The following is a 72089-nucleotide window of genomic DNA, read 5'->3' on the forward strand; positions in this document are numbered from 1 at the left end:
ATTTTAAATTTAAATATGGTAGGTATTGTTTCATAAAATTAAAAAATAAATGTTTTTTTTTAATTTGAAAACTGATTCGATATTTACTCAAATTTAAGTGCTAAGCCGAATCAAATTATTTGATTTGTAAGGAGGAAAAATGCTAAATTTTAAAATTAGTTTATTAACTTTTTTCTTACACTCTTTAAATTGGTGGTGGTGGTGTGGCAATCACATGGTGATAGTAGTAGTGCAATGGAGTGTGATAGTGGCGACAACGACAGTAATATATGGTGGTAAGATAACAAAGTCATTGTAGTAGTGTTGTTGCAGTAATTATGGTAATAACAAACTAGAAGGATCAATGATATAATTTACCCTTATAATGGCGATGGCATTGGTGGGTAATAATGGTACACCTTAGTGTGACATAATCATAACATATTAAAATATGTTTAAAAAAAAAATTACAATTTTAAATTGTATAAATTGCAGTAATGAAAAGAATGTAAATGGCTCATAAGTTGGCCTTTTTCTTTATTATGAAAAAATGTGTGAAAAAATAGAGATAATGTGACTCAAATAAATCTATAAATCAATATACTAGTTTTTTTAGTTATCACAAAAAAGACCTTAATTAAATTTTTTTTTTGGCCATACGATACGATATTAGGGGTAATAAATTAGGTTATAATGAAAGGGTTGTAGTCTCAACATTGATTCGAATCCTGAATTTCTAACTTTCTTATTGTTTCAAGAGACAGTTATATGAATTATTGAGCCAAGTGTCTTACTAAACACTACTTAAATTTCAAATTTATGATACAACTTTGCTACAGACCCCCAGTGAGGTGGCAGCCTCCCATTCGTCCAAATCACAAAAAAAAAAAAAAAAAAACAAAATTTTTTTTTACCAATGGGAAGCCTCCATTCATGACCCCCAGTGACCCCCACTGGGGTCTGAGGCATTTTTCTTTATGATAAAACACATTAATGTTCATAAAAGATTGATTTTAAATTTTAATGAAATATTGCAGCCTAGTTTGATTTTTAGAAACTTGTTTCAAAATTATTTTTAAATTATTTTTAAATTAATTTGATAAAAAAAAATACCTATAATTTTTAAATAATTCTATTTTTGGAAAGTCAGAAATAAATAAAAAAAATTTTGATTTTATTTTTATCAAATTAGTTTCAATTTTTTCAAAAAAAATTCTGAATTTTTTTTTTCTCTCAAAAACAAACCAAACAAAAGCCCGGATTCTTGCCAAAAAAAAATAAAAAATAAAAAACGAGATTATGAAAATCCGTTGTTTTTCTCGTAGGTGAAATCTTGTCCGTCAATTGGTTCCCTCGCATTAAGCAATAGATAATCTGAACCGTACATCAAGCAATTCCCTTTACCACACGGAGTCAACAAACAACGTCGTAGACTCGTTTAGCGCCAATAAATATTATTTTTCTTTTTACGAAACGTAATCCCACTGAGAAATTATCCACCACACTCGATTTCACGCACACTCGGTCAAACATTCTCTCTCACATCATGACACATAAGAAACATAGACATTCCTTTAGAATATTTAATAATTCTTACATCATTGCTTCTCTAATTTGAATAAAATTCCAGTTTAATTTTTATAATTTTAATTTAAATAATGTGAACTCTATAATTTTTATTTTATTACAATATAATCTCCCTATTATTTATTTATGAAATTAAGAAAAAATATATTAATACGAAATTAAGGAAATTAAGATTTAAAAAAAAAACTCTATAATACATAATGAAAGGACAAAATATTATAACAAAATTAAAAAGATTAAATTAAAATTAAAATTGCAAAATTTAAATGACACTTAAAAGATTAGAATAAATTATACTTTGCGCTTTTTATGTTTAGTCACTCACTTTAGCACCTTTATTTTTTAATTTCTTTTGTAATGTATTTGAATAGTTAATTTATGTCTAAAATTAAATAAAAAATGACACATTAACACGTGACATAAATTTTTTTTTATATGTAAGAGCATCTCTAATGGTGTTTGCTAAAATAGCACTGCCATTGTTATAATTTAGTAATGAATATTGTTATTTTGTCAAATTATAGCAATAGTGTTCTAATGATTACATGTTATTTTAGCAAATCTCAACCAACTTTTTTTCAAAGTTTGTAGGTGTTGTTTGGATATAAGTTTTTTAGTATTTTCTTTTTGTTTGTTTATTTTTTTGTCTTTTATAACTTTTTTTAATGATTTTAAAAAAAATTATATATTTACATTATTCCTGACAAGATAAATATAAAAAATGACATTTGCTATTTTTTAAAAAAATTATATAATGTTTATATATTTACATCAAATTTTAGTATAAAGTTTTTATATAATGTGACAACTAGAGTGACATTAGTTGTTTAATTTTAAATAAAAAAATTAATTTTAAGAGTATATTGAGAAAAATTTAAAAAGTAAAAAATTAAAGTAAGAAATTTTTTTTTGAAACGTCAAAAAAAAAAAAAAAAAAAGCCAAATATATAACGAGGGCAAAATATGTATATGCCTTCGCTGACACGAGTTTCATTGAAGAAACAAAGGTCTTCGGATTGGACGGTCAATCAATTACCTTCAACCCCTCTATGAATTTCAGCCGTTAGATTCTCACTTTCAATACGCACTGTACGATAGTACTACCACCAGAATCTTACCGTCCAATATTTACAAAATTGAATTTCAAAAGCTCGAGAGGGAGGAACGACAGAAGCCTCCTTCTTCTTCTTCTGCTTCTTCTTGTTCTCGTACCCTTCCTTCCATTTCGATTTCTCTCTCTACATCTCAGCAAACATTCTCTCTCTATCTCTTCTCTCTCTCTCTCTGCCTATACGTACGTATTCACATGTGTATATGAGTGTACAGATCGATTTTTCTTTGATTCAGCTCAATCCGCGACTGTTCTCGACCAACATTAGTCTGATTTCAACATAAATCTTAGCTCTGGAATGACAGAGTTTGAGATTTTGAATTATGTTTTGAGCGGTACTCGATTCGAAAGGCTTTGAATTTGAGGAGATTCGTGGAATTTTTGCGATTATTGGACAGAAATCAGTGAATTTAATTAAGAATTGTTTTTTTGGAGATTTATTTTGAATTTGAAGTTGATGGAGAAAGGTGAGCGAGGGGATTTCCCTCCAAAAAAGGCTCAATCGGAGACGCCGGTGAAGAAGCTCGCGAGGCAGCTGGATTTCACGGGGTTTGGAGCTGCATCGGCGGCCGTGGTGTTGCCTGAGCACCCTCAGCAGCCGGCGGCTCAGCCCCTGCTGCGGCGGACGGTTAAGCAGATGCAGCCGCCACCACCACAGCCACAGGCGCAGCAGCAACAGCTACTGTTGATGCCTGCGCAATCTCAGTCCCCTCTTCCTTCGATACGCCCTGTGTAAGTCTGCAATTATCGATTCTGCTATGCTTTTTATTCTCAAAGTTGCGAGTTTGTTTTAAAAAAAAAAATGGTCTTGGAAGCTGAATATTGATTTTGAATTTTCAAATTTGTGAAATCTTCCAAGGGTTTTGATGTTCTGGTTCTCTCTCTTTCAAATTTGGTTATTTAGCTATAACTTTGCGAGATCAATTATTACTGTCCATTGCCCTTGTTTTGAAATGTCTGTTTTTGTATATATTTCAGTCATGTGATGCTTAATAAAATCTCAAATTTAAAGTTTATGCACTCGTTCTTTTTTTTTTTCATGTGTTGGGGATGCACAATTAACTTTTTATTTCAGTTGATTTATATGCCTTTTGTGTTTAAAATTGGAAGTTTGTTATTGCGAAATTGAGGTTGGTTTCCTTATTAATTTCTTGGGGGTTGGGGGAGGGTGTTAAATCACTATGGAATGTGAATTCTGCTGTCCAGAAAATGATTTTTTTGACAGCAAACTTAGAGATTTTCTGATGGATGTAAGCATTGAGGATATTTTTTCTTCCAAATTCCATGTGTAATTTAAATTCTTTTTGCCATGTATTTTGCTAAGGATTAAATATTGAATTTGACACTAGGTGAGCTTTCCTACTCAGGATTAAATATTTATTTTTACGCTGGTTGAGCTTTCCTCCTCGTCCTCCTTCTTTTTCTTCTTCATATATATATGTGTGTGTGTGTGTGTGCGTATGTATTCTGTTGCACGGGATACGATGGAGGATCACGCAGCCATGTGGGGGAATTCAGAAGGACTTCAGATCTGGAACTGGAATACATAGCAAAAAGAACATAAATTACAACAAGACATGAAGTTCCATTTTTTTTCCCGTATAGCTTTTATTGTATAATAATCACTTATTAAATGAATTTGGCTGTATTCAACCTTGCTTCGCAAACCTCAACTTCCAAAAGAAGGGACACCACCTGACCACCAGTTAGGAGTGTTTTTGATCTCTCCTTCTCTAACACTGATACACATAAGCATTGAGGTTTTCAATTTATCTTCATCTCACAAATAAAACGTGACAGAAGAATTAAATTGTTTCTTTTTTCTCTCTTTCCTTCTTTAGTGTTGTATAATAATATTGGTGCATGTGATATTGTATGGTTCAGAATGCTAATTTTATCTTGTTTTCCTAATGCATGGAATTAATGAATTTAAATTTGTCTGCAAACTTTGATGCAAAAGCTTAATTTATAAATTTTACTAATGAAAATAGTCTTTCTTTCATCAGAAAATCAGAATCTCCTAGAACGCGGGCAAGAACAAATGTTGAAGTAAAAGACGGTACTCCAAAGAAGCAAAAACAGTGCAACTGCAAACACTCGAAATGCTTAAAGTTGTAAGTACATACCTCTTTACGTGCACATTTTCCATGGAGAGAGATTTCATCATTAATCTAGTGTGTTGTGTTGTCTTTCTTTAGAATTTGTGTGAAAAATATTTATGTGGATTTCTAGTCTTGAATAGCTGTCTTACTATTAAATTTAGGCTATGTTGGCCACTGGCCATTCTGTTGTTTACTTAATCTAGAGCTGCTGATATTGTTCTGTCATAATACAATTATCATCTTTTCCTTGTAATTATTGAGGACTTACAAGTTTCTAGGCATAGATGCAAAGCTGCTTATTTGTATGTCAGCTTTCAATAAACAAAGCAATATTTTAGCTAAAAGGTAGATACTCTGAAGAAAGTTTTAACACTTTGAAAGTATAATACTCATGAGATTGAAGTATGACACCACCACTCTTCTCTCTTGCCCTCTTATGTGCGTTTATGCATGTTTTGTTCTATGTTAGGACATGATTTTCTAGTGAACAATTTATTGACAAAACAAAGAAAGAGAAAGGTCTGCTACTTGGTGTTGGAATGTGTCCCACATCTATTGGAGTTGCCCCATTTGTACTGGTTATAAGGCTCCAGATTCTCTCTCCTTAAAAACCTGAGTTTTAAGGAGACGTGTGGGTTGGGTTTTTCAATTTGGTATTAGAGCTTGGTTGAGCCTGTGATTGTTGTGCCATTTGTCCATCTACTGTATCTTGTGGTCTAGGAGGGTGTGTTGGAATGTGTCCCACATCTTCTGGAGTTGCCCCAGTTGTACTGGTTATAAGGCTTCACATTCCCTGGGTTTTAAGGAGAAGTGTGCGCTGGGCTTTCCAATTCTTGACTAGGCTAGGCAGGGCTGAGAAACCAACCTAAGGGTGGATGGTCGAAGCCTAACCAAATATATGTTGGCCACCCCAACATTTTTGCCAATCACATGATAGAATTGATTTCATGTGACTAAATTGCATACATGTGCGCACAATTGAGGCAGACCTCTTATTTATATATATCAATAAAAAAAAAATTTGGAAACTCCGCCGGGGTTGTTAACAACTCCGCCGGTCCCAAGCCCGGGTTAAGGAGAAGGGTTGTGTGTTAGGTAGCGATAGCCAACACGTAAAAAAGCCGCTCGGATCCCTTATGAAAATGAACCCCATTTGATGGGACTTAAGGCTTGGTTTGGTTTGGGAATAAAAAAAATTTGGAAATGGTGGTCTAATCAAATTTTTATGCTAAGATCTCAGTTATATAGCCCAAAAGTGATCTCAATTAGAATTATAGGTCCATCCTTGGTGGCCACCCCAACATTTTTCAAATCACGTAACATAATTGATTCCATGTGACTTTAGTGGCATACCTGACAATGACATACATGTAATTTTTGTTATATTTTAAATGTGAACACAATTGAGGTTGATCACTTGACCTCTTATTTATAGATGTCAATCAAGATTTAAAAAAAGAAAAGAAAAATAGGCTATTTTAGTTGGCTTTTTTACAAAAAAGATGTGTAAAAAAGTAGAGAGAGTAATGTGATTGGGTGTTTTGTCTTTTTGGCTATTTTAGCGGAAAAAATTCACCCCAAACAGGACCTAAATATGTTTTTCGAACCACTTTAACACCACACCAAAAGGAAACTCAGATTTTTAATTGTGCATTTACTTTAGCTCCCTTTACAAATTTTTTTGGGACCACCCCATGTTATAATGTGATGCTTAGCATGCTTTTTAACTAAGGGTATTGTTAACATGCGCCCTTAATGCATATGCTAAGAAGGCTTGAAAAGATTGTACATTATTTATTACACGTACTTTCATGCAGAATGTACAATTCCTTTTAAGCTTCTAATTTGTGCCCCAAGGGCACACACTACAAAATTGTTAACTACATCTATTCAACGAGAAGAGTTTTACCCTCCCTCTCTCTCTCTCTCTCTCTCTCTCTCTCCACATGGATCTTGTCTGTTGATTTGAAATTTACCTTACGATGTTTATTTGTTTTGATAAGTAAAATTACTTCATGATGTTTTTGATGGAATGTTATAATCTCTACCTTGAGTTATCACCAAATAAATAAATAAATGAAAGAAAAAAAGTCATTACCTTGTTAATGAAGCCAACTTGCTCTTTACCTTGACCTTTCACAAAAAAGAGTGGATTGGGACATGTATGGGATGTTCTTAGTTTTCATTTTGTTTACTTGCTGCACCATATTATAAATATATGTATCTACATATGTGCATGTACAAATGAATCTTTTTACCAAAAAACTTTTATGCACTTGTATTTATGCCATGCATGTATATTTGTTGGATATGACATAATTCTTCTAGACTTTAATCTCTTTATGCTTGATCAAATTATCGCCTTTTTCTTTTGTGTCTTGTTTATGTAGCAAGAAACTGTTGTCAAAAGTCAATACTTCCATTTGCACAAACAATTTTTTTCCATGTGTGGCAAGCTATTAATATGGCAATTAATAACTACATGCTGCGTACACTCATTGAATGCTTAGGTGCCTAGCTCCCAGTCCTAGCAATCAAGACTGCTAGTACCGAGTTCGGCTCCTCTCCAATCCTATTAGAATTGGAGGATCTTCCAGTGCTTTCTAACTGTATGACACATGACAACTACTGCATCCAACGGACCAAAATGCTTTAATTAATCAATTCTTTGTTTCTTTACTTCTCATCCAATTTCTGTTCTTGCCCACAATTTATTTATTTATTTTGTGACTGCCTCTTCTCTCTCTCTCTCTAGACTTTACCCCAGCCCCAATCATTCCTATCTTTCCCTCTCTTCCCTCTCTCTCTCTCTCTGCGAACGTCCCTGAGAAAACCACACTCTTCCATGTCCATCACAGTAATGTAAGCATAAAATGCTGACAGCTTCAAGAATCAAACTATTGCCATCAAAAAAGGAAATGATACAAATTAAGATAGTTTTTAGTTAATTACATTTACAATTGGACATCATTGTGTTTGATAGTTGCAAATCAATGAATACACTGGAATATATATATATATATATATAACTTGTGTGTATATTAAGATTTTGAAATTGTAATTAATTTCTCTCACATTAATCAGTCTCAATCTGTGTGGTTGCGAAATCAATTTTGGAAAACTAACTTGCTCAAAGTCATTTGTACAGAGAGAGAGAGAGAGAGAGAGAGAGAGAGAGAGAGAGAGAGAGAGAGAGAGAGAGAGAGAGAGAGAGAGAGATTGGGCTGGGGGTGTTTGAGGACTCGCAAGAGGCAGAGAATGTTGAGAATTTGGAGCTGGCAATGGTAGGCAAGGCGAGGGATAGGAGTAAGAAGGTGGATCAGTGGAGTCGTAGGAGAGGAGGCGGTATAGGTATGGTGCATTGGTGTTGGAGCAAGAGAGAGTTTCACAGAGAATAAGGGATTTTCCTTCTCCTGTAATGAAGATGATAAAAGTTGGGTATGATTACGTGTGCATAACCACATGGCCCTAAGATGGGATGGGTTTAATGTAAAGATCTTGGCCGTTGGTGTAGATTGGAGGATCCTCCAATTCTAATAGGATTGGAGAGGAGCCAAACTTGCTAGTACGTATGTTCTTTAGTATTTCAAAAATATAAGGTTCACCTTCTAGGCTTATGTAAAGTTCAAAGCTTTATAATTTGTAGTCACTGACGATATTTCGATAATTTGGTATTCTCAGTATGCTCAGCTGTCTTTCTTTAATCTTTATGAAGTCTATGCACATGATGTTAAATCTGGCAATATTTTGGTTAGGTATTGTGAGTGCTTTGCATCTGGGATACACTGCAATGGGTGCAACTGTGTAAATTGTCACAATAATGTTGAAAATGAGGCTGCCAGGCGAGAAGCTGTTGAAGCTACCTTGGAGCGTAATCCAAATGCCTTCAGGCCAAAAATTGCTAGCAGTCCGCATGGAAATCGGGAAATTAAGGTATGCATTCTGATAAAACTTGCACATTTATGCATATCTTGTGTTTAACATTGATTTTGGACAAATTAAATGTTAGTTATTTGAGCTGTTTTGTCATTGTTGCCAGTGTTAGTGATCTGTAAGGAGCTTCTTTTCTTCTTCTTCTTGTTCTCTTCTTTTTTTATTTTAGTTTTTTAACATATATTGCTGGTCCAACAGTAAGGCTTGCTGTTAGCGTCCCTGGTGGCGCAGGTTCGAGTCACAAAAACACTCTCTCTAGAAATGGGGATAAGATGGGGTACATCATGAAGTGGGTTGCCTTTATATATATATGTATGTATATTTATATCTTGCTACTCTAGCGTCTAGGATTTAGTTTTTTATTGTTTCATGGCAGAGTTAGCATATACAACAGTGCCAGTTTGTTATTCATCTTTCTAAGACGAGGTACATCATGAAGTGGGTTGCCTTTATATATATATGTATGTATATTTATATCTTGCTATTCTAGCGTCTAGGATTTAGTTTTTTATTGTTTCATGGCAGAGTTAGCTTATACAACAATGCCAGTTTGTTATTCATCTCTCTAAGACGGGGTACATCATGAACTGGGTTGCCTTTATATATATATATATGTATGTATATTTATATCTTGATATTCTAGTGTCTAGGATTTAGTTTTTTATTGTTTCATGGCAGAGTTAGCATATACAACAGTGCCAGTTTGTTATTCATCTTTCTAATAAAAAGCCGAGTGAGATTTCACATCTTAGGATTTTCGGGAACAGTGATTATAACTGATTTGTTTTGTGTGTTAAAGAGCAAAATTAAATCATCATCTATGCATAGCTTTGTAAACTAAACAAATTCAACTTTCTTTTGCAATAATTTCATTTGCTTTGCTTTGAGAAGTGTTTAGCGATGCATCTGTTATAGCAAATGTGTCCCTGATAAGGACTGAGGTTTCGCACTTAGGCATTGCCATGTATAAATGTTTGTACTAGATGTTCACAAATTCGCCCCAGTTTTTGTGCAATATTGCAGTCCCATATCTGCTTCATTAAAGCTTTGTTGTTCTTGTATATACCCCCTATTTTGTTCACGTAGTAGTATAATGTAGTGCATGTCGATTTATTTGAATATCTATGACAGTTTTTATGCTCTTTCTGTAAAATATGCAATTATTGTTGCCTTCTTTGTCTAGTTAGATTATAAATGTTTTAAGATATTCCTTTCCTATCCTTGTGCCTCATAGATCGTTGAAATCAAAAACACTATAACCCAATTGATTTTGCAATTTGAAAAAAAAAAGTTCGGAAACATGGTAGACTCTTGCCCATAGCACCAAATGTAGCAACTCCAAATTTTATTTCCTTTTTTTTAATGATTTTCTTTCTTCTAAGAAGGATAAACTATGAAGCACGAACACGTAGTGTCCCATTTTTATAAATTTTTTTTTTTTTTACCAGAGTAGCATACCCACCAAGGTTGATGAATTTAATGAGAATAAATATTTGACATAGAATAAATATATAATATTCAAATTTATAACCTATCATAAATATATAAAATTATATGTTTTGTATGTATCCCCTGCGTGTCATGTTTTGCATTTTTTTGAAAATTTACATGTCCATGTCGCGTCACATATATGTGCCCATTGCTTCTCAGAGCATAAAGGTTGAAATATAATAATAAGGCTTTTTCTTGGAGGAGGTTTGCAGAAAGAATCATAACAAGAACTAGCTCAACTTTTACAAGATTTACCAGTTTATGTGATTAAGTTCAACATTATGAACTAGTTTGTAAAAAGTAACTATGCAACTCATGTGTTAAAATAATATAAGATTCCCTTGTTTTTTACTCTGTAATGGAAATTCACTTGTATGCATCTATACCTAACTTAACACAATCTGACTCTGTATTCATCTATGCTTACCTTACCACATTATTATGCAATGTACCATTCTTCTGTCCCATTCCATGTGCCAAAATGATTCAAGTTCTCGTGGCATTCATTGAACTTCAAAAGTTTCTCTAGTGTGCTGCATTATCATAGAAAAAGGCAATTTGAAGAAAATTAAGAAATTCATTCTTGCAAACTAAGTTCAAAGTTGGCCCTTGTATTTTCCTGGAAATCTTCACCACAGATTTAAGTTGCATTCTTGATAATCCATACACTCATGAATTCATAAACTGGACAAATTGCAAACATTCAAATACTAGTAAGTTACAAAAGATTGTAAAATAATCCTCATGCTTTTTGGTTGGTGATGCTTTGAGTGATTTGGGTTGGTATGTATGAGCTGTTTAAGGCAGATACTTGAGCACTTCCTAGAGGACATGGACATTGAGAGGAGAAGCAAGATAATTGTTAACTTGGTCTATTAATGAGCTTGGGTGTTTTAAGGGGAGAGAAGCAATCTAGACAAGGATGCTTTTGTTTGGGCCTTGCCGTCTCTCATCCTAAGTAAATCCATTTTGCAATGGACACTCCCCCTCAATCCTGCATTAAGAAATTTCATTGTTTTCTGAATTTAGCAATGTATCTCTATGCTTTTGTATGTGTATAGGCTTAAAGCATTAAAATAAAATTGAAAGTTTTAAATGATGAAAAAGTTATTATTGCATTTCATTAATAATGCTTTGGGTAATTAGAACTGGTAAAGATGTTCCTCTGCTCTATTGTGATTTAAATTTTCATGAATTGTATAATGAGGTCAGAAAAACACATCATTGTAGTCTTATCGGTACCCTCATCTAGGGAGAGGGTCTCTTACCATGCTTATCTTGTTCACCAAGCTTTTCCTTTATGGTATTTCGTAATGGTTGAAACTTAGGACATGAAAAGGTCTTTATGACTGAAAAGTCTAAAGTAAATGGGAGCATCCAAATTTTATTTGGATTAGAGACTATGACATGCACAATTTCACATTCTCATCCACTCTCTCCTTTATATTTTCACAATGTCAGGGTTATCTTTTAACATTTTGATCCTTTTTGGGTAAATAACATTTTGATCTGTACCTCCAAATAATTAGTTAACTTGTTTGCCTCTTGAGTTTAGCATGGTTCTAATGTACAATTGTTTTTAGGGAAAGAAACGTGGAATGTTTGTATTGACACCTTAGTGGTGTTCTCTGTTGAGATAGTAGTATTAAGGCCTTGTTTGTCATCTACTATATAATCCATCTTTTTATCTTTTTATCTTTTTTCCATCACATCACCTCTCTACTTTTCTGCACATCTTTTCGTAAAAAGACAAAAAGTGCACTTTTTTAGTACACCCCAAACCAACCCTAAATTGTGCTCAGAAATTGATCGCCAAATTTCAAAGGCTTGTCTCATAGATTCTCCATGTAGTTCCAGCCCATACAAATTCTTGAATTTTTTGACTGATGCAAAACGTGGAGTAATCCTAGTCTCCAACTTACAAAATAATGAATATGACAGTACACAATGATACATTTTCTAATTAAGTATGACCTTAGAGAAAGAAGATAAAATATCCTGTATTTTGTTTATGTTTTAGTATTATTTTTAAAGATGGTGCGTTTACTATCTTTTGCTGTTTTTGAGTGTGTACATGGTTTTGAGAGTATTAATACTATTATGGGAAGGAAAAAAAATACTGGATGGGAGAATCTAAAGTTTAAATAAGCTATTAGAACAAGTTTTCTTTTTATTTTTTTTTAATGTTTTTTAAAGAAATGTAATTTTTTGTTTTTTGATACATGATATGTAGATAGTGTTTGTGTACTTCTTGGACTATGTTGATATGCATATGAACTGGCTTAAAATATATGTAGGAGGAGGAAGTTTTGGTGTTGGCAAAGCACAACAAGGGATGCCATTGCAAGAAATCGGGGTGCCTCAAAAAGTACTGTGAGTGCTTCCAGGCCAATATTCTCTGCTCTGAAAATTGTAAATGCATGGACTGCAAAAATTTTGAAGGTAGTGAAGAGAGGAAAGCTCTCTTCCATGGAGACCATGCAAACAACATGGCATGTATTCAGCAGGCAGCTAATGCTGCCATCACTGGTGCTATTGGTTCCTCGGGCTATGGATCCCCTCCACTATCCAAGAAAAGAAAAGGTCAAGAGCTTTTTTTTGGGTCAACAGCCAAAGATCCGTCCATTCACAGGCTTGGACAATATCCACAGGTAAACTTGATATTTGCATCCACCATTAAGGATTAGCTGGACTGGTTAGTTGATGAAATGTCAATAACTGATAATTATTATTGAATCTGGTTTCATTATCCTCTGAGTTAGTTGTTTATATGATTTAATAAAACAAACAAGTACACTGATCTGTAATTAATAATTGGTTCAATTTTCTGGGAAAAAATGTATCTATTCGGCAAAGAAATTTTTTTGTATTTTACTTTGTGTATATATATATATTTATATTATATTTGCTTTGTTTTGCTGTTACATGACATTTATTTCTGTGGCTCAGTGTTAAATGCACTTTATGATTTTTAGCCTTCAGAATGCATGATAGTTTACTGTATCTTTATTATGTTTTACAGGCAAACCACATAAAAGCTTCTGGTCACTCCCCTTTCTTGTCTTCCATTCCGGCTACGCGTGCCAGTAACAGTGCAACATTGGGCCCTTCAAAATTTACATATAGGTAAATGTTCTTGCCTTCATGTAAATTTCAGTCAAGTACTTGTTTACAGAACTAACTGGTGTACAATGATTGAAGGTCACTCTTAGCAGACATCATCCAACCACAGGACTTGAAGGAGCTTTGTTCAGTTTTGGTGGTGTTTTCAGCAGAAGCTGCTAAGACTCTAGCAGGTATGTGTGTACATTTATATAGGGAATTCAAATTATAATCTTGAGTTAGTTGTGGTACCTGATTGAGCAATATTTTCTTTTTGTACACAAGCTTGTGCATTTGGGAACCAAGTGAGCTGCATTTACATTCGTATGCCATTTTTCTGTGAATACAACTTCTAATTTTTCAAGGATTTTCTCCTTGCTCTGGTAGGATTGTTTGTGGTCATTTTCTATGGAGCCAAAGCCAAGAATAAAATTGATGTAACCTGTATTTAAATTCTAGATCATTTTTTGTACAACACTGCTAGTTCTCTTTAGCAAATGTGTACAAATGAATTTTCCTCTTTTAAGCACAATGTACGGATGCCTTTTTGGGCAGTGGTACCAAACTTATAATTCAGCCTATGGCAACAGTCTTTAGATAGTTTTGATCCAAACATATTGGCATCTCTTAGTTGTTTTTATAACCTTACATAGTCTGCAGCTCTGTTTTCTGACTAAGTTTTTACATTGTGGTGCATGTGAAGGCAGAATTAGAACACTAATGTGTTTGAGTTGTTGGTTGAGTGTGCATTGCTTGTGGTTTTGCTGCTGAAAGTTTTTCTTCTCTTCACTTTCCCTACAAAATCCTTCTCATCAACCCTAAATCTTCAGGGGTTCATCATAGTGCCCATATTAATACTTGTGTGTATTTATAATGTACCCTTTGCCACTAACTCTTCTATTTTAACTAGTTAATAATTATTCATCCAATCTGTATTCTTCCAAGTTTTAATGAGTAATGGAGCATTTATTAGTGTGATGCAGTCCATAAGAAAAGTAAATCTAAAGAAGCAGCTAAAATTAGAAGTTGGCATGTGTTCAAGGCGGGATCGGATTTGTCTTCCTAAACAAGTCCCATAAATAAAGACTTAATTACATAACTAGAGACATAGCACTCCATGGGCATCCCTTACAACCTGGGAGCTTCTATTTCCACACACCACATTATCTCAACCTAGGAAGCACGGATACTAAACGATATGGATACGGCGATACAACAAAAATTAAAAAAAATAGAATATGGGTACAGGTTGGATACGTTTGTAAAAGAATATTTTTTAAAATTATTAGTAGTGAGTTGCACATAAGCTCAAGAATGTTGAGAAGCCACACTGTAATTTTATAATGCAAAATATTAATCATTAAGAATTAAGTATTAATTTAAGCCAGTAACTATTTTACTTTTTAATTTTCAATAGGTCTTTCAAATATTTCATTTCAATATCAAGTCTAATATATTTATATTACAATATCATAACAATCCACAATTTGTCCATGTGCTTTTTCCTTTTGCACTAGCCAAAAATATTGTATACAAGTTTACTTCCTTATTTATTTATTGATATTTAATTTTACTGTTATTGTATTCTCTTGTCAATCCTTACTTTCTATGTAGTTATAGGGGACATGCATTATACAATAAAGATATACGTCAATTTGACAAATTCTATTACTTTAACTAACTATGTTCTTCTTATCAAAGAACTAAACAAAGTATTAGAAAAGTATTCTTGTATTTATTCTCGCAATTATATTATATTATAATGTTTTGTAAGAAATTTTACAATTTTAATTTCGTAAAAGTAGTAATGCATGACTTGGAGTATCTAATACTTCAAAATTAATGAAAAATTAATTAAGAAGTGACCAATACGTATCCGCGAGTATCCAAGGAGTATTGGTATCCGATACAGATACTTCTTCCTTTTAGAAGTATTCGTGCTTCATAGATCTCTCACACACTTATTTTTCGAATGCTTGGTTCGAAAGTTGATTTCTAAACCAAATATTTTTGCTCAGAATTCAACTTCCAAATCAAATATACAACCAAATCAAATAATTTGTCCGGGAGTTTATTTCCGAACAAAAAAGATGTGTGTATTGAGAGAAAACCATGTGTGGAAATAAAAGCTCCCTTGCAACCCATGTCCACAAAATCTGAATTTACCAAAATACTCATAACCATCAAAACACTATAAAGCATATGGGAAATGGACCATTTTAGAATCTTACTTAAATAACCATAAAATAAGATGATACTAAGACTAGAAACATGACTGTGTAGTTCCTATAGGTCTCCCTTGAAAATATGCCAACTTCCAATTTTAGGTCCACAAGATGAGGAAGAAAAAAAAGTAAATTTGAGGAAGTAGCAAAAATTAGAAGCTGGAATGTTTCAAGGGGTTCCTATAGGAACCACAAATAAACAAGTTGGACTTTGTCCGACTCAAAAAAAAGATAGAGAAAAAATAAATTTCAGCAGCAAAAATAGGAAGTTGGCATCTCTCAAGGGGTGATCCATATTATTGTGGTATGTTTCATAGGTTAGGAGTATTTTGGTAATTAGATTTTTTGGACATGAATAGTAGGGGTAGCCCATGGGTCATCATATGGGGTCAAGTTATTTAATTATTTTATGGGTAAATTACATAGCCTTCCCTTCAGGTATAGAGAAAATATAGCAAGCTCCACAGTTTTGGTATAATTAAATTGAACTCCCTTAGGGTTCTAATTCATAGAAAAAAAACCATTTTCATCAATAATTTGTTAGTTACGTGGATGGAAAAATATTGTTGTCATCTCTTTTACATTGAAATGTATATTTTTTCTTCTTTATCATTGTGTCTTCAAACCATCTGCATTAGTTTCGGTTGACCTTACTAAAAGGGAGCTTGGTGTAATTATTGCAAAACTATGGAGCTTCGTGTATTTTCTCAAAACCTCAAGCGAGGTCAGTGTAATTTACCCATATTTTATTTATGTGTTATTTAGGTTTAGATAGATTGTGGAAGTCAAAAGAAATAATTTCTAAATAAGAAGTTAAATCCTATTGGTAGTAGTTATCTAATGTTTATGCAAAGCCACGTAATACTTCTAATTCAAAGGAGTAATATTTCAGAGACTTTCAAGGATTGTAAATTTCTTTCAGATTGTGTAATGCCATCAAAGCCTATGAGTGATGCCAATGGGTTTTAGGTGATGCCTATACTATATTTTTTATTCTTCCCCACAAATTTTTGTGAGTTTAATTATTTAAAAACGTAGATCCAGATCTGAACTACTTTCCTTTTACCTTTAACTTTCCATTATTCACACCCAAGGTTTTAAGGTTGATGCGGCTGTGGGGTGTAACCGCTATAGCATAATGGTAGCGGCAACCGAAACTGTGAATTTTTTAATTCTTTGCACAATTTTAGGAAAATATGCCGATACACATGCATTTATTTTAGAATCACATTTAGTGAGATTCAAAATGATTTTTGTTATTTTTGTTTAGTTTTAAAATTTTTCTATTAGTTTTATGTCGCTATGGAGAATTTTTTTATTGTTGGATTTATTTAATTTTATTTGCTTTACTAATTATACTTATGGATAACTTCCAATTTGTTAAGAAAAAAAATGAAGTATGTTTAATATTAAAAATAATAGTCTCATAAACATAAGTTCAAAATACAAAATGCCAATATAGTAATATAAAAGTACATAGCATGAAATCTAAATTTTCTTCAATAAATTTAATATAAGAGATATAGAAATAACTTATAAGTTAATATTCAAATATAATTAAGTGAAAAAGTAATGAAATCTCGTAGAACTTGAAAATCGGACATTCAAATATATAGGGCGAATTACACTAACAGTCTCTATAGTTTGGGGCTTGTGTCACTTTGGTTCCTGACTTTTTAATTGTGACACATTTGATCTTGAAGTTTGAATCTTGTTCCAAATAAGGACAATGGAAGATACCATTGCTCAATTTCAAGGGCAAAGTTGTCAATTTGATAAAATATAAACTAATTTGACAAAAATAAATGTCAAAAAAATATTTTTGAGTTTTTAAAAATTATTTCTACCCACCAAAGATAAAATTATGTAAAATTGATAATTTTTTTACAGATTTGTTTATTTTTTTAACAAATTAATTTTTATTATGTGTTTGGATGATGATCCTGTAATGGGTGGTTGCTAGGCTTTTAATGTGTAATCGATATATTTAATATATCAAATGTTTTTAGTTTTGGATTTTTTGATTTAATTGATTTGTTTAATAATGATATCAATATTGTTGCCATATTTGACTTTTGAAAAAAATAGAAACTAATTTAATGAAAATAAAACAACCACCCATAATGAAAATAGAAACTAATTTTTTTGATCATCATCCAAACACATAATAAAAATTAATTTGATAAAAATAAATAAATAAATAAATGTGTAAAAGATTTATCAATTTTACATAATTTTATCATTGGTGGGTAGAAATAATTTTTAAAAATTTAAAAATATTTTTTGACATTTATTTCTGTCAAATTAGTTCATATTTGCCCTTGAAATTAAGCAAAGGTATATTCAATTGTCCTTATTTGGAACAAGATTCAAAATTCAAGATCAAATGTGTCACAATTGAAAAGTCAGAGATCAGAGTGACATATGCCCCAAACTATATAATTAGTGTAATTCACCCAAATATATATAGATAAGATTTTTACTTAAGTTTTATATAATTAGAAAATAAAAAGACAAAATAGCATCATATACTAAATTTGTAAAAACAATTAAAAAAAATAGAAGCGTAATAGCCGTAATGGCTAGAACGGTGTTGTAGCGGCAATGTAACGGCTGTCACGGCCTTTACGTAACGGTAGTGGCTATTACGGTTGTGAATTTTTGTTATACCGCTATAGCGGCCATAACAGGTGGCGGTAACCATCACAACCGTGGTGATAGCTGCTTTTTAAAACCTTGATCACACCTAAACTCTCATCATCCATTCGATAATAAAATAATACCCCTATAAAAAATCCTATCTCTCATGCTCAAGTTATAAGACAATTTTTATCATCATATGTGGACTGTGAATCGTCTAAAAAGGCCCTACATTTTTGCTGTAACAGAAACGACAATAATGTCAAAAATAGTATTTATTATTACATTCATAGTTCTGGAACATGAATTTATCATCCATCACATCACGAGTCTTGTATAAAACCAGAGCTTCAAAAACTATAGTTTTATAATCTGAACAGAAACTGAAACAATAGAATGAAATGGAATCTGCATGAAAAATATTTAAAATTAAAAGTTACATGAAAATATTTTAAGTAAGGGACATTTAACAAACAGACAAAAATACTTCTATTTTAACAAAAATATATATGGCCTGTCTCTATGTTGCTTTGTTTTCTCCTTTTTCTTGGTTTATGAATCATAACCTTACCAAAACAAAAGCAGACAAAAATACTTGGTAAATACTTGGGAAGGGGAGGGGTTTATATATCTGATTAATACCTTGACAAGCACATTCTAATATTATTATGTGGCGAACTTTGTCACTACAGTATCCTGAGTCATCAAAAAACCATTTTTTTCAGCCATAGATCCCTAGCGAGAAACTGGTCCTGAGTAGTATAAAATCAACTGTAGTTGGACAAACAAAGCTGTTGAAATTTCTGCCTAATTTTTTTTCCCCCATCTTTGATTAATGCTACCTTTCAGTGAATTCAACAAAATGCATCCTTCAACCCAATTGCTTCTTTTAATATTGTATTATAATTCTTCCAGACCAAAAAAATGCAATGGAGAGGCAGCCAGAAGATCGGATGGAAAGTTCTCTTGCTTCATTTTCATCAGACCGGTTACGAAGCCAGAAAGAATCTGAAGTTGAAAAAGCAGTAGCTGATGATTGCTCAAGTGCAAACCAAGCTGAGAAGACTAGCCCCAATGAGTCCAGTTCAGATGGAGTGGATGTATCAAAAGGAAGGCCAATGTCTCCTGGAACCCTAGCATTGATGTGTGATGAACAGGATACAATGTTCATGGCTGCTGCTTCCCCTAAGGGGTTAATGGGCCATGGCTATAACACATCCTCACAGTTGCCTCATGGGCAAGGAAAGACTGAAGTTTACGCAGAGCAAGAAAGGATAGTTTTGACAAAGTTTCGAGATTGTCTCAACAGGCTTATCACTGTAGGAGAAATAAAAGGTAAGTATCTACCTCCACTCTTTTAAATTCTAAATTTTGGAACATTATTTTTGAACTAATGAAGATGAAAAAGTTATATACCATCTGTACGGGCAAGAAATATTAAGCACGTCCGTACTCCTTGCGTCCAAGCTAGTGTTGTGAAAGGCGTGCCTAGGTGCAAGCCACAACGAGGCGCAAGCAGTGCGCCTGAAGGGACCCAAGGCGAGGCGCGTTTAATAAGTTGCGTGCCTTGGCCGCGACTTGGCCAGGCGTTGAAAGGCGCAAGGCGCAAGCCTAAGAGGGCTTTTTTTGTGTGTTTATGATTCTGATCTAACGGCTCTGATTTGTGTTCAAAAGGCTCCAACCACATAGGATTACAACTCATACAATGCAACTCAACCCAAATTAGTCGACTCAAATCCCTAATCTATCGAAGAAATCTGTGTTGTCTCTTCCTCTTGGCTTGTCTCTCTCGACTTCGACTTTGATTGAGGTAAGTTCTTTTTCTTCATCTTCTTCTCCTCCTCTTCTTCTTCGTTGGTCGCTGGGTATTCGATTCAACCTCTTTTTTTTTTTTTCCCACCCTTCTTCTTCGTCTTCCTTCGTTGGTTGCTTGGTATTTTTTTTCTCCTTCCCCTTCTTCGAGTTGCTATATATATATATATATATATTTTTTTTTCTTTCTTCTTTGTCCTCTTCACTGGTTGCTCAAATTTTTTTTTTTTTTTTGCTTCTTTGACTTCGACTCTCTTTTCCTCTTCTTCTTCTTCTTCTTTGCTCGCTATTTTTTTTCTTTTTCCTGCTTCTTCAACTCAGTTTCTTGCTCTCTGTTTGTTTTTTCCCTGCTTCTTCATCTTTGCTCTCTGTTCTTCCTTTTCTTCTTCTTCTTCTCTATTACATGGAATAATGCAAATATGAGAATAGCAACAGTCTTCTTTTTCTTCTTCTTCTCCTCCTCTGTTATTTTTGGCTTCTCTTCCATGCTTGTCTCCGTTTTTTTTTTTTGGTTGCAATTATATGACTTTGTTTATTATTATTATTATTATTTTTAAAAATTGTCTTAGTACTAGTATGAATCATTAGTCTATGTTAATTTATCTATTTTTACTAAGATTGTGCGCCTTGCTTCAATAAAGCCCGCGTCTCGCCTTGCGCCAATAAAGCCCGCGTCTCGTCTTGCGCCTTGCACCTAGGCCTAAGAGACCTTCAGCTCCTTGGTGTGCCTTGAGCCTTTAAAAACACTAGTCCAAACTTCGTATTGCTCCGAATGGCATCTTGCTTCCTGAAACACAATGAAGGTGAGTTACCCAACGGGTGTTTTACTGAAAAACCCCTCTGACGGTCAAGTTAGCACCCTTAAGAGATAGATAGTAGAGAGAGTGAACAGTGTAAGTTTGCTTACCCTTTCTTGAGTGAAGTTGTGCGCCTTATCTAGGCCGTTGCCTTTCTTTCCATGGTTGTGCGTGCACTACTTCTGTTGTCCTTTGCTGGACGCGTGGTTGTACTACCCTCTCTTTTCCTTACATGTGTGTGCGTCAATACTGCCAAACAGCATTGGCTAAACCACCAAACGGTATTGACGTGTACTTAATTGCTCTCCTTACTCCATTGGGCCATGTGGAGTGCTCTGACTGAGCCATCACTACTAACACAATTTCACTTTCCCTATCCTCAATTGTAATAACTCTGATCGTTCTTATGCCGAGCTAAGCTAGGTCGGTCTCTCCAACTTGTTTCATAGCTCAACCGAGCCCTTCAAGGCTCTCCTCGCTCAAGCCGGTTCGCGGCTGTTCTTTCATAGCTCAGTCAACCTTTGGGCACAGCGCAACACATGGCACAAACTTACAAGATAGCTTGGTCCAATTCTTTGGCCTACACAATAGTCCGGTCGTTCGGTTGAGCACGAGGGCCCGCGCTGGATTTATGCCGGCCCATTGTTCAGCACAAATTCTCCTCTCAATTGCCCCTTAATTCCATATGCTTTAGCATGACCGGAATTACCTGACAACATATCACGTCTGGGACACGTGGTGCCCCCTCGTTGGTTCTGTGCAACTCTCCAGCCGTCTCGCATGAATTCCAAAAATTCGAATTATGGCAACTTTTCACCTCTCAATATATATAAGCGATACCTACACCAAGCCCTTCATTGTTCATGCTTGAGTACCCTGTCAAACCAAGTGCACTAGAACCCTGATTTCCTTCTTTCCAACCATTTCGTCCAATTCCATTTGCCATTCGCAGATTGCCGTCGCCATTGGAGCATTTCTACCTAACTGATTGGAATCTAGATCTTCACCACATACGGTAAGCATCTTGAATCTTTTTCTAATTTCCACTGTTGTTCTTCGTGTTGTTCATTTTCCTCTTGTTTTTCATGCACTTTCCCCATCACAAATTGAGATTTTCAACCCCTATCCACTGCTTATGACCTTACAACACCCAAAGTTTTAAAAGGCTTTACTGAGGCTCTCCTTGCCTCAAGGCTCGGGTAAAATGCATCAAGGCTTTGATTTTTAGGCTTTACTCCCAAAGGCTAGCACATAACAGTTTGAGACATGCGCCTTAGGTGCGTCTTGTTCGCCTTTTGCGCATAAGCATATGAGAAGTATGCATATGAAGAGGTTTCCTTCGGCTTTTGTTAAACTTAGTCTAGCAGATAGTTTAAACCCAAAAAAAAAAAAAAATGCTCACTTTGCAACTATATTATAAAGGAAAAATTAAGTAAATGACAATCAAGAAAAAACACAATTAATTCTCAAGTGAGAAGCTCAACAACTAAAACTAAGGATATTAATTTCACTATCAGTGAAGGAAAACTTCATTTTTTGCATTGAAATGTTCAATACCTTAAGGAAAAAAGTATTTACACCTTTGTATTTATTTATTTTTACTGTTTTAAAATATTTTATTTATTCACTAAATATTAAAATTTGAAATTCAAAATGCTTACGCCTCGACGTCTTACGGCTTACGCCTCGCCTCATGAGGGGTAAAATGTTTTGAGTTACGCTTTTGTCTTTAAAAACTTTGACAACACCAAATGAGTGTTTAGACTCATTTTAGGTGTAAAATCGAACTCGGAGAGCCTTTTGCCTAGATTCTGATATGAACTTCAAGAAGCCTGGGCAAGACCGTGCTAAAACCCTAATTTTGATCCTAAAGGGGAAATTTAGCCAAAACCCCTCCATTAAACCCTTGTTTGGTGAAGAGGACAACCTAATTTATTTTGCTTTATAAACTCACTAAGGAGAAAACACATAATTGAGCAAGGACAAAGTAAAATATCTTCTTTTTTTTTTTTGGACAATATTGCCAGAGTAACATGTTACTGTCAAACAGAGTAGTATGTTACTGTTATTGTTTACATTAATTTTGACGATAATAATATATATTTTTTTAAATTTCATAGTCAACATGGATCTTATTTGATAGATCTTGATGAGAGAATTTTAAAAATATTAATTTTATTAAAAACTGACATCTACATCAAAAGTTATATTATTTTAAAGTTTATATTTTGATAATAATGGTATGTGTTGGGCTTTTTAAGGAATTTTTTTTGTACTTTTCCTTAATGCATTAAAGTTTTATTATGAGTGGGTTTTGACTAAATCCCCCATCTTAAAATCCCTTAACACCGAGCAAAAACCAGTCTCTGAGCCTCAAATTTGGGTCTATCCAATAATCGGGCTAGAGGGCAAGCCCTTGCTCTAAAACCTAGCTGAAGTGGGCCTGCCCTTGAAATTTAGCGAATTTTTTACTTTGGGACCGGGTTAGGATCCCTTGCCCCTATTCCAAACTAAGCTATAACCTAGGACCTTGGCCTAAGCTCAATTGTCGAACTAGAAACTAGGCTTAAGATCAATGACCAAGCGAAAGGCTAGCCTAAAGACAGAGTTGAATTCCACGTTGTTTTAAGTCCGAGCAAAGTTAGGAGGTCCCAGTGCACCTTTGTCGCTGTGTTAAAGCTTGAATATAATACACTTCATTTTTTAACCTTGCAGACTGGACTAGGACCGACCAGGCACACTCCTAACATCGCCATCTAGTGACGCCCGAAGACTAAGCAGGCGAGCAAACACATCTTCGATAAGTTAGGCGCTAAATAAAATCGAGCTCCATGGGCAAATACCGCTACTGGGTGAGCTCGCCAGGGGCCATTGTTGACTTTCGTGAAGAATTCGAAATTCCAAATGACGTTCATTTTGAACTGGTCGAGGAAGGAATAACACCTTGGAGCCGACATGAATCTTGCCCCTTCACCTTAGTGTGGATAATAGAGGGGGGGACTTCGCTTTCCGGTCCAATCGCTGATATGTGAATTTGTTAGGCAGACTAGGTTGTGACCCACACAAGTTTCTACCAACACTTACAAAATAATAAACAGTGTAATCGTGCTAAACCGCCTATTAGGCTTAAATTTAGGGTTGGTCGAAATTTTTCACCAATACTCACTTACCAAAAATAAAGATGGTTTAAGGAAGGGCCAAGCAAAACTGATCGATGGGATGCCGGACAAAGACTTAAACGACAATGACTTCTTGTGGGTCTTTGGTAACTATGAGGATACCGAGGCACTTATACCGGGTTGGTACATAAATAAAAATAAAGGAAGTGTTGGTAAATAGAGTAGCTCAGTTGCCTTTTTTTTTTTTTTGATGAAGTGTTTTGTTGTGCTAACAGTTGTCTTTGTTTGCAGATTACAATCATTTGGCGGCCAACTATTCTTATGCTAACCGGGACGTTATTAGAGCCGCATTGAGACATCCAAGTCGTCTTCGCCACGCCTTGTTGGACTACGAGCCAACCTACCAATATAACGCACTGCGCAAAAACGAAGTATCCAATTTTCTGCGCGAACTATCCCTAGAATCGGATCCCAATCTTCCAGAAGTCGTTTGGCCAAGCAAAGGGCTATAAAATCAGTAATCACTAGGCTGAGCTCCTCTTCCGTGCAAGGCACACAAGGTGACGGCCAAACAATCGCGCGTAATGCTGACACGGTTTTGGCCTTGGCCTTGGCCTCAACAGTGGCACCCTCAACTTCATCTCGGCCAAAAAAAAGGTCTAGGGTTGTGACAACCAAACAAACCCTTGTTGATGAGGATATAGTTGAGCTCCTTCCAACCGAGCAACCGGAAGCCACTGAGCAAGCTGAAACTGGAGTAGCTGATGACCCTTCTCATTCCCCTTAGCGTGGACTCCCTCTTTGAAATACAAAGGTTGTGCTGTCAATGCTACACAGACAAGGATAACTAGCTCGATTTCAACTTGGCCAAGGCTCTGTGTTTGCCGGCAGACATGGAGAGGCATCAGTAACTGACCAACTTGAAGGCCATTAGGTCAGCCACCAAGTCCATAGTTTTGGTAAGCCCCTTCATTCTAGCTTCAATTGTTTGCTCGGCTATCTGATTTCATTTTTTATTTCAGGCCGCACAGAAAAATCAAGTCACATATAAGTTTGTGTTGGAGTTAAGGAAAAGGCTCAGAGCAACCATTGCTGACAATGAAGATAAGAAGACCAAATTGGCAACTCTTAAGGCTTTTTTTGCGGAAATTATTACTGAGAGAGATCAACTGGCCGAGAAGTTGCACAAGGTAGATGCAGACAAGGCCAAGGCGGTGGAGGCCAAGAAAACAAGATATTTAGTCGAGCTAAAAAAGCTCAGGGATCAGCACAAAGCCGAGATGAAGACTAAAATTGAAGCGGTAGAAGACAAAGGCTCTGAGGACGAGGAGAATACTTATGGTTGTTAAGTGGAGGCGACCAAAGACATCTTTCAGTGCGGTTGGAAGGTGGCGACTGCAAAACTTGGACTAGCCGAAGATACTGATATCTTCTAGAATCCTCCCTTTCACTTAATTCCACCTTGTATGAAGACCTATGCCAACGCCGTGCAACAGAAACTAATTGAAGTTGCCAAGGCGGATAGCGTAGCGCATCAGTCGTCGGCCTAAGGAGATAGCGTAGTTCAGACGCCGACTGCCCAAGTTGAAAATGCACGTGCCTCGCTGCCCGGCACTGTTGTAGAAAAGGGTATCACCATTCTAATTGTCGATGTGGATCCCGTGGCCGAGGAAGAAACTAATGATCTTACTGCTTTATTTTTTTTAATCGGACTACATGCCTCTCCTTTTGTAACAGTTCTAAGACTTAATGAAAACCTCATACTTTTTGCAAGCGTCTCTTTAACTTTTCTTCGTATTGACATTGCCTTTGCCCCTTAAACTATTGTTTTTAAAGGCTCAAGGCGCACCAAAGCCCTAAAGGTCTCTTGGGGACTAGGCGCAAGGCGAGGTGCGCACTTTATTGAAGCAAGGCGCACAATCTTAGTAAAAAATAGATAAATTAACATATACTAATGATTCATAATGTAATGTGTGATGTCATGAATTAATTATTTGTATTTTTTTTTCTAATAGACTCAAAACAAAGATAATGACATAATTGCAAAAGAAAAAAAAAACACACACACGCAAGCATGGAAGAGAAGCCAAAAAAAAAAAAAAAAAAAAAGAAAAAAAAAAAAAGAAGAAGAAGAAGAAGAAAAAGAAACAGAAGACATTTGCTTGCTTATACAAATTGTTGCTATTCTCATTTTTGCATTATTCCATGTATGAAGCAAAAAAGGAAACAGAGAAGCAAGGGAAAAAAAAAAAGATAGGGAAAGAAACTGTTAAAATAGATGTATAAAAGAAATAGAGAATTGTATTATTGATTAATGTATGCTTGTTGTGTTGTAATATTGATATTACAAGGATTCCTATTATATAGAAGAGGATTTGGGTAGTAGGTGAGGTGGTAGTGGTGGTAGGTGATGGTAAATTCTAACAGCCCCCCGCAAACTCAAGGAGGATAGAAACTAACCAACTTGAGTTTGGAGAGAGTAACAAAATAAGAAAATACATAAAAATAAAAGAGGATAGGAGACACGGTATGGTCGTGTCAGACCATTGGTGAAGACACTGGATGGTGGTGTCATAACGTTGTAGAGGATACTGTATGGTGGTGTCAGACCGATGTAGAAGACAGTTTATGGGGTCATGTCGGACCGTTGTAGAAGACAGTTTATGGGGTCATGTCGGACCGTTGTAGAAGACAGTTTATGGAGTCTTGCTGGACCCTTGTAGAAACTAACCGAAATCAATGTCGGGACAGTTTACAGAGTCTTGTCGGACCCTTAAAGGAGCTAGCCGGAATCAATGTCGGGACAGTTTACAGAGTCTTGTCGGACCCATGAAGGAGCTAACCGGAATCAATGTCGGGACAGTTTACAGAGTCTTGTCGGACCCTTAAAAAGTCGCACCCTCAAAAGGTGTGCCCAATTCATAAAAAGGCGTGCCATCAAAAGGCGTGCCATCAAAAGGCGCGCCCAAGTTGTCGGCGAGCACCGAGAGGCGCATGATGCGCGTGTCTGCCTCTTCGTCAGGGTCTTTATAAACTGAGGCTGAGGCTTGGAAGCAGAGACAAAAAAACCTGCTAGAAAAACTCTGAAAAACTCTTCGTTTTCTGAGAGAGATTCCTGAGAGAGACACTCTGTTGCGAGAGATATTCTGTAACACTCTGAAAAACTCTTCGTTTTCTGAGAGAGATTCCTGAGAGAGTCTGTAACACTCTGTTGCGAGAGATATTCTGTAACACTCTGTTGCCCAGAAAATGGCTTCATCTTCCCGTGGTCTGCTCACTCTCTTTCCAGACCTTAACGAGTCCACAAGAGAAATAACTGGTGCGGTGGCCAGTGAACCTCAACCAAACACCTCTGTGTTTACAACGTTGAACTTTCCGATGCGGTCGGTGGAGCAAAAAATGGCGGTGCAAACTGATATTGAGGCCAATCAGTATACTCTGAAGTCATGCGTGGAAACCATGACTGCGGTGACAAACTGGTCGAACCGGCTGCAGAGTAGGGCAAATGAGGTGCAGCAGTTAAACTCCCAGCTGGCTCTGCTCCAACGCATGTATAAGGATGCGCGAGCAGAGATAAGTGTGCTAAAGGCGGAAAACAGGGAGTTGAAGCGGAAGGCCACCGTGATGTTCAGATTTGGAGGGCCGCCATATGCTGCAGTGGAGGAGCAGGGAGTAGTGATCGTGCCCAGTGGAGTGGGAAACACGGAGGCAACACCGGCAAGGGCCGCCCAAGACGGAGGCAAGAAGAAGAGACCGGCGGCAGAGTAGAGAAGAAAAATCCCACTGTGCCGATTTGTGTTGGTTTGGTTTTGTTTTTGTTGTGTTTTTTTTTTTTTTTTTTTTTGGTGTAAAATGGTGATCGGGGTGAGTCCCGACATGAATAAAATAAGTTGGTGTGCAGTTCGTCTTCTTCCTCTGTTTGTTTGTTTGTTTTTTTTTTTTTTTTTTTTTTTTTTTGAATGAAAAAATAAAATAAGATAAAGAAAAGGAAAGGGGGGTGTGGATGAGTGGGGATAACAGTTGAAAATGATTACAAAAAAATAAAATAAAAAAAGAAAAGGAAAGTGGGAATCAAAACGGTGGGTTGGAAAGTGAGAGATATAGTAAAATAAGAGAAAGTGTGGAACAAGAGTAAGGAAAAGAATCGTGGGTCACATGGTGGGGAAAAAAATCGTGGGTCACATGGTGTTCTAAGAAGAATAATAAAATGAAGGAGGGTGCCTGGTGCTTATTTATATATATATAATGTTTGTTTTTGTGGGGACCATCATGGACTGTGAATTCATCACCCCAGAAAAGGATATGACTCTCCCTGTTCCAGGATATGACTCTCCCATCAGCGGTGGCAGCGAGCTTCCGAAGATTGAGTTGCCTCAGGTGGCGGTGATCGGCAGCCAGAGCAGCGGCAAGTCCAGCATGCTCGAGGCCCTCGGCGGCTGCGACTTCCTTCCCCGTGGTTGCGATATATGCTCTGATACCATGTTAAAATAGATGTATAAAAGAAATAGAGAATTGTATTATTGATTAATGTATGCTTGTTGTGTTGTAATATTGATATTACAAGGATTCTGTAAGAAATAATGTATAGAGAAAGAGAGAGAATAAATTGTATGTATTATTATTGATTGATATATTGATATCTATTACAATGATTCATGATTCCTATATATAGAAGAGGGTGAGTGTGTAGTAGGTAAGGAGTAGGTGAAGTGGAGATGGTAGTGGTGTAGTGGGTTAGGTTTAGTGGAGTAGGTGAGGTGGTAGTGGTGTAGTGGGTTAGGTTTAGTGGAGTAGGTGAGGTGGTAGTGGTGTAGTGGGTTAGGTTTAGTGGAGTAGGTTTAAGTGGGTAAAGTAGGTGGAGAGTAGGTGGATTTTAACAGCCCCCCGCAAACTCAAGGGGGATAGGAACTAACCAACTTGAGTTTGGAGAGAGTAACAAAATAAGAAAATACATAAAAATAAAAGAGGATAAGAGACACTGTATGCTCGTGTCAGACCATTGGTGAAGACACTGGATGGTGGTGTCATAACGTTGTAGAGGACACTGTATGGGGGTGTCATAACCATGTAGAGGACACTGTATGGTGGTGTCATAACGGTGTAGAGGACACTGGATGGCGGTGTCAGACCGATGTAGAAGACAGTTTATGGGGTCATGTCGGACCATTGTAGAAGACAATGTTGTGACAGTTGTTGTGACAGTTTACGGAGTCTTGCTGGACCCTTGTAGAAACTAACCGGAATCAATGTCGGGACAGTTTACAAAGTCTTGTCGGACCCCTGTAGAAACTAACCGGAATCTATGTCGGGACAGTTTACAGAGTCTTGTCGGACCCTTGTAGAAACTAACCGGAATCTATGTCGGGACAGTTTACAGAGTCTTGTCGGACCCATAAAGGAGCTAACCGAAATTAATGTCGGGACAGTTTATAGGGTCATGTCGGACCGTTGTAGAAGTTGCACCCTCAAAAGGTGTGCCCAATTTTGTCAAAAGGCGTGCCATCAAAAGGCGTGCCCAATTCATCAAAAGGTGTGCCGGACATGATGACGAGGCACGTGGGCGCCTTGGCTTGCGCGCCCGTTTTGTCGTCTGGTGGCAAGAGGCACGCGATACGCGTGGCTGCCTCGCTATTTAACCAAGGTTGATGCTGAGGCTGAGGCAGACAAAAAAACTTCTGAAAATCCTCTGAAAACAACTCTTCCTTTGCTGAGAAAGAAACTCTGTAATACTCTGTAACCAACCCGTCTCTGAAACACTCAGCAACATGGCCTCTTCTTCCCGTCCAGCTACCCAGAACATGGCCTCCTCTTCCCGTGGTCTGCTCACGCTCTTTCCAGAACTGAACGAGTCCACAAGAGAAATAACTGGTGCGGTGGCCAGTGAACCTCAACCAAACACCTCTGGTTTTGCTCCGTTGAACTTTCCGATGCGGTCGGTGGAGCAAAAAATGGCGGTGCAGTCGGATGTGGAGGCCAATCAGTATACCTTGAAGTCATGTGTGGAAACCATGACTGCGGTTACAAATTTGTCGAACCGGCTGCAGAGTAGGACAAATGAGGTGCAGCAGTTAAACGCCCAACTGGCTCTGCTCCAACGCATGTATAAGGATGCGCGAGCAGAGATAAGTGTGCTAAAGGCGGAAAACAAGGAGCTGAAGCGGAAGGCCAGTTTTATGTTCCGATTTGGAGGGCCGCCATATGCTGCAGTGGAGGAGCAGGGAGTAGTGATCATGCCCAGTGGAGTGGGAAACACGGAGGCAACACCGGCAAGGGCCGCCCAAGACGGTGGCAAGAAGAAAAGACCGGCAGAATAGGCGAGAAGAAAAATCCCACTGTTCCGATTTGTGTTGGTTGTGTTTTGTTTTGTTTTGTGTTTTTTTTATTTTTATTTTTTTTTATTTTTTTTTTATTTTTTTTTTTATGGTGTAAAATGCTGATCGGGGTTGATCCCCGGCATGAAGAAATGACAAGTTTGTAAAATGTTGTTTTTTTTTTTTTTTTGGGAGTGTTTTGTTGAAAAAATAAAAATAAAATGAAAGAAAACAAGGGAGAAAGAAAATAGATAAAAAATATTTATAGATGGATTATATGAAAAACATCAGTGCGATTGTTTCAAAATAAAGTGGGGTATTTAAAAAAGAGGAAAAGTGACTTGGAAAAAATAAATAAAAATAAGTGATTTTTGAAATCAAATGGAGGAGAGAGAGGGACAAACCCATGTGATAAAGTGGAGAGAGAGTCGGTGAGTGGGGTGCAAAAGGTGAAGGAGAAATGATGGATTGAAAATGGTTTGGGTCAAAAGTGGACACTGTTAGTGGGGAACATGAGTGCATTGATTATTTGATATAATAATAATAATAATAAAAATAAAAAGTTAGAACAGTTGGAGAGAATGAGTGGAGTATGGTAAGGGTTTCATCCAAAGCCAAAATTCCTGCAGCGAATCACTTCGCAAATCCTAGCATGAGCTTTTTCTCTTTCCAGGCTTATTCATGAATTTCCTGGTGATTTCAAGAGCCTCTGGTGGCATTGTGGCAGAGAACACCCCAACCTGGATTTTGGGTGGCTGCAACTGAGAACACCCCAACCTGGATTTTGGGTGGCAGCAACTGGAAAATATCATAGATCTGATTTTTAAAAACCTCGTGACAGCATTTCATCAGCTTCATCCAAGACAAACATTTTGATGTAAACAGGGCGAAGTGATTGTCTCCGCAACATGTCAAACACACGACCAGGAGTACCAACAACAACATGAACCCCACTGGAGAGAATGCGCTGATCTTCGCGCACACTAGTCCCTCCAACACAAGCATGAACCTTCACACTTTGCTGGGCAAGTTCAAGAGTGGGTGGAAGAACCAAAGCTTGGCACTCAACCAAGCTATAATCTAGCTGCTGCAGAATTCCAGAGCAGAATGTTGCAGTGTTTCCAGTTCCAGACTGTCTCGTCATATGAGGTGAAGAATTCTTCTCCATCAGCCTCACACATGACTACAGTTGCACAAATCTTTGTTGATTTTATCAGCGGAATAGGTTGAGGTCCGGCGGGCGGCTAAGGTGAGGTTGCCGCCCGCCGGGGAAGCGAAAATACTAGGTTTTAAACCAGCTCTGATACCATGTAAGAAATAATGTATAGAGAAAGAGAGAGAATAAATTGTATGTATTATTATTGATTGATATATTGATATCTATTACAATGATTCATGATTCCTATATATAGAAGAGGGTGAGTGTGTAGTAGGTAAGGAGTAGGTGAAGTGGAGATGGTAGTGGTGTAGTGGGTTAGGTTTAGTGGAGTAGGTGAGGTGGTAGTGGTGTAGTGGGTTAGGTTTAGTGGAGTAGGTGAGGTGGTAGTGGTGTAGTGGGTTAGGTTTAGTGGAGTAGGTTTAAGTGGGTAAAGTAGGTGGAGAGTAGGTGGATTTTAACAGATTCCTATTATATAGAAGAGGATTTGGGTAGTAGGTGAGGTGGTAGTGGTGGTAGGTGATGGTAAATTCTAACAGAAACCCAGGCCAATAGCAGACAACAAAGAAGAAAAAGAAAAAAAAAAAACTCTACCTAGCAAAAGGAGAGAGAGAGAGAGAGAGAGAGAGAGAGAGAGAAACTGAGTTGAAGAAGCAGGAAAAAAAATAGGGAGCAAAGAAGAAAAAGAGAGAGAGAGTCGAGACTTGAAGTCGAAGAAAAAAAAAACAGAGAGCAAAGTTGAAGAAGAAGAAGAAGAGAACTCACCTGGTTCCAGACGAGCCGAAGCGAAGAGAGAGAGAGAGAGAGAGAGAGAGAGAGAGAGAGAGAGAGGGAGAGAGACAATAAGCTTTTGACCAAATACGAATGGATATTAGGACATTTCGATCGATTTGGGGCTGGGTAATCTTGCATATAGCTTAGAGTTGTAATCCTCTGTAATTCGAGCCTTTAAAAGCACCATTTGAGCTGTTAGATTAATTCAGAGATCCGAAAAACAAAAGTCGCGCCTAGGCGTGTGACTTGCACCTTTTCTCGCCTCGACAAGTTGCGCATAAGGCACACACCTCTTTTAAGTTGCCTCGCCCTGGGTACCTGTAGGCACAACTGTTGTGTCTCGCTGCACCTTGCGCCTTTCACAACACTGACTTGAACCGAGAAAAACTAGCCCGGCAAGGGACACCTCGGTTACTACTTTCAACTAAAATCTTTGGCAAAACTTCTCACCGAGCGAAAAGTTGGACAAGACATCAACTTTTATCTTGCCGAGCAAAATAAGCTTGGCAAGGAATTTCGAAGTTGGACAAAACACCAGCTTTCATTTTGCCGAGCAAAATCAACTCGACAAAGAAGTTCGAAGTTGGACAAAATACCAATTTTCATCTCGCTGAGCGAAATCAGCTCTGCCAGGAAGTTCAAAATTAGACAAATCACCAACTTTTGGTTGCCCTTGAGACCATGCTGAATCTGCTCGATGGGACTTGGAAGTGCAGTAAACCGAAAAGAAAGTTGTGAAAATACTACAATTTCCAAGAAGGCAATCTACTTGTTTCTTTACACATAAAGTAGGAAGGACTTGAACAAAAACAAGAAGGATTACATCAAAAATGGGAAGGACTATACTAAAAGCAAAGAGGATTACTTTTAAAAGTAGAACAACTTCAGATTGGCCGCGTTCCATGGTTTGGGAATGGCCTTGCCGTCTAAATCTTCTAAGTAATATGCTTCCTTTCCAGCTAGATTGGTAATTTTGTACAATCCTTCCCAATTTCCCTTCACTTGGCACAAGAGTATTGGCCTTCACTTTGTGCAAAACCCAATCTCCAATTTTGAACAATCGTGGGTGCACGGTCTTGTTATTTTTCTTTGTTAGCTATTGTTGGTAAGCCACGATATGAATCAATGCTTTCTCCCTTCTTTCTTCAATAAGGTCCAACTCCATGGCAATGGCTTCACCGTTCGAATCTGGCTCAAAATTTTTGGTTCTGATGGTTGGCATGCCAATTTCGAGTAGAATGATTGCCTCCATGCCATAGGCCAAGGCGAAAGGCATTTCCCCACCTTGGAGTAGTTTGGTACGCCTAGAGCACATTAGGGAGTTACTCGGCCCATCTCCCTTTGGCTTTCTCTAGCCTCTTTTTTAGCCCGTCAAGAATCGTCTTGTTCGAAGCTTCGGGTTGTCCGTTTGACGGGGGATAGGCCGGTGTGGAATTATTGAACTCTATTTTTAACTCCTCACAAAATCCCCTGAAGAGTTTTCCATCAAACTGCATGCCATTGTTTGAGATTAAAGCCTTCAAGATTCCAAATCGAGTTATCACATTTTGCCAAACGAATTTCTTCACGTCCTCTTTAATAGATGCCAAGGGTTCAGCTTCCACTCATTTGGTGAAGTAATCTGTCACCGTAATGAAGAACTTGTGGTTGCCTGGCGTGGTTGGAAGTTGTCTAACAACGTCCAGCCCCCAGAGAGCAAACGACCAAGGGATTGTCAAAGGTAGGAGTTCTCTGGCCGGTTAATGGATTTGGTGCGCAAATTTTTAGCATTTCTTGTACTTCCGTACATACTTCTGGGCGTTTGCTTGTATGCACGGCTACCAATACCCTTGAGATATAACTCAGTAGGCCAATGATCTCCCCGCAATATGACTTCCACACATGCCCTCATGAATTTCAAAGAGGAAGGCCTCTGTCTGGCTAGGGTGAACGCATTTTAAGTATGGCCTGGTGAAAGACTTATTATACAACGCTCCGGATGGGGAGAGCCAAAATCTCTCAGACTTAGTTCGGATTTTGTTCGTCTCTTTCTTCTTGGTTGGCAAGGTTCTGTTCTTAAGGAAGGTGATAATGGGGTCCATCCAGGATGGTCCCAGCTCGATGCAGCACGCCTCCACTACCTTTGGCTCTTCAATGCTCAATTTTGGCAAGAATTCGATCAACACGGGGTTAGTTATGGGGTTTGCCATAGACGCTAGACCTGCTAATTCATCTGCCTTGCTATTTTCTTCTCGGCCGATCTGCTTTACTCTTATGGCTTGGAACTTCTTGATCTCTCCCTTACCAAAGCTTGATGCTTTTCCATTCTGTCATCTCTGGCTTCATATTCCCCTGACATTTGGTTCACCACTAGTTTTGAATCACTATAAACCATCAGATCGGTTGTACTCATACGCGAGGCGCTTTTCATGCCGGCCAGCAATGTTTCATACTCAGCTTCGTTGTTTGTTGCAGGGAACCCCAGTTTGATGGCGTGTTCAATCATAAGACTGTTTGGAGAGATTAAGACAACTCCTAACCTGACTCAATGTCGGTTTGATGCCCTTTCGACGAAAAGCTTCCACATTTCGCCAACGAATAACGTCTAACAGTTTTTCAAATCTTGAGAGTTCTTTAATTCTGGAGTTGAGAAGATTTCCTCGCGCAGCTTCTTTGAATGTATTTCGAACTCGCTGGTCGGCCGCCCAACCGTTTCCTCTTCAAGCTCCTCTTTGCTACTTTGCCACTCTACTACTTGTAACATTGCCTCACTCCCTAGTAGTGCGGCGTTGGGTACAACGAATTGCATTATTGACCCAAAGGCGCGCTATTAGGCTGAGCAGATGGTGGCAAAGGTTCATTTTGGTGCAAAGTGGCTATTAGCCGCATTGTCTCCACGTTGATCGATCTCTCTTGTTCGGTTGCTTGAGTCAGGTCGATCGGGAAAACTGGGTGAGTTCTAGGGGAGAATTTAGCCACAAAATCTTCTAAAGCATGTGCCTTAATCGCGGTCCTAGGCTAGAACTTAATGTTGTATTTCCCTAGTTCTACCGTCCATTTCAAGAAAAGGCCAGAAAAGTCTGCCTTCTCAAACAACACTTTCAGTGGGAATTCTGTTAGCACCATTATTGTATGAGCGTGAAAATAGTGTGCTAACTTTCTAGATGCCATCATACGTGCCAAAGCGAGTTTCTCTAGGGGTAGGTACCTCGATTCTATAGGGAGCAAAGTTTTGCTCACATAAAAAATAGGTAGATGTTGTATGCCTTTAGTCCGGACGAATACCTTGCTGACCGCATGTTGAGAAACGGCTATGTAAAAGAAAAGCTCTTCGCCGGGCTTTAGTGTCGCCAAGAGTAGAGTGGAAGATAAGTATGCCTTCAAATCTACCAGAGCTCGGCCGCATTCTTCGTCCCAAAAGAACTTGGATTTTAGAGATTGGAAGAAAGGCTTGCAATGATCTGATGACCGGCTAATAAATCTATTAAGCGCGGCTGCCATCCCGGCAAGATGTTGCACATCCTTTGTTGAATTTTGTCGTTCTAACTCTTGTATTGCTTTTATCTGGGAGGGGTTTGTTTCTATTCCTTAGTTTATCGCCAAAAATCCTAAAAATTTCCCCGACCCCATGCCGAACACACATATGGATGCATTCAAGCACAACTTGTGACGCTTAAGGATTTCAAACATTTCGGCCAGGTCACCCAGGTGATTAGATTCAACCTTGCTTTTGACCACCTTGTCGTCAATATAGGCCTCTATTGTTCGGCCGATTAAAGCAGCGAACATCTTGATGATCATTCTTTGAAAGGTTGCCCTCGCGTTCTTCAATACCGAAAAGCATGACCTTGTAGCAATACAACCCTTTTGGGATCGTAAAGGAAGTGACCTTTCGATCTGGTTCGTACGTGGCTATCTAGTGATAGTTGCAGTATGTGTCCAAGAAGCTGAACCTCTTATGCCCGGCGGTGAAGTCCACCAACTGGTCGATTCTAGGTAGTGGGAAGCTGTCTTTGGGGAAAGCTTTGTTGACCATCTTGTAATCGACGCAAACTCGCTACTTTCCATTCTATTTCGGTACCACCACCGTGTTGGAAATCCATTTGGGTTAGTGTACCTCTTGAATTGCCCTTGCTTCCAACAAGTTTTTGACCTCATTTGCAACCACCTCGGCGTGGTGGAAGGCTGATCACCGAGTTCGTTGTATGACCGGTCGAGTGTTCAGAAGACGTTGAGTTGATGACAAATGAAGCTTGGATCAATGCTAAGCATATCGTAAGGCGTTTAAGCAAACACTTCCATGTGAGAAATCAACAAGTTCACAATTTCCAACCGTTCTTTGCTAGACAAGGACGATTCTAGCAGAAAGAACTTGCTCGGATCATTTTCATCAATGCGGACCTCCACTAAGTCCTCCACAGCCTTCTCTTTGGCTTTCCTACCAACATCGTCCAAGACTTCTTTATCCTCCAGTCCTTCAATCATCTAGATGAAACCTTTAGCAGCTCGGTTGTCGTTCACCTCCACGAAGCATTGCTTCGACATGACTTGGTCTCCCCAGACTAACTCTATCACCCCGACTGCTGAAGGGAAGCGCATCACTTGATAGTAAGTTGATGCCACTGCTTGCACAGCGTGCAACAATCCTCGCCTAAGGATTAGGTTGTAGGTGGAAAGCACCTTCAGCATCCAAAACTCAACTTGCTTGGTGACCAAGCCAGCTTTGACCGGCAATATGATTTTGCCCAACGGCCATTCCGGTTGCGAATTAAAGTCGACCAAAGGAGAAGTTGTTGGTGCCAAGTCTTTATCCTCCAACTTCAGCTGCTTGAAGGCATCAGAGTGCATTATCTCAACCGAACTGCCTTAGTCAATCAAAATCCTTTTGATGTTGAAGTCTTTGACGTGCAAGATGACAACTAGCGCGTTGTTGTGAGGAGTTTGGATCCTCTCTAAGTCTTTGCTTGAAAAAGTCATCACATCTTTTACCTCAGTTCTTCCTTTCTTGATGGTCGGTTGGACGGACAACACCTCCCTCATGTGTCTCGCTTTTTTAAGCATCCCCATGAGTTCGCATACCTGTGTTGGCTCAATGATCCCATGGATCACATTGATAATTCCTTAGGGAGAGTATCTAGGATAGCCAGGCCATTAGGCTCGGCCTACACTTGCAGCACCGCCCTTACGCCGCCGTCGATGTGTTGATCTAAGTGTCCTGCTGCCACTAATTCTTCCAAGTGCTATTTCAAAGGCACGCAATCTTTTGTGTGGTGCCCCCTCTCATTGTGGTAAGTGTAGCGGTATCTCAGATTGAACCCCCTCTGAGCATCCTCTAGCTTGGCTGGCTGTCTAACATATACCTCGTCACAGATTTCACTAAGGATGCGATAGATCGGTATGTTGAAAACCGTAGTGATGCTGGTCCGCGCTTTCAAATTTTTTTTGGCACTGTCCACATCATTGCGGGGATTGCTAGCCCGATCATTGTTACAATTAGAGGTGCTCGCGGTTTGGTTTTGAACGGTTCAGTTTGCAGTTTGGATCTGCCCACATACATGCGGTTTGGGAAAAATTGATCCCGCAACCGCCCGTAGTGCGGGTTGCGGTTTGTGCTGATAGGGTTTGCGGATGTGTGGGAGGGTTGCGGGTGATTTGCGGATTGGACTTTATAAAAAAAAAAAAAAAAAAAAAATTGAGCCTTTTTTTTTTCCCGTTTTATAAATATTTATTTTGGGCCTTTTCCCTCAATTTTCTAAAATGCTCAACATTAATAATTGTTAGAATTCAATGTATAAAAAGAAATAGAGAATTGTATTATTGATTGTTTTATTGATATATTACAATGATTCCTATATATAGAAGAGAGGATGTGGGAAGAGAATAGGTGAGTGTGTAGTAGGTATGGAGTAGGTGAGGAGTAGGTGGAGAGTAGGTGAAGTAGGTGAGTGTGTAGTAGGTGGTAGTGGTAGGTGTGTAGTAGGTGAATTTTAACAGCCCCCCGCAAACTCAAGGGGGGTAGGAACTAACCAACTTGAGTTTGGAGAGAGTAACAAAACAAGAAAATAATCTGAAAAATAAAAAATGGATAGGAGACACTGTATGGTCGTGTCAGACCATTGGTGAAGACACTGGATGGTGGTGTCATAACGTTGTAGAGGACACTGTATGGTGGTGTCATAACGTTGTAGAGGACACTGTATGGGGGTGTCATAACGTTGTAGAGGACACTGTATGGTGGTGTCAGACCGATGTAGAAGATAGTTTATGGGGTCATGTCGGACCGTTGTAGCAGACAATGTGGTGACAGTTGTTGTGACAGTTTACGGAGTCTTGCTGGACCCTTGTAGAAACTAACCGAAATCAATGTCGGGACAGTTTACAGAGTCTTGTCGGACCCATGAAGGAGCTAACCGGAATCAATGTCGGGACAGTTTACAGAGTCTTGTCGGACCCTTGAAGGAGCTAACCGGAATCAATGTCGGGACAGTTTACAGAGTCTTGTCGGACCCTTGAAGGAGCTAACCGGAATCAATGTCGGGACAGTTTACAGAGTCTTGTCGGACCCTTAAAAAATACACTGTATGATGGTGTATATAGGCTGCCCAAATATATATATATATGGATATATATAATGAGCCCTCAAAAGTCGCGCCCTCAAAAGGCGCGCCCACTTCATCAAAAGGCGTGCCTGACAGAAAGCGTCGAGCCATCAAAAGGTGAGCCGGAAACGCGGCGAGGCACGTGAGCGACAGAGTGGCGTGTCGGCCTCGGCTATTTAACCAAGGTTGAGGCGGAGGCTGTGCAAACCAGTCTGAAACTGCCGAAAATCCTTCGAAAAAACTCTTCCGTTTCTGAGAAAGAGATTCTGGAACACTCTGTTGCCATTCTGTAACCAACCTTTCTCTGAAACACTCAGCAACCCATAACATGGCCTCGTCTTCCCGTTCAGCTACCCAGAATATGGCCTCTTCGTCCCGTGGTCTGCTCACTCTTTTTCCTGACCTCAACGAGTCAACAAGAGAGATAACTGGTGCGGTGGCCCTTGAACCTCAACCAAGCGCCGCTGGTTTTGCTCCGTTGAACTTTCCTATGCGGTCTGTGGAGCAAAAAATGGTGGTGCAAACTGATATTGAGGCCAATCAGTATACTTTGAAGTCATGTGTGGAGACCATGACGGCGGTCACAAACTTGTCGCACCGGCTTCAGAGTAGGACAAATGAGGTGCAACAGTTAAACGCCCAACTGGCTCTGCTCCAACGCATGTATAAGGATGCGCGAGCAGAGATAAGTGTGTTAAAGGCGGAAAATAAGGAGCTGAAGCGGAAGGCCACCGTGATGTTCCGATTTGGAGGTCCACCGTATGCTGTAGTGGAGGAGCAGGGAGGAGGCAACTTGCTTGGTGGTCTAGGAAGCACGGAGGCAACACCGTCAAGAGCCGCCCAGGACGGAGGCAAGAAGAAAAGACCGGTGGAATAGGCGAAGAAGTGAGGTCGGGTGGTGGCCGGCTGCAGAAAAGAAAACAAAGCATTTGGTGTTGTGTGGTGGTTTGTTGTTGTTGTGTTTTTTTTTTTTTTTTTTTTTGTGTAAAATTGTGATCGGGGTTGATCCCTGAGATGAATAAAATATGGTTTGGTGTGCAAAGCTATATGGTATGAATGGAATTGGAAAAAGATTAAAAATAATGTGAAAGAAAAATAAAGGAAGAAATAATAAAAATATATGTGAAATCAAAAATGAAAGATGGGGGAAATAAGGAAAGTGGTTTGGAGAAAATAAATAAAAATAATGGAGTTTGAAATCAAACGGAGGAGAAATGATGATGTTTTTTTTTTTTTTTTTTTAATATAATATAATAAAAAAAGATATATATATATATATATATATATATATAAAATAAAGAAAGTGGGGAACAAGAGTGTAATGAAAAGAAAAAGTATAGGTTGGAGAATCTGAGCATCGTGGGTCACATGGGTGAGTGGTGGTAAAGGAAGTAAAAGAAAAAATAAATAAAGAAATGAGTGGGTGCATTATTGTAATTGTTAAATGTATAGATGAGAAGAAGAAGAAGAAGAAGAAGGAATAGAACAAGAGAAAGCTTCTGTAGATTATTAATTCAAAACTTAGGGTTTCCCCCTTACACACAACTACTTATACTAATAAGAATAATACATAAAGACCAAACTACCCCTAACACTTAACACTCCCCCTCAAGTTGGTGCAAAGATGTTTCTCATGCCCAACTTGCAACAAATAGAGTGAAAGACTTTACTACTAAGACCCTTAGTAAAAACATCCGCCAGTTGATCTTCAGACTTAACAAAAGGCATACATATCACACCCTTATTCAATTTCTCCTTAATGAAATGTCTGTCAATCTCAATATGCTTAGTCCGGTCATGTTGAACAGGATTGTGTGCAATACTAATAGCAGCCTTGTTGTCGCAATACAAAGTCATGGGACCACTCCAATCAAGCCCTATATCACTCAACAAAGATTGAAGCCACATTAGTTCACATGTTCCATGTGCCATAGCCCTGTATTCAGCTTCAGCACTAGATCTAGAAACGACCCCCTGCTTCTTACTACGCCATGTAACTAGATTTCCCCCTACAAAAGCACAATAACCAGATGTAGAGCGTCGGTCATCTATAGAGCCTGCCCAATCTGCATCTGTGAATGCTTCCAACCTCAAGTGACCATGATTAGAGAACAAAATTCCTTTTCCAGGGGCAGATTTAAGCAACCTCAAGGGGTAGATTTAAGGTACCTCAAAATGCGATAGACTGCATCCAAATGAGGTACACGAGGATCATGCATAAACTGACTCACTATTCCAACTGCATAGGCAATATCTGGACGAGTATGAGAGAGATATATCAGTCTTCCCACAAGTCTTTGGTACCTTTCCTTCTCCACAAGCTCACCAATTCCACTACAAAGATGATGATTAGTCTCAATTGGTGAATCAGTTGGTCTGCAGCCCAACATGCCCGTTTCTTCAAGAAGATCTAGAATGTACTTCCTTTGAGAAATAAAGATGCCTTTGTCAGATCTAGCAACTTCAATCCCAAGGAAGTATCTTAATGGACCAAGTTCTTTTATCTCAAACTCCTTGGCTAACTGCATCTTGAGATGGGTCACCTCCTCCTCATCATTACCTGTCACAACTATGTCATCCACGTATACAATAAGCACTGTTACCTTATGTACATTGCGTTTGACAAACAAGGTGTGATCCGCATTGCTTTGCTGATATCCAAATCCCACCATTGCCTTGAGGAATCTACCAAACCAGGCTTTAGGAGATTGTTTCAAACCGTACAAAGCCTTCTTTAATCTACAAACCTTTCCAACTGTAGACTGAGATGAGAATCCTGGAGGTACATCCATATATACCTCCTCCTCCAAATCCCCATGAAGAAAAGCATTCTTCACATCTAGTTGTTGTAGAGACCATCCCAAATTAGCCGCACATGACAGAATAGTTCGAATGGAATTCATCTTTGCTACCGGGGCAAAAGTTTCTTGATAATCTATTCCATATGTTTGGGTAAATCCCTTGGCCACTAGTCTTGCTTTGTACCGTTCAATCGTCCCATCTGCATTGTGCTTAATGGTGAACACCCACTTACATCCGACTGGGTGTTTCCCATTTGGAAGAGACACCAACTCCCATGTGTTATTTTTACTCAAAGCTTGCATCTCTTCTACCATAGCTACCTTCCACTTAGGATCATTGATGGCTTCTTTCCAACCCTGCGGAATACACACAGAAGAAAGGGACGAAACAAAAGCACGATACGTAGAAGACAACGAATCATATGACACAAATTTAGAAATAGGGTGTTGAGTACAAGCTCTAACCCCCTTTCTGAGAGCAATAGGAAGACTCAAATCATCCGTAATAGGACCATCAACAACAGGTGAAGAAATGAGATGAGGATCATTACCTGAAGAGTTAGTGGAAACTGGGTGTGGAACTGGCATAGGAGATGATGATTGACTTGGTGGCACAAGAGAAGCCGACTCTTTCTGACGCCGTGAATAAGTCTTAAGATCAGCTCTGTCCAAACGACCACTGATATCCGACTCCTCATCAACAGAACTCCTAGGCTCCCCCTCACCACAAATAACAGCCCGTTGAGGAGGAAGGAAAAAAGACAACTCATGCTGATATGATGCCGTCTCATCCGCAATCTCATCGATACCACGCTCCCCCTGAGGAGATGGCGGAGGACCAGGAAAAAAAGACTCAGATTCACGGAAGGTGACATCCATACTAACATACAACCTATGAGAGTGAGGGTCATAGCATTTGTAGCCTTTCTGAGTAGCAGAATAACCAAGAAAGACACACCGGACAGCCTTAGGATCAAGCTTCCCACGAGGCCGAGGGTGAAGATGAACAAAACAGACACTACCAAAAACCCGAGGCGGAAGAGAAGAAGTGGGATACGTCACAGGAAGAAGCTCAAGAGGAATTTGGAAGTGGAGGACACTAGAGGGCATACGGTTAATAAGATAAGCCGCGGTAAGAACCGCATCCCCCCAAAAGGACTTAGGAACGTTCATGGTAAACAAGAGAGAGCGAGCAACCTCAAGTAGATGGCCATTCTTACGTTCAGCAACTCCATTCTGTTCAGGAGTGCCAACACAACTAGTCTGATAAAGAATGCCATGGTCGTCGAGGTATGCCCGGAAAGCGCCATCAACATACTCAGTCCCATTGTCACTCCTAAGAATTTTGATAGTAGCATTAAAGAGATTGGATACCATTTTATGAAAACTTTTGAAGCATGAGAAAACTTCATTTTTTGTGCGAAGTAAATAAAGCCAAGTCACACGGGAATAACAATCAATGAATGTGACAAACCATCGATAACCAGAGGTAGAAACAACAGGGGAAGGACCCCACACATCGGTATGAATAAGCATAAAAGGAAAAGTACTTCTTTTATTAATTGAAGGATAACAAGTACGTTTATGCTTAGCAAGCTCACAAGCATCACAAACAAAGTTATTCCTAGGACAATCACGAACTAATAAAGGAAAAAGTTTCTCTAAAATGCTAAAGGAAGGATGCCCCAAACGGCGATGCCACTGATGAAGGAGACGAAGGGAGGAGCCAGAAGAGCATTGCAGAGCCTGAGAGGACAAAGGTGAGGCAGGCATGGCATCCAGAAAGTACAGACCACTTTGTGCTCTACCACTGCCAATCATTTTCCCCGTAGCCAGTTCCTGAAAGACACAATGAGTCGGAAAAAAGGTTACAGAGCAATTGAGAGCAGTAGTAAGGCTACTAACAGAAAGTAAGTTAGTTGAAAAATTAGGAACATGAAGAACAGATGAAAGCGAAAGTAAAGAGGTGCAACGAACAGAACCCTTGCCGGAGATAGAAGATAAAGTGCCATCAGCCACTCTAACCTTATCTCGCCCAGAACTAGGTGAATAAGAATGGAAAAAACTAGAAGTACCCGTCATGTGATCGGTAGCACCAGAATCAATGATCCAAGGAGACGACGAAGAAACACTGAGGGCACTAGCAGAAATACCTGTGTGAGCAAAGTTGGAAGAGGCAGAAGAGGAAGGAGCTAAGGCAGATGAAGAATCAAGTCGAGCCATCAAACGTCTGAGAGTGTGAAGCTCATCCGGGGAAAGAGAACTAGCATCATTCGAGGCACTAGCAGTAGTCTCAGAAACATGTGCTTGAGGACGAACACCACGACCACGACCACGGCCTCGAGTAGGGCGGCCATGCAACTTCCAACAGTGTTCTTTATCATGTCTATCTTTCCCACAATACTCACACTTCAACCGGTCCCGATCAACCAATGGACCCTTACCACCACCTGGAGGCAGAAAAGGTGGAGTATCACGTGACTTGGGGCCGACAACCATCGCTGACCGATCCAGAACAGGAGCATGCACCATAGCACTGCGACGACTCTCCTCCTGCTGAACCAGGGCATAAGCCTCACGCAATGTAGGAAACGGAGAGCGACCCAACACCTGAACCCGTATCTGATCATACTCCAAATTCAGACCAGCAAGAAAGTCATACACCCGCTCCTTCTCCACAGCCTGCTGAAACATAGTGGCATCCTTGGAGCAAACTGGCTGGAAACTCTGGTAGAAATCTAGCTCTTGCCACAAACCACTCAACTCAGCATAGTAGACTGCCAGAGAGCGATCCTTCTGATCCAAACCCCTAATCGTCTTACGCAATTCATAGGCCTGTGCATCATTCCCTTGTTGAGAATACATTTGAGAGGCAGCTATCCAGATCTTGTGAGCAGTATCCATCAAGAGAAAAGTCCGACTAATGGTAGGCTCCATAGAATTGATGAGCCAGGTCATAACTAAAGCATTCTCAGAAATACATTGAGCAGATAAAGTACTATCCTCAGTAGGTGGCTGGGTACTACTACCAGTAATATAGCCAGTCAAACGCCGGGCGGCAATCGCAAGACTACAGGAGCGGGACCAAATCAAGTAATTAAGACCATTAAGTTTGACCGGACTAATCTGGAGAGAAGGACTATCACCAAGAGTCAGACCACGACTCAGTCCACTCTCCTCCTTGCCCTTAGAGTCCTGACCCAAGCTGTCAGCCATGAGATGAGAAAAGAGGGTGCAAAAAACACAAGCCGGATATCAAACAAGTTCACAAATCACCCAACCAGCACACCAAACACCTTTTAAGGCTAAAACAGTCCAAAAGAAGCCCAGAACAGAGCAACCAGATCAACTACAAGTCAGAAAACCGAAGCAGAGCATCTAAACAGCGATAAAAATCCAAGATAGGGCCAAAATACATCAAACCAGGGACAACAAACCCCCCTAGGGTTCCAGTCGGCTCCCAAGGATAGGAGAAGAAGGGACAAAACCAGAAAAAAGAGGGTCAAACAGTGATTTTCGAAAAATCACCCAATTTTGACGAAAAATCAAAAAAATTAGAAAATTCAATCAATAATGACCAAACAATCAAAATGAGATTATAGGGTGATTACCCATTAAATTTCGAGCATACTGTAAATTATTTTTTTTTATTTTTTTTTTTATTTATTTATTTTTTTTTCTGGCTGTAACAGACGTACCAGGAACAATATGGGGCTCTAAGGAACAATCTTCAAGGAGGAAGATAGTGCTCTGATACCATGTTAAATGTATAGATGAGAAGAAGAAGAAGAAGAAGAAGGAATAGAACAAGAGAAAGCTTCTGTAGATTATTAATTCAAAACTTAGGGTTTCCCCCTTACACACAACTACTTATACTAATAAGAATAATACATAAAGACCAAACTACCCCTAACACTTAACAGTAATATATATATATATTAAAAGAAAAGTGTGAAAGAACGTGGGTGGTGGATGTTTTGGGATAATATTTTAGAGTAGCCTGATCAAAAAGTGGGTATGGGTTTGATTAAAGAAATAGCTATGATCAACATGGCAAGCAATGACCCACCAAAAAAGAGGCAACCCAGACATTACTTTCACTTCATACGGTAGGGATAACAACATTCCTCAGTCTTCTTTGTTGGCATCAACAGCAGACTCGGTTTCTGTGATTCCAGTAGCTGCATTTTCAGATGGACCATTGTCTGTAGGCTGATCATCAACATCGCGGTCAGTTGTCTCGACAGCTTCCCCACTCGATGACCCATCAGTCACTGGTACTGTCTTTTTAACAGACCCAACTTTCGCATACTTGGTCATGAACTTGTATTCCCAATCTTGCGACGCGTCGAGTTCGAATGGACCAAGACCAGAGATATCTCCAGTTAGATCTTGCTCCTCAAAGGACATCTTTGCTAGAGCTCTGCTAGCATTTTTTCCAGCAAATAGAGCATATGGGCCACCGGGTCCATAAAACATCCTGCTCTGTGTGACATCATAGATCTGACCCTTGATCGCCATGAGAAGAGGCCTTTTAGGATCAGAACCATCGTAGACCTTCAATTCCTCTTCAGTGACCTCACCAAGCTGAACAGGAGGGGGAAGAGGCTGCATCTCCTCCTGCAACTCCCTAGAACTCTTACGTTGATTATTACCAGAGGAACCAAACAGACTGGAGAGAACATAGTAGATAGCGAGACCCAAAGCGAGACCTGTGAAGAAAGTTGCTGGAGTGAGACCCGTGTAGACGGTGATCGCATCTTCAAGGGTCTCCCAGAGTTGCAGAGCCATGGCTTAGATAGATAGAGAGAGAGAGATTAAGGAAATTTGGGTTTGTCCGGCGGACGGCCAAGGCGAGGTTGCCGTCTGCCGGTGAAGCGGAATTACTAAGTTGTTAACCTTGCTCTGATACCATGTTAGAATTCAATGTATAAAAAGAAATAGAGAATTGTATTATTGATTGTTGTATTGATATATTACAATGATTCCTATATATAGAAGAGAGGATGTGGGAAGAGAATAGGTGAGTGTGTAGTAGGTATGGAGTAGGTGAGGAGTAGGTGGAGAGTAGGTGAAGTAGGTGAGTGTGTAGTAGGTGGTAGTGGTAGGTGTGTAATAGGTGAATTTTAACAATAATTAATGAATTAAAACTTATAAAATTAAAAACACAACAGAATCAATTCTTAATACAAGCAAATCATTCAAAATCCTAAACTTTTAAATAAAATCATAAACTAACACAAGCACATCTTTCAAAATCTTAAATTAAATCATCAAAATCATTTACTACCCAACAATACAATTAAAGTAAAATCATTCAAAATCCAAAAATATCTAGGATAGGGTGAATGAAATCAATGGTCTTGTGGGTGCGGGTCAAACCCACAACCCACCCGCAATCCGAAATAATACCATATTCTAAACCGCATCCGTCCACAATGTGTTTTTGAAACCACTCATTTGTATGCAGATCGGTTTGGGTTGGATGGTTCGGATAACCCTATGCCCAGCCCTAGTTACAATTCTTGTTGCAGTTTGCACTGCGACTCTGCTCTCTTCCGTGGCTGTCCAGACGGTTATCCTCCTATCCGACTGCATGAACTTTCCCAGCCACCCTTTTGTCTGCCACTACCAGATTTGCCTTCACGGCATGGTTTTGAAAATCGGACAGGATTGGCTGATTCGACCTGTTGAATTGTCAACCGGTCGAGGTTCCTGTCCGGATATACCCCCTAAACCGTTCCAACCTAAAAACCGGCCTACTTAGAGAGAACCGAAAAAATTGATAGTTGGACCGCCAAACCAGGTGACTCGAGGAGGGGTCAAGCAAACCGGCCAGGTTGAATAAATTAAAAATTTTAAATTTTTTTTGATATTTTCTAATTATTTTTTTATTCTTTCTTTCTTTCTTTCTTTCTTTCTTATTTTATATGTATATATATATATATATATATAATATAAGAAAAATTTAATTATAAACTCTCTTTCAAAGGTCTCCTCTTGTGAGGAATTCGATTAAGAGCTTGAAATTATTGTGAAAGTCTCTACTTATTTATAAGAAAAAAATTCTTCCAAAAAAACTCAAAATTTATGTGGGATTTAATCAAATTTATAGGAGGGAGACTTGAAATTTTGATATCCCTCCAAATTTTTGATCTTCTTTCAATCAAATTATTTAAATTAAAATCATATAGAGGTGTAAAATTCAATGTATAAAGAGAGAAATACAGAGAATAATGTATCTATTGATGTATTATTGATTGATTGTTTGTTGTATATTACAAATGGTGAGGGGCTCCTTATATAGGAGATGTAGTGGAGTAGGTGGTAGTGGTAGGTGTGTAGTAGGTGGTAGTAGGTGGTGGTAGGTGTAGTAGGTGATGGTAGGTTTTAACAGCCCCCCGCAAACTCAAGGGGGATAGGAACTAACCAACTTGAGTTTGGAGAGAGTAACAAAATAAGAAAATAATCTGAAAAATAAAAAATGGATAGGAGACACTGTATGGTTGTGTCAGACCGTTGTAGAAGACTGTATGGTTATGGCAGACCGATGTAGAAGACACTGGCTCGTGTTGGACCGATGTAGAAGACAGTTTATGGGGTCATGTCGGACCGTTGTAGCAGACAATGTTGTGACAGTTGTTGTGACAGTTTACGGAGTCTTGCTGGACCCTTGTAGAAACTAACCGGAATCAATGTCGGGACAGTTTACAGAGTCTTGTCGGACCCATGAAGGAGCTAACCGGAATCAATGTCGGGACAGTTTACAAGTCTTGTCGGACCCATGAAGGAGCTAACCGGAATCAATGTCGGGACAGTTTACAGAGTCTTGTCGGACCCCTAAAAAGTCGCACCCTCAAAAGGTGTGCCCAATCTGTCAAAAGGCGTGCCCAATCTATAAAAAGGCGTGCCATCAAAAGGCGTGCCCAATCCATAAAAAGGCGTGCCATCAAAAGGAGCGCCCATGTCATAAAAAGGTGTGCCAGACATGATGGCGAGGCGCGTCACCACATTGGCTTGCGCGCCCGTTTTGTCGTCTGGCATCAAGTGGCGCGCGATGCGCGTGTCTGCCCTGGCTATTTAAACCAAGGTTGAGGTGGAGGCTGTGCAAACCAGTCTGAAACCGCTGAACATTTTCATTTTGAAATACTCTGTAACCAATCTGAAACACTCAGCAACCCATAACATGGCCTCTTCTTCCCGTTCAGCTACCCAGAACATGGTCTCTTCTTCCCGTGGTCTGCTCACACTCTTTCCCGACCTCAACGAGTCCACAAGAGAGATAACTGGTGCAGTGGCCCGTGAACCTCAACCAAACACCTCTGGTTTTGCTCCGTTGAACTTTCCGATGCGGTCGGTGGAGCAAAAAATGGCAGTGCAAACGGATATTGAGGCCAATCAGTATACACTGAAGTCATGTGTGGAGACGATGACGGCAGTCACAAACTTGTCGCACCGGCTTCAGAGTAGGACAAATGAGGTACAACAGTTAAACGCCCAACTGGCTCTGCTCCAACGCATGTATAGGATGCGCGAGTAGAGATATGTGTGCTAAAAGCGGAAAACAAGGAGCTGAAGCGGAAGGCCACCGTGATGTTCCGATTTGGAGATCCGCCATATGCTGCAGTGGAAGAGCAGCGGGGAGTGAACGTGCTCGGTGGCGTGGGAAACACGGAGGCAACACCGTCAAGGGCCGCGCAGGACGGAGGCAAGAAGAAGAGACCGGCGGCAGAGTAGAGAAGGGATAAGGAAAAAATCCCGCCTGTGGGTGGGTGTTTGTGGGTTGGTTTGTTGTTTTTTTTTTTTTTTGTGTGTGTGTTTTTTTTTTTTTTTTTTTTTTTTTTTTTGGTGTAAAATTGTGAACGGGGTTGATCCCCGGCATGAAGAAAGGATAAGTTTGTGGAAAGAAAACCGAGTTGGAATGGATTTTTTTTTTTTTTTTTTTTTTTTTTTTTTGTTTTGGTGGTGTTTTGGTGGTGTTTTTTTTAAGAATAAAAATAAAATGAAAGAAAACAAGGGATAAAGAAATAGATAAAAAATATTTGGAGATGGATTATATGAAAAACATCAGTGTGATTGTTTCAAAATAAAGTTGGGGTTAGTGCCCCTGCAAAAGATATATTATTGGAGAGTGGGTATTTAAAAAAAGATTAAAAGTGATTTGGAAAAAATAAATAAAAATAATTGATTTTGAAATCAAACAGAGGAGAGAGAGGGACAAACTCACGTGATAAAGTGGAGAGAGAGAAGGTGAAAGTAGAGAGCATAATAATCAGTCTGGGGTCATGGGATAGCGAATTTTCTAATAGATTTTCAAGTCCCAAACTAGGTTGGCAATTTGGCAAAGCAGAAATCAAACCAAAATATATATGTAACTATATATAAAGGTTATATAGCTTTTACCTTTTCCAACCCACATCATGCACAGCCTGTAAAGAGGTGTTGAACAGCTCAATTTGCACAACACTGTTTAGCACCAAGATCACACTCGGGAGAGAGAGGAGAGAGAAGAGAGATGATGAGTGGGTGGTGGAAGATTATTATATGATGAGTGGGTATTTAAAAAAAAAGTAAAAGCAATGTGTTTATCTGTGTATGATAGGAGAGAGAGAGAGAGAGAGTCCAAGACCAAGGGGGCCACTAGAGTGATAGCCACAGTAGCCTCAACCAACACCATCACCATTGCTTTACTGTTCAGAGGTCCATTGCGAAGATCCAACGGCCTAAGTCTCTGCTTCAACACCAATAACAACAGCAGATTGGTTCCTAAGAGGAGGTCCTTCACTTGCACTGCTCTTTACAAGCCTGAGATTCACATCAAAGAAGAAGGCCAACCTCAAACCCTAGACTTCCGAGTCTTCTTCCTCGACAATTCCAGCAAAAAGGTTTCTCCCTGGCATGATATACCGTTACTCTTGGGTGATGGTGTTTTCAATTTTATTGTTGAAATACCCAAAGAAACAAGTGCAAAGATGGAGGTTGCTACTGATGAGCCATTCACTCCAATAAAGCCGAATACCAAGAAGGAAAACTTCGATTCTATCCATATAATATTAATTGGAATTATGGATTGCTTCCACAAACGTGGGAAGACCCATTATCGGCAAACTCTGATGTTGAGGAGGCACTTGGAGATAATGATCCAGTTGATGTGGTTGAGATTGGTGACAGCCATTCACTTGTTAACGATGTTGATGATGTTGAGAAGCATTTCCCGGGCACTCTTACTGCAATTAGGGACTGGTTCAGAGACTACAAGATCCCTGATGGAAAACCTGCTAACAAGTTTGGTCTTGGCAACAAAGCAGAGGATTATTGTACTTGCAGGGAGTCATTTACACAAGTGACAGCTCCCCTGCAGGAATAGATCTCTTGACAAGCCTAGCCCAAGATTCATTAGTTTCTGTGATGACCTTGAGAGCATAAAACACAGGTTGAGCAATTCTGATCCGTTCGATCAAACAATCCTGCGGACGCAAAACCTCCGTTGGATAATTGCGGCGGAACTCTGCTGGAGTGAGATCGGAGGTCCGACCCGGGGTTGTTCAAGATGGATGATGGTGATGATGCTCTGATCTTGAAGGTGAAGTTCTGCCATGGAATTTGTTAGCAGCAGCAACAAGAAGATCAAATAATTTGTGGCAGCGGAGTGAATGTATGTGTAGAGGTCCGGCGGGCGGCCAAGGCGAGGCTGCCGCCCGCCGGTGAAGCGGAATTACTAAGTTCTCAATCTCGCTCTGATACCATCTAAAATTCAATGTATAAAGAGAGAAATACAGAGAATAATGTATCTATTGATGTATTATTGATTGATTGTTTGTTGTATATAACAAATGGTGAGGGGCTCCTTATATAGGAGATGTAGTGGAGTAGGTGGTAGTAGGTGGTAGTGGTAGGTGTGTAGTAGGTGGTAGTAGGTGGTGGTAGGTGTAGTAGGTGATGGTAGGTTTTAACAAGAGGGAATATTAAATATTTGGTTTCCTCTTTCAAAATTAAAATTAATAATATTTTAAAATATATTATTATATTTTTAGTAAAAAAATATTAGGAAAAATATTTAAGATAATTTAATATATTTTTTTTAATTTATAATTTTATTACTTATATTTTTATTTGAATATAATTTTAATATATTTATGCCGTCACGGTTCGATTCTGTTTCAACCCGACGGTTGAATCGATGACCCGTAAACCCGATTACTTTTCCGATTCGCTCACCGATCCGATTTTTGAAACATTGCTTCACAGTAGTTGTGGTCGCGTCATCTTCAACTCTTATGTGTTCGTTGTTTCTTTGCATCAACACCTTCATCGTTGTGAGTTGATTCATTGTAAACGAGGCCCTCAGTCTTTATCTGACTGGTAAACCACACTTGTATTGGGTGATTGCCAAGTTTTTAGGTTACTCATGGATCTCGTTGAAGGTTTCCCAATATCGAGCATTGTATGCCTTTAGCAAATTGCCTTGCTCCGTCTTTACTCCCAAAAGGTGGTCAACTTCCTTTGGTGTTTTCGTGTTTGTCTTAAATCTGGTGACAAACACTTCCGCTAGCTGTTGTCACATCTTGATGCTTTCCTCTGACAACCTCTCCAACCATTTCAGGCCCAACTCGCACAGACTTGATAGGAAAATAAGGCACATCAAGGCATCATTCCATCTGTGCCCAACCATGACGTGGCGATAGTGGTTGATGTGCACGTACGGATCAGTCTTCCCGTCATAGAGTTTGAACTTTGGCTGGTAGAAGCGGGCGTGAAGGGGCATGTTCTCGATCTCAGGGAAAAAGGGGTGGCGCTTAGTCTCGCCAAGTCTCTGTTTGCAAGCACGTGCACCATAACACGTGGTGGTGGCTTTACGATCTTTTTGCTACCAAGAGATCGAGGGGCCAATCTCTGCAACACCGGCACCCTTTGGGCTTCCGTCCGTTGTGCCTTCTCCGCCTAGACATCCCTTAAGTCCTTTGAACAAGAGGAGTATGAATGTTTGGACGTCGTCGACGGGCGTGATGGGAGGTAACTGCTATATTGAGTATAAGACTTCTCTACCCTTGACATGGAGCCGCCGGTTCTGTAGCTCCTACTTACAAAGAGTGCAAGCGTCACTCGCTTCCTTTGGTCGCCGAGCAACGAGATCAGGCGCCCTTACTGTGGTTTTCCATTCTAGCGACACCCTTTCCTTTTAGCTGTGGCTTGATGGCATCCATCTCCGCCGCCATCCTTTGGATAATGGCGTCCTGGTTCCTCAATCTACTCTCTAGCAGTTGAATATGTGACCCTCTCTGTCGCCTGCACCCTTCAGGGTTCAACGAATGCTCTGGGCTCCTTGTGCATTTATCTTGCACATCTCTAGGCAGCCCAAGTGTGGAAGTCTCCAGACCTGCCATCGGCAGTATAGAGGGCAAGTCTTCGTGCCTCTTAACGGACGCAGGTGTTACTCCATCGACTGTGGACATCAGAAGGTCATCGTTGTTTGCCATTGAAGTTGATCAGAAAAGTTTGGATGACAAGGTTTTGTTTGTCGGTTTCCCATTGATGGCGCCAATTGTACGGGCAAGAAATATTCGACACGTCTGTACACCTTGCGCCCAAGCTTCAGATTGCTCTGAACGGCGTCTTGCTTCTTGAAACACAATAAAGGTGAGCTACTCGGCGGGTGTTTTGCCGGAAAACTCCTCCGATGGTCAAACTAGCTCCTTCAGATATAGAGAGTAGCGAGAATGAATAGTGCAAGTTTGCTTAACCCTTCCCTGAGTGAAGTCGTGCGCCTTATCTAGGCCGCTGCCTTTCTTTCCAAGGTTGTGCGCGCACTACTTCTGTTGTCCTTTGCTGGACGCATGGTTGTATTGCCCTCTCTTTTCCTAACACGTGTGTACGGGCGAGAAATATTCGACACGTCCGTACTCCTTCCGTCCAAGCTTCTTATTGCTCTGAACAGGGTCTCGCTTCCTAAGATACAATGAAGGTGAGCTAGCTGGCAGGTGTTTTGCCGGAAAATCCCTCAGACGGTCAAGTTAGCACCCTTGAGAGATAAGAGTAGAGAGAGTGAATAGTGCAAGTTTGCTTACCCTTTCCTGAGTGAAGTCGTGCACTTTATCTAGGCCGCTGCCTTTCTTTCCATGGTTGTGCACGAACTACTTTTGTTGTCCTTTGCTGGATGTGTGGCTGTACTGTACGGCCATCTCTTTTCCTTACATGTGTGTACATCAATACTGCCAAAGAGCATTGGCCAAACTGTCAAACGGTATTGACGCATACTTTGAGTAGATTGCTCTCCTTACTCCATTAGGCCACTTGGAGTGGTCTTACCGAGCCATCACTTCTAGCACAATTTCACTTCTGGTATCCTCAACCATAATAACTCTGACTGTTCTTATACTGAGCTAACCTAGGTCAGTCTCTCTAGCTGATTTCACAACTTGGTTGAGCCCTTCAGGGCTTTCCGTTCTCAGGTCGATTTGTGGTTGTTCTTTCATAGCTCGGTCAACCCTTTTGCTCGTCATCTTAGCAGCCTTCCGCATGTTAGCTCGGCCAATATCTTCAGCTCGGTCCTAGATAGCGAACTCAATCTTGACTTAGCCCGGGCCATTACCGAAGCGTGGGCACAACCCAGCACATGGCCCAAACTTACAAGATAGCTCAGTCCAATTCTTTGGCCTACACAATAGTCTGGTCGTTCGGTCGAGCACGAGGGCCCGCGTTGCATTTAGGTCGGCCCATTGTTTTTTGCACAAATTCCCCTCTCGCCATCTCTTGAACAGAAAAAAAATTATTATTTGTTATCAAGAATATTTTATCGATATATCTGTTAGAGAAAACATGCCCGAAATTTATATAATTTTAGATTTGACATTTTAATTTTCCCTTGAAACCATCGTCTGTCAAATATTTTTGGCTGTTTGAACGGGGGAGATAGGTCAGACTTAGAATGTTAGAATCACTCAATTTGATTTATTACTGAAGTTTATGTTTTATATGATTGTTCCCCTATTAGCAGTCACGTCTTCTATAATAGTACTTGGTACATGACTGGCAATGGCTTCTCTGCAATTGGAAAGTTTCTATTGCTCCAAGATGTCACTACCACATCACCTAAGTACAAAAGTAAAATGCATTATATAAGCATGAGGCCACTCTTATTTTAACAAATAGCTTTTGGAGTTGAGTTTTATCCAAAACTGTGTCACATGGTATCAGAGCCAAAGTAGCAGGAATGGGTAGGGTGTGTGTCCCTAACTTGCACGCTGCAGGTGTTGCCAGCGAACACACTGTGTGACGGAGGTGCAGGGAAGTTCCACATCACCTAGGCACAGAAGTAATATACAGTTTATAAGTGTGAGGACACCTTCACCTTAATAGCTAGCTTTGGTGTTGAGTTATACCCATGACCGTGTAACTACCTACCACCACCATGAAAATTTGGACATGATTGTGTATGGGGAAAGGCACTTCAATGTTGCATGCACGATTTCTTCAGTGATATGATTATCAGTTTGTAACATGATGTGGCATCCTTCATTTAGATACACGATCAGTTTGAGACTTTCTGATTGTAGAGGAGCTGAATCCAGTTACTTGTCACATTATTAGTTCTTTTGTATATTCCAATAACTAAAAATGATCATCCTTTGCACATAACAGAAACAAAGTGTTCTTCATTGGCCAGAGCCGAGTCGGGAGGTGTAAAAGATCCAATAAACGTTGGTGCCGTAAATGCCAGAACAGAAACCAGGAATCAACAGGAACCCTTTAGCAACGGTGTTGCAAAATCTTCCGTTCCTTCAACTACTGCTTCAAATAATGACCTGCTTTCAAAGATTACATCCACAGAAAACGGGGATGTAAAATCAAAGACTGAGAAAGAGACATAGAAAGATTTAGTAAGGAAGATTCATCCACAGGAATGCTACTGCTTCTCTGTAACATTAGGCCATTGTTGGCTTGCCTTCGATGCAGCAGCAAGATTATATTGAGCCCGCTCATTAGAGCTGACCAGGGTCTGATCCATTTCTTACATGAGTTTTTAACATATATTTTTGTCAATTTTCGGGCCTCAAGTACAGTTCTTTTTAACAGTTGTGTAGAATGTGGAGTCATAAAAGTGCTCAATATATTGTTAGATGTCAATGAGTTAATGATCATTTTAGCTTGTATCGCTGAATTCTAGGTCGACCATTTATCTATTTACATCATTGAGAAATAAAGAGCAATTTCTAGAATTCCTTGCAAGAGTAATTTGGAGTGGTCTCGATTTTTTTATTATTATTATTATTTTTTGTTTTTATGCTTTTGTTTGGATGCTGATCATTTCTCTTAGATGAGATGTTACACACCCTTTTATATCTCAGAACACTTATTTGTTTGCTTTCCTTTGGATACTGATCAATTCTCTGTAAACAAAATGTTCTATACCCTTCTTTATATACTGGTGAGAAATTTGTGTTCTTGTCATTCATAATTTCATACTTATAGGGCATGTTTGAGTAATAGGATTATAGCATAGGATTGGGATTGTAAGTTCATGAACTCATAATCCCATATTTGATCATAAATTTTATTAACCAGATTACATGTACGGCGGTCATTCAATCAGATAAAATTAGCAAATTTTTAATATTGGTTGAGGATCATTAAAAAATAAATAAATAAAGGACAAAAACAAAACAAAATGAATACATAATAAGTGGTTATCTCATTAATTTAATTGGATAACTAATCTTACATTAATTTATGAAATTATTAATCCTTTCACTATTAATCCTGTTAATTAAACAAGGCCATTATGTATGATGTCCTTTTTGTTTTTGGCAGTAGGGTTTTACAGTCTTGGTTCTCATCTTTCAATTTTATTTTTCATATTGAACTGATTTGCTAGTTCCATTTGACAGCTGTAGGAAAAGAATAACTACAAATAAATTGTCAGTATAGCCATGATTTTATGTAGTAAAATGTCATTTATTTTTACAAAGGACATAGTGATAGCTTAATCAAATTCGTCTTATAGCAAAGAAAACATTCAATTTGACAAATCTACGGTGAACATTTTCTCTATTCATAAATGCATTGAATTAAACATTGTTGATTAATGTTTGAAATCTTGAGACAATGGTGGCTGCTAAATTCTTCAGGTTACATGGGAAGTAAGTATTGACAAAAAGTTTAGGATCGCTTGCATCGGGCGCCAATCTTGTGTTTTGCTTTGTTTGATTTGTTAAAGTCATAATTCTGTTGTCATTAAGGTTGTAAGCAAATTGCTTGGTTTCATTTATTGAAATAATTATTTTGAGAGGTAGGTGTTTCATATTCTTATGCTCCGTTGTTTCAACAAAAAAAAATTTCCAACAACAAAAAAAATTTACAATTTTTTTTTTTTCAAAAATTGTTTTGCATATGTATCCTTGAAACTAATGTCCTAGTTATTGTATTAGTGGTTGTTAACGGCAGAGCCAAGAAATTAAGATAGAGGGGACACTTTATAATTTAATTTTTTTTTAATTTTTATTTGATAGAAAAATATTAGAGAGATAGTATTGATTATAAAGATATGTTTTGAATAGAAATTATTAGATAATCTCATAATATTATGTAGTGTTGTTGACGTGGTGCTTTCGATATAAGAAATTGCAACTCACACCAAGTGTGATTTGTAAGAATTTATTCTTAATTGGGCTACCATTAACTATGTTTTATTTTGATTTGTGAAAAATGGGTTGAAAGTGATTCAGACAAACTGACTGGTATGAGCCCAAATTAATTTTGTGATTCATAAAGTTTTTGGGCCATGGTTCATCTTAGTGGTTTTATTATAAGTATGTGGCATGGAGGTGTAAGGCTTGTTTTGAGTAATTTGGGTTCCTTAATGGGAGGGCCCAATAATTATTGTTTAGACCCAGTCCCCTCTCCTATCCTATTAGGGTTTACCTATATTTATATATATGTAAATCTAAGGGTTGTTAGCCCCATTGAAAAACAATGTGAAAAATATAGGAGAAGGAGAGGAAGAGCTGGTACTAAGGTTTTCCAATTGTGAATACCGTATTGTTCTAAAGAAAGCAACACTCAAGACAATGGCAGAATTAAATGGTATGTATTTAAGTTCTTATTTTAGTAATTAATTATATTCATAGTGTTTTGATTTCTAGTATAAAGATCCTGTAAACTTACATGTGGTATCAGAGCAAGTTCATACTAGAATCAAAATCATGATAAATATTTCAATAGTTTTTTTTAAGAAATAATATATATATATATATATATATATATTTCTTTTACTAAAACAATGTGCCTCGTAATGGGTGATTTACATATACATACTCTTCATCATTGAAATTGCTTCAGAATCATTAAAAAAAAAAAAAAAAAAAAAAAAAAAAAAAAAAAAAAAAAACGTGTTGATTTGAAATTGTCCCGTCAATATTGCTTCGGAATACATCTTGTTCATTGTTGAAATCTATTGTTTTGAATATTGATTTGAAGCATGTTTGATAACATACTGGCTTAAAGATTATAATATATTAAAATAATAAATAATGATATTTTTAATGGGAAAATATTTATTTTAAAATTGTCCCAGTTAGAGAACTTTTAAATCAATATGGGTGATACTGCCAAAGTGGTTAATCTATTGAGATTTATAAGTTTTTTAATAAAGATTTTGAGAAGCTCTTCTAAAATTGTTTTACTCAATTACCTTCCCAAAGGGAGTTAATCGTGTGAATTAATTTTAGAGGTAGTGTGAGTCAATAATAAGGGAATTTTATTGATTTTGAAAAGACCTATCAACCCAAAGGGATAGTTTTTTTGATAAATCATTCTTATTAATTGACTTGTTTAGAGGTGTTAAGATGTGTCCTATATATTATGCTCAAAGGTGTTTATATGGTGATACATTTTAATCCTCTGAGAATAATGCTAAAGTTAATTTTCAGCATGTTCTTGTGAAATTATTATTATTATTGCTATTGTCCATATTTCAATTATGTGATGTTAAATTTTTGTTGTAGCTGTCAGCAATATTGCAGTGAATAATCAGATTTGTTCCATTGAAACCTTGACTGGGAATGACTTTAAGAGATGGAAAAGGGATGTTGAGTTAGCTTTGGGTTTAGCTGACTTAGATATTGCCTTAATTGATGATGAGCCCCCTAAACCCATTGATACTAGCACTGCTGATCAAAAGGCTCAATATCACAAATGGAACAGGGCAAATAGGCTTAGCATTATGATTATGAAAAATTCGATATCTGAGAGTTTTCAAGGTGTTATGCCAGATGAGTCCAATGCTAAAATGTTCCTTGATGCCATAGGACAATGATACCTAAAATCTGAAAAGGCTGAGACTGGTGACCTTATGCAAACCTTGTCCACCATGAGGTATGATGGGGTGAGTGGTGTCAGATCCTATATCATGAAAATGCAAGAGATAGCCAACAAATTAACCAACCTTAAAGTGCCCATTGCAGAAACTTTCCTTATTCACCAAGCCTTAAACTCTCTTCCCATACAGTTTGGTAACTTGAAAACCACCTATAATGCCCAAAAACAGTCTTGGAATGTGAATGAGCTTATTGCTATATGTGTACAAGAAAAGGAGAAATAAAAAAGAAAAGGGAGGGAGTGTGAATATAGTGCATCAGCCATACCAGGGAAGGGGTTATACCCATAATCAGTCTTCTCAACATCACAAGGGTAATAATTTTCGTAAAAGTCATAATTATCAGGGTAATCATGGCAAGTCTAATCAGGGTCAGTCTAACAACCAACAAACTCAACTTAACAATCAACTAGGGCCCAAGCCTGATATTAAAAAGGAAATGAGTTGCTGGTTTTGTAAGCAGAGTGGTCATAAAAAACTGGACTGTCACAAATTCTAGGCATGGCTAGATAAGAAGAACAAAAAAGAAGGTATTTCACTGGCCTTTGTTTGTTTTGAATCCTCTTTAGTTGATGTGCCACCAAATTCTTGGTGGCTTGATAGTGGAACATCTATTCATGTTTCTAATTCTTTGCAGGGGTTCATAAACAAACGCAGGCCAAGTGAAGGAGAGAATTGTGTCTACGTTGGAAATGGAGTTAGGGTCCCAGTAGATTTCGTTGGTAGTGTTAGGTTGTTTTTTGAGTCTGGAACCAGCTTTATTCTAGAAAATGTTGCTTTTGTGCCATCTATGAGGCGAAACCTAATTTCAGTTTCAAAACTTGATGAGTCTGGTTATTGTTTTAGTTTTGGTAATGGAAAATTTGATTTATCTTTGAATTCTATTTTGATTGGGAATGGATGCTTGTGTGATGGATTATATAAACTAAATTTGTCCCAAAATCAATTTTCTATGAATGTTGAAAGCAGAGGAACTAAAAGATGTTTAATTAAAGAAAACTCATCTATGTTGTGGCATAAAAGACTAGCACATATTTCTAAAGAAAGAATTGAGAGATTAATTAAAACAGATATACTTCCTAACCTTAATTTTCATGACTTTGATGTGTGCGTGGATTGTATATAAGGAAAAATGACCAAAACAAAGAAACTAGGAGCCACACATAGCAAAGACCTTTTAGAACTTATACACACTGACATTTGTGGGCCGTTGTCTACTACTTTGTGTGGGAGAGAATATTTTATCACTTTCATAGATGACTACTCACGTTATGATGTTGTTTATCTAATTCATAATAAATCTGAATCTCTTGAAAAATTTAAGATTTATAAAACTAACGTGGAAAAACAAACTGGCAAAGTGATCAAAATTGTTAGATCTGACCGTGGAGGTGAATATTATGGTAGACATGGTGATGTTGGTCAATGTATGGGACGTTTTGCTAAATATTTACAAAGTTGTGGAATTGTTGCACAATACACAATGCCTGGGACCCCTGAACAAAATGGTGTGGCTGAGCGTCGTAATCGCACTCTAAAAGAAATGGTGAGATGTATGATTAGTTGTCCAAACTACCTGAATCCCTTTGGGGTGAAGCCCTTTTGACTTCCATGTATATCCTAAATAGGGTACCGAGTAAAGCTGTTCCTAAAACACCTTTTGAATTGTGGACTGGAAGAAAACCTAGTTTGAATCACTTTCGGGTTTGAGGTTGTCCTACTGCAGTAAAACTTTATAATCCTTTTGAAACCAAATTGGAACCTAGAACCACTCGTTGTTACTTTGTAGGTTATCCAGAAACCTCAAAAGGTTATAGGTTTTATTGTCCTGGTCATGGCACAAGGATCGTTGAGGCTGGAAATGCGAAGTTTCTAGAGAATGATGTAGGTGATTATATGAGTTCGGGTGAACAGTCTAGAGCTCAAATACGTGTGCCTACCTTTGTACCTTTGCCTATTGTGACAAACGAGTTTGTTCCTTCTCACATAGAGGAAGTAGGAGCACAAGCAGATAATGAAGCCCCTAATCAGCCTATTGATGTACCTCAACCAGTTGAAGATGTACAACAAGCACAACCTCCTAGGCGTTCACATAGAGTTAGAAGGTCTGCTCTTCCAAATGATTATGTTGTTTTTCTAGGTGAGCAATATTATGAGCCTGAGGAAATAATTGATCCAGTTACATACAACGAGGCAGTCACAAATCCAAATTCTAGCAAGTGGCTTGATGCGATGAAGGAAGAGATGCATTCCATGGAAATCAATGGTGTGTGGGAGCTTGTTGAGCTTCCTAAGGGTTTTAAGCCCATTCGTTGCAAATGGGTATTCAAAACAAAGACAGACTCCAAGGGAAAAGTTGAAAGATTGAAAGCAAGGTTAGTAGCAAAAGGGTACACGCAGAAAGAAGGGGTTGATTATACGGAAACTTTTTCTCCTGTGTCCACAAAGGATGCTTTTAGATTGATTATGGCATTGACAGCACATTTTGATCTAGAGCTTCACCAAATGGATGAATGGGTGGATAATAGTGATGTGACTTATGAGCACATTGGTACAAAAGACATGTTAGCAGATCCTCTTACTAAAGGGCTTAGACCAATTGAGTTTGTTAAACATGTTGAGCACATGAGTATTTTACAGTCTTTTGATGTTCTTGGATAGAGTTTTTTTTTAAGTACTTGTTTTGACACATTAATGAGTTTTTTTTTTTTTAACTATTAAAATTTGATGTGTTGACTCTCATTTTATCTGCAGTTGTACGTTTTGTGCACATTTGAATATTATTTGTTATTTATTTTAAGTGAGCTCATATAGTTACAGTTAATAAATTCTGAATGAATTTGAAGGCTTCAATTTTAGAAGTGTAGATGGATCCATAGAGTTTAAAATCTTGTTTTGAGATTTAAAGGCTTCCTTTGGAAGTGTAAAGGGGATAAAATCCCATAAAGGGTCTTTTAGACCATACAAAGGACTGAATGTGAAATTAGCATGTTATAATTGATTGGATCACTTGTGCTAAAAGTTTCACACTACACTTTATCACATACAGGAATCCATGTTGGTGGAATATTGGTATTTGTAATTGTAGAAGATATTATGCTGATAAATAGCATAATTATCACTACAGTTCAATATTAATATTTTCATTGAACGGGATTTTGTACTAAGATGTTTTTGTTCTGAATCATGTTTATGTGGCCATTAAAGTTGTTCAATCCGAGAGTCGTTTTATCAAATAAATTGTTTTTTTTTTAAAAAAAAAAAATTAGTAGTCAATGTTGCCCAAGTGGGAGAATGTAAGAATTTATTCTTAATTGGGCTACCATTAACTATGTTTTATTTTGATTTGTGAAAAATGGGTTGAAAGTGATTCAGACAAACTGACTGGTATGAGCCCAAATTATTAGTAGCAAGTAAAATATCATCAACATAAAGGACCAAGAAAATAAATTTACTCCCACTAATCTTGAGATATATGCATGAATCAACTGTATTCTCAATAAAACCAAAAGATGAGACTACTTGATGAAATTTCAAATACCATTGCCTTGATGCTTGTTTGAGTCCATATATAGACTTTTTTAGCTTGCAAACTAGATCTCCTTTACCTAACTCCTCAAAACCTTCTGGTTGCATCATATATACTTCTTCAAGAAGATCACCATTCAAAAATGCTGTCTTAACATCCATTTGGTGAAGCTCTAGATCAAAATGTGCTGTCAATGCCATAATCAATCTAAAAGCATCCTTTGTGGACACAGGAAAAAAAGTTTTCGTATAATCAACCCCTTCTTTCTGCGTGTACCCTTTTGCTACTAACCTTGCTTTCAATCTTTCAACTTTTCCCTTGGAGTCTGTCTTTGTTTTGAATACCCATTTGCAACGAATGGGCTTAAAACCCTTAGGAAGCTCAACAAGCTCCCACACACCATTGATTTCCATGGAATGCATCTCTTCCTTCATCGCATCAAGCCACTTGCTAGAATTTGGATTTGTTACTGTCTCGTTGTATGTAACTGGATCAATTATTTCCTCAGGCTCATAATATTGCTCACCTAGAAAAACAACATAATCATTTGGAAGAGCAGACCTTCTAACTCTATGTGAACGCCTAGGAGGTTGTGCTTGTTGTACATCTTCAACTGGTTGAGGTACATCAATAGGCTGATTAGGGGCTTCATTATACTGGTATGAGCCCAAATTAATTTTGTGATTCATAAAGTTTTGGGCCATGGTTCATCTTAGTGGTTTTATTACAAGTATGTGGTATGGAGGTGTAAGGCTTGTTTTGAGTAATTTGGGTTCCTTAATGGGAGGGCCCAATAATTATTGTTTAGGCCCAGTCCCCTCTCCTATCCTATTAGGGTTTACCTATATTTATATATATGTAAATCTAAGGGTTGTTAGCCCCATTGAAAAACAACGTGAAAAATATAGGAGAAGGAGAGGAAGAGCTGGTACTAAGATTTTCTAATTGTGAATACCGTATTGTTCTAAAGAAAGCAACACTCAAGACAATGGCAGAATTAAATGGTATGTATTTAAGTTCTTATTTTAGTATTTAATTATATTCATAGTGTTTTAATTTCTAGTATAAAGATCCTGTAAACTTACATGATTCACCTATTGTTTTCCAACTATCTAACAATAATGAGTTATTATGATCCGTTCATAAAATTTCGTATCATATTATTGTTTTAGACCACCGCATACATGGTGCTCAAAGAGTACCAAATAACTATCTATTGTGAACAATGAAAAAAAAAAAAAAAAAAACCTCGCCAAAGAGCACAAGTGAAAGGATACATTTTATATATGAAAAGAAAAAGTTCAAAATTGAGGGGGGAGGAACGCTGACAGGATGGAGGTGGTGGTGGGGCATTGGTCAGAGTAGTGGCGGTGGTAGTGGTAATGTTTGTAGTAGGGTGGTGGTGGTGGCAATGAAATAGTGTTCGAAAGTTTTATATTTGACTCTCACAGGATGACATAATGGGCTAGTTAGAGTTTTCTGTTATGAAAAAATAAAGAATAAAAATTGGGAAAAAATGAATTGAGCAGTCTGATTAAGTTTATTATTAATTACAGTTCATAAACTAAATGTGGCGGGAAAAGAAGAGAAACAAAGGGTATAAATCCAAAAAAGTTGCAAGTTATACTTTTTTTTGGGGGCACATCCAAGTTATGCTATCAAATAAACAAATTCCAAGTTTTCATCCTTATAAAATGAATGAGAGAATGTCCAACTATTAAGTTCTAAATTTGTTATACAGTTTTGTTACTGTCACAAATTAATTTATCAAATACTCGTATGTGTGGAACCTATAGCTTCCAATCCACCTCCACTCTCACCCTATCAACTTTGCGTGTTGCCCTTTCTGGCAGATTCCTAGTTTCAATTATCTTTTTTTGTCATTTCCTAACACCTTTCCATCGTAGCTTGTCCCTCTCTAGCCCATCCCCATTACCATTCATTCATTTTTAACCTCTTTCCAACACTTGTCGCTACCATCCCGGTCTATTACTAGCCTCTTAAGAGGGGGAGATCACAAGGGAAAGTTGGAGAGGAGGAGATGGTTGAATCTAAAAGAAGGGAGAGATAGTAGATCATGATGAAATTTGGGAGAGGATACACTTGGTTGTGCACTAAAGCTGAGGGAGTCTGGGGAGGTTAGTTGACAGAAGTACGTAAGAATTGAGGGAATATAGTTGAGATTTTTGTGTGTGAAAAAAACAAAAAAACAAGAGGAATAATTTAGTGGGTGAAAATCCAAAGTAATGAGAGATCGAACGAAAAGTATGACTATTTAACAACACTAAAAATAATTGTGCCACTTTTGGACAATGAAAGGGATTTCTATGTAACAAGACTCAAATTCTCTTTCTAAAAATTTAAATAAAAAAAATCAAATTCTTAACTTCTTATATTCTATTTGATTTATTAAAATAAAATGAAATAGAATAATTGTTTTATTATAATTTTTATTCTAGCTAGCTCACAAAAAAATTATAGGGTAAATTATAAATACACTGCTTGAGGTTTGATTAAAATACAAATTGTCCCTTGTGATTTAGAAAATTACAAATATTCTCTTGTCAAAATTTTTTATTTAACAAAATTAATTAAAAAAATAAAATTCATAATTTCTCTCCTATACAATAATAAAGTTACATTTGAAACATGTTTTTAACATTATTAAAAACTATTAATTGACTTGATGATTTATTAATAAAAGTGATGATTTGTTATGAAATTAAAAATTTCAAGGGTTGAAATGTAATTTCCAGAACCACAAGAAACAATTCGTATTTTGAGCAAATCTCAAAATGTATATTTGTAATTTATCCAAAATTATATAAATACACACACACATATATATATATATATATATATTACAAACAGAACCATCATATTCTGTATGCGTGGTCATTTCATGTCACTCTATTTCATTTTAGTCCAGCAAACATTCGTGAGTTGTAGAAATTCCAGCCAGCTGATGTAACCTCAATTGGTTGAAAAAAGGACAATATGATTATGAACATACCATTGGTTTTACATACAACTTTCTTTTAGATCATACACTAACAAAATCACATAGTTTGAAAATCTTCCAATTGAAAATATATTATTCGAAAATCAACTTTTGAACTAAAGATAGAGCCGAACCACAAAGTTTGGTTTGAAAGTCCATTTCCCACTCATAATTTTGTTAAAGTTGAAATTGAAACTAAAAAATATATATCAACTGAAAGAAAATAATGTGTGAAAATAGAACACGCTAGTAATTCAGACATTTGCCAAAGTAGCAACAACATACTCATTTAAAATACTTTGTAGAATCCTAACTCCTTGTAACCATATAATTGAATTGAAGTAGTAAACTAACTTACACAAATGACTCTCAACTCAATTGAAGGTCTAACTCAGTCATCAATAACAATAGGTTACAGAGGATAGAATAGCCAAGGATGGGAACTACACATTTTGTGAGACTTATTCATTTAAAATTTTATGAAATTCCAAGCCAGCAAATTATTAGCACAATTAAGCTATAAATATTCTCAACAAAAACCACTATGCTTGAGGTCTTGACGGGCCTAGGATTATTGCCTAAAGCCTTGATCTTGAAGCCGGAGATGCTGAAGCAGGTGCACTCTGCAGAAAATGGTTGCTGTCATAACTCAGAACATAGATTTATATATATGTAAAAATGGAGAGAGAGAGAGAGAGATGTTTCAGTGCTCTAAAATGTAAATTATGAGAACCAGTTAGAAATAACAGTGTTTATATAACCCACGTGTTTTTTGGACTAGTATGCCTGCATTAGGAGAGGTTCTATTCGTCCACTACAAAAATTCTCAGTTCTTCACACCATTTTGCCGTTTAGATATTAATTTCCAAACAAAAATGACTTGCTCAGATATATCCAAACAACTGATTATTGTTCTGAAGTTGATACCTGTGGCCCAAATTGTGTGAAGTGAGACGAAGAGTGGTGTGCAAATAGAAGCTCGCTTGTGGTAGGACTAATTTTGAGATGAAAAAATTATGCTAATGCCCTTTTTCCATTTTTTTTTTCTTTCATTTTCTTCACACCCATTTTTTTCAGCAACCCATCGCCACCTTACAACAGCCACCACCACCATTACCACATGCACTGCCACAGCAGTGCCAACACCCTTCGTCATTAACTCTATATATATTGCAAACAATCCCATCATAGTCCCACAATCTCTCTGAAAGACCCCAACCCACCACCACCACCACCACCACCACTACCATTAACTGACAACACCACCATCACCACCAACAATTCTCTCTCTCTCTCTCTCTCATCTTCATCTTTGCAATACAAACAAAACACCAATGAGTTAGTGGGTGGGTGGGTGGGTGTAATTGACATTGCCAAGGCAAGAAATTTGACACTCAAGTCGGCCAACCATGAAGAAGTCAAGTTTGTTTCTAAAAGATCTACAGGTAAACTAGAAAAAGAAACCCTAATTTGTCAAACTACAATAGAAAATGACATAAGCAGGAGAAACGAAATAGGTATCTCACCAGTGGTATGCCTTTCGTTGCTCTTTCTTCCAAAAACCTCGAAGGTTTATAGAATTTTCCATATAGTTCTGACCACTTCTTGAGACTTGTGTATATATGGTTAGGACCGACAGTATCAGCCCAAAATACGATGCCACCCCTGCCAACAAAAGAAACATTTATTTGACAACATTTGTATGCTAATATTTAAGCTGAACTGGATGTGTACGCAATATTAACAGCCTACAAAACAAAAAACAAAGTAGTGAAACTTTGTATTATGAAAAACTTCAATTTTGCTAATTTTAAAATAAGTCCATAGATGAATCAAACTGTTTTCAACTCAAATTTGACTATCAAATAAATTCATATCTTTTTTCAACTCAAATTTGACTGTCAAATAAATTCATATATTTTTTAACTGCTGCATCCCATGTTAACTGAGGTCTTTCCCTTGCCCTAGCATCTCCATGAAACCACCAAAAGGAGTGATGAATAAAAAGAAACGCAGGAAAGTAAAAATCTGGCACAGTTAGAGATAGTTTTCTCAAAGCACTCACCGATAAGAAGGGAAACTCATTCCAAGAACAGACGCAATGTCGAGGTCCGATGCTCGAACTACAACTCCTTCATCCATGACACGACAAGCCTCATTCACCACTGGAAAGAGTACCATCTCCACGATTTCTTGATCAGTAACAGATATAGGCTGCCAGTCATATTTCAGTAGACTTGTCAGATACTCTTGAACCAAATGTAACTTGTACATTTTTGCGTTTTGTTTCATTTTGAGCAAAGTTAAAGGATCACTTGCAGATGTGAGCGAAGTATTGAAGATCATTTCATGCAATAGAAAATTTTATTTTACATTGCACATTAAAGGTACCTTTCCACCAGGCAAAATATTGGTAATCCTTCTACACTCCTCAATAATTGGAAGCACCGAAGGATCTGGTTTTGGTTTGCTTCCCTTTTCATACAAGTAGTACCCTTTTCCGTTGTTTTTACCTAAAATGCAAGTGTAATATGAAGCCTGAAGCAATGCCCCAAAATATAAGCAGAAAAAAACAATTTCTGTTATTACCATTTCGACCGTTGTTCACTAGAAGTTGAACCAAAGGAGAACGGAATGTGCGATCAGGAAATGCATCAGCAAATTCTTTCCCAACAGCAAGGGCTACGCCATATCCAGCTAAGTCCTGAAGCCTGTAAGCATAATTCAAACAAAACAAATTTTATCATTATCCATCTAAAACCCTCCATAATCGCTGAGATGCAAGGATCCATTGCGAAAGAAATTGAGAGTTGGACATCAGAGTCATGATCATCTAAAAGATTTTGAGTTTCCACATCCAGCTAAGTCCTGAGTCTAACAAATATGACAACTAATGATCACTTAATCATTCATGTAGAATCCTCTCTAAAATTCAGATACGCATGCATGCATTAAAGAAATATAAAATTGATGTATTGAGCTTTGAATAGAGTGATCATTCTATGAGGCTTTTGAGCTTCCTTTAAGGGCGTAACCATGAAGATCAAGAATTTGGTCCTGATACAAGTGTGAGGCACCCCCATAAACACGCTCCTCACACCTTACCTGATTAAATGTGAAATGTACTATTGAACTAAGATTGACTTTGTATTCTCTTCATGACTCTTGGTTCCGATGTCATGGAATCGTGTCAAAAATGTGTCAAAAATGGTCATTATAGCAAAGCAGTGCAAAATGCAAAATAACATCATAACATATGCGCCCACCCCCATACCCATCGTTCTTTCACTCCCTTCTTTTTGGTGGTGTTCTTGAAAAGAAAGATCTTCACAGTAGAAACAACATGCTTTGTCAAATGAACATTAAGACATCAGCCATGCCGATGGATACAACAATGATAAGGGAAGAAGATTACTGGAATGGGCCCATAGGTAAACCAAAACTGGTGATCAGCCTGTCAATTCTGAACACGTCCACACCTAGATTGACCAAAAGCTGTGCGCTTTGTGTGTAGGGGAAGAAGGTTCGATTGACAGCAAAGCCAGTGCAGTTTCCCACCACAACAGGAACTTTCTTTATGATTTTCCCAACTGTCATGAGATCAACAATTGTTTGGGCAGAAGTCTTCTCCGTCCTTACAATCTCCAGGAGAGGCATCACATGAGCAGGACTGTCATTAAAAACCAAGTTATGAATAAAGACAAAATTCCTTGCTAATAATTTTCCAGTATCAGGTACATTGTATTGATTTCACAAAACAAAATATGGACATTACATTCCATGAGTGAGGAAAGGAAATAACAATTAAGAATTTAAAGTTTCAATCGAGACTTGTCATTATAACCTGACTTTTCCCAACTAAAATACTACTAATTTTCATTTTCCTTCCTCTAGATGCTCTTACCCCCTTGCAATTTCTCTCAACTTCCATTATTCATTTTCACGGTCACAGATACAAGGCTAGGTTGGCGATACGGACCAGACTACTAGACAGACCAGCTCAGCCAACCGATTCTGAACAGCAGGTATTTGGTTACCCAGTTTTCAAAATCAGATTTTAAGTTTTCAATTCGTATTTTTTTATTTTTAATGAAATTTTTAAATATTTTGGTCAATTTTTTTTTCCTTTCCCTCTTTTAGATGCATCTAATCTAGATGTACTCAAAAAGTAAAATATTTGTGAAAAAATCTTTAAAAAATTCGATAAACACAAAAAAAATAAAAAAAATTACGATTTTTTTTTGTGGGTATCTTGTAGTATTTATTGAATTTTTTTAAAGATTTCTTCACAAATATTTTACTTTTTTAGTACATCTAGATTAGATGCATCTAAGGGGGAAAAAAAATTTGACCAAAATATTAAAATATTTCACAAAAAAAAATTACGAATTGAAAACTCAAAATCTGATTTTGAAAATTGGATAACCAAACACATCATTTTCAAAGGATAAAATAATTAAATTTTCCTTACTTCCCAAAAGAGAACAAACTTACTTTACGGTTCATAAATATGTTTTGAAGGTGAAGGATTATGAGGTGTAGAACCTGAAAAAATGTGCCCCAATAATGCGATCTTGAGAGCTGGTCTTTTCTCCAACTACGTTGAGGTCAATAGTAGAAGTATTTGTGGCCAAAATGCAATGGGGAGGGCAGGCCTTCTCAATTTCACTGAATATTTTTTGTTTCAGTGGAACTTTTTCAATGACAGCCTGCAATAAGGAGATAACAGAATCAAACATGTAATACTCCTAATGAGCAAAATGTATTAATCATTGGCATCATCAATATAAAAGGGAATGACAGCTAAAGAACAAACGAGAAAATTGAACCAGCCAAAGTTATCAAACTTTTTGAGAAGATAGAAATTTAAAAATTTTGAAGGTAACTTTCTCCTTAAGAAATCGAAACTTGATAGAGCACACCTCTATAACCATATCCACATCTCTAAATTCTGAGTAGTCCAATACACCTTTGAGCATTGAAATGGCTTTATCTGCTTTATCCTGTGCCAACTTTTTTCTTGTTACTAAGCCCCTGACATTTGCTGTAACATAATTTATGTTAGTCATAACTTTCTCATTTGCAAAATATTCAATGGTGATGTGCGGAAAACAAATGAATATGGTAGAATTCCATCTAACATACCATGTATGGTGGTTTCTTTTGGTTTGGTATTTGGACTTATAATAATATGTATCAGTACCTTTTTTTCCCGACAAGCAAAAGCATATATTCCCTCCATCCTATTTTATGTGGCACGGTTAACCATGCACACAAAGGAAAGCATTTTTGAATAATAGGTTTATAAAAATTCCATTCACCTTATTTGAATAATTTTTGGGGGAATTGGGATTTTATCAAATATAAATTTAAAGAGGGTAATATGGGAAAGTGATGATTGAACTTTTTGAATTTTAATAATCGGGCATAAAACACAGGAAAGGGGCCATTGGTTAGTGGTTAAACTCAGTCTATGGGTAATTTGTTTTCTTAAATGCATGCTCTTTTAAAAAACAGAAAAAACAGAAAAATAAAAAAATAAAAAAATAAAAAAATAAAAAAATTGATCTGGTTGGTACTTGAAATGATGGCCCATCAACAAAATGAAGGCATATTACACAAATATTCAATAACTACTAGATAAATATTCAACACTAGATCAAATATGCCACGTGGAGAGGCCATAAACAAGTTTTTATTTTTTATTTATTTATTTTTTTGCATAACACAATAGATTTTTTTTTTCTTTCTTCAGAAAATGTTTTTTTTTTTTTTTTTTTTTTTTTTTTTTTTTTTTTTTTTTTTGCATACCGCAATATATATTTTTTCTTTTCTTTTCTTCAGCCAATGTTCCACCAACAGAACGTCACACAAACCACAGAAAATAACGCTGTTCTGAGAGAGAGAGAGAGAGAGAGAGAGAAGTAACTACCTTCTACCATTTTTATTCCCCTCTGAAGATATTCAGAATTAATTTCCTTGAGAACAACATATATGTTGCTCAGGATTAGAGCTGTGGTTATGCCAGAGCCCATTAAACCCCCACCAATTACAGCAACTTTCTTTACAGCCCTTGGTTTGAGCCCTATATCAGTAACATTTGGTACCTGTCAAGAGTTGGACTTCAGAGATCATCATTTAGGAAGGAGATAAAGGAGCTATTGTGTGTCAAGGAAGAACAATAAACATCAAGATCCAGGGCAATGACAGAAGAGCAAGAAGGTTTGCAAAAACAAACAATAGCAATAATGAGATGTCAGTATAAGTCCTTAATTTGACACCTTGAAATATCTCTTAAGTCACATTAAAGATTACTCAACCACAATTAATTCACCCATCCAACATTTTGTTCGAGGAAGAGAAAAGAAAAGGTAAAGTTGTAAATTTAATATTAGAACAAATTTGTCAGCAAACAAACATATAAAACAGCTGAATACAAGTGATTAATATTTGAAAGGGAAACCAAATATAGCTCACAGAAAAAAGATGGCAGAGAGAGAGAGAGAGAATGTAAAGCATGAGGCATCATAGTTCCATGTTACAAGATTTACCTGCCATAATCAGGATACTTGGAAATAAATAAAGCAATATCAAGTTTTACAGGATATATGCTTGTATTGTACTTTAGAAGGAAATTTAAAGTACAGAACATTCAGAAAAAATTAAAGAA

At 37.9% G+C, this 72089-nt stretch overlaps 3 protein-coding genes and 2 pseudogenes across 8 annotated transcripts in view; 2 read left to right on the forward strand and 3 right to left on the reverse strand.

Annotated features, from left to right (window-relative positions):
- Positions 1-2543: 2543 nt before the first annotated feature.
- Positions 2544-55734, forward strand: LOC114279321 (Tesmin/TSO1-like CXC domain-containing protein). 4 transcript variants are annotated; one of them, XR_014349364.1, is made up of 9 exons: positions 2544-3409; positions 4684-4791; positions 8535-8712; positions 12501-12854; positions 13226-13329; positions 13405-13499; positions 19086-19505; positions 24190-24857; positions 24921-25671. XR_014349364.1 is itself a non-coding variant. In XM_028221542.2 (8 exons), the coding sequence occupies exons 1-8, from the start codon at positions 3135-3137 to the stop codon at positions 55384-55386; spliced, it is 1764 nt and encodes a 587-aa protein (XP_028077343.2). In that variant the 5' UTR covers positions 2544-3134; the 3' UTR covers positions 55387-55734. The 4 variants fall into 4 exon arrangements, 2 of the variants coding, with proteins under 2 accessions (XP_028077343.2, XP_028077345.2); XR_014349365.1 differs by having other exon boundaries at positions 24190-24832; XM_028221542.2 differs by lacking the exons at positions 24190-24857; positions 24921-25671 and adding an exon at positions 55157-55734.
- Positions 43046-44886, reverse strand: LOC145806357 (uncharacterized). Its single transcript, XM_082903090.1, has 2 exons — positions 43672-44886; positions 43046-43357 (listed from the first exon to the last, which is right to left on the reverse strand). The coding sequence occupies exons 1-2, from the start codon at positions 44732-44734 to the stop codon at positions 43323-43325; spliced, it is 1098 nt and encodes a 365-aa protein (XP_082759216.1). The 5' UTR covers positions 44735-44886; the 3' UTR covers positions 43046-43322.
- Positions 45499-47978, reverse strand: LOC145806358 (membrane steroid-binding protein 1 pseudogene; annotated as a pseudogene). Its single transcript, XR_014349367.1, has one exon. The product of XR_014349367.1 is annotated as a membrane steroid-binding protein 1 pseudogene (transcript).
- Positions 49450-50990, forward strand: LOC114262590 (soluble inorganic pyrophosphatase 6, chloroplastic pseudogene; annotated as a pseudogene). The gene has a single exon (XR_014349366.1). The product of XR_014349366.1 is annotated as a soluble inorganic pyrophosphatase 6, chloroplastic pseudogene (transcript).
- Positions 55735-65680: 9946 nt separating the features above from the next.
- AIM1 (Enoyl-CoA hydratase/isomerase family) overlaps positions 65681-72089 on the reverse strand; it is a 12720-nt gene continuing 6311 nt past the window's right edge. Inside the window, exons 10-18 of the mRNA XM_028221541.2 lie at positions 71352-71526; positions 70342-70463; positions 69965-70128; positions 68835-69089; positions 68009-68130; positions 67811-67932; positions 67485-67633; positions 66946-67084; positions 65681-66042 (exon numbers count right to left, since the gene is read on the reverse strand). Coding sequence (XP_028077342.1) covers positions 65998-66042; positions 66946-67084; positions 67485-67633; positions 67811-67932; positions 68009-68130; positions 68835-69089; positions 69965-70128; positions 70342-70463; positions 71352-71526 — 1293 coding nt within the window. The 3' untranslated portion in view covers positions 65681-65997. The remainder of the gene's footprint in view (positions 66043-66945; positions 67085-67484; positions 67634-67810; positions 67933-68008; positions 68131-68834; positions 69090-69964; positions 70129-70341; positions 70464-71351; positions 71527-72089) is intronic.

The sequence above is a fragment of the Camellia sinensis genome, chromosome 13, assembly GCF_055761805.1.
Source record: "Camellia sinensis isolate YWXY chromosome 13, ASM5576180v1, whole genome shotgun sequence".
Taxonomy (NCBI): Eukaryota; Viridiplantae; Streptophyta; class Magnoliopsida; order Ericales; family Theaceae; genus Camellia; species Camellia sinensis.

Bases quoted from the DNA above. Each gene is read 5' to 3' on its own strand.
- LOC114279321 (XM_028221542.2), top strand. From the start codon at position 3,135: ATGGAGAAAGGTGAGCGAGGGGATTTCCCTCCAAAAAAGGCTCAATCG. The intron at 4,792-8,534 runs GTAAGTACATAC...TATTTTGGTTAG, and splicing joins CACTCGAAATGCTTAAAGTT to GTATTGTGAGTGCTTTGCAT. The intron at 13,330-13,404 runs GTAAATGTTCTT...CAATGATTGAAG, and splicing joins CCTTCAAAATTTACATATAG to GTCACTCTTAGCAGACATCA.
- LOC145806357 (XM_082903090.1), bottom strand. From the start codon at position 44,734: ATGGCTGACAGCTTGGGTCAGGACTCTAAGGGCAAGGAGGAGAGTGGA. The intron at 43,358-43,671 runs GTATTTCTGCTA...TGTGTCTTTCAG, and splicing joins TTCCAACTTTGCTCACACAG to GAACTGGCTACGGGGAAAAT.